The sequence below is a fragment of the Lygodium microphyllum genome, unplaced genomic scaffold, assembly GCF_053477565.2.
Source record: "Lygodium microphyllum isolate KBCC unplaced genomic scaffold, Lygodium_microphyllum_v1.1.10 scaffold_38, whole genome shotgun sequence".
NCBI lineage: Eukaryota > Viridiplantae > Streptophyta > Polypodiopsida > Schizaeales > Lygodiaceae > Lygodium > Lygodium microphyllum.
Genome location: NW_028229521.1, coordinates 562,066 through 634,154, shown reverse-complemented (window position 1 = coordinate 634,154; position 72,089 = coordinate 562,066). Strand labels below are relative to the sequence as shown.

The following is a 72,089-nucleotide window of genomic DNA, read 5'->3' as shown; positions in this document are numbered from 1 at the left end:
AGTGGAAAAAGCCCAAGGAGCGCGAGGTAGCTACAAGCAACCAATCAACACTCGACTGCGGCCAACAAAGCGCCTCCATCTTACCTACCTCCTTCAAATCCATTCGTGTCCCTATAGTGCCTATCTTTCCTGTGATGTAGTCCCATTGCAAGCTGCCCACATTCTTGAAAATATTCATGGGATCCAACAAGTGGTTGATCTGTAAGTGGGTCCAATATGGCAACTCGTAGAAAACTGAGAACCGTCGCATTCCGTTTGGATGTTACTCCGTGTGGACCATTTTCAGCTCATACCAGCTTTGGGCATTCATACGTATTGGAGGTTGTCCAAGAAAACCTTCCCTGAGTTCATGACCCTCTGGCAAGAAAGCGGCGTGTCCTTGATATACCATCTTCTTCACGGTTCGTGACCTTCGGGAGTCTAAATGTGGCCCGCCGCACAATGGACATGAATGATAACCTGAGGTAACCAAACATGTCCTAATACCTCTATCTAGTGAATACAAACTTAAACAAGCTATGATAGATATTACCAACGAGAATGGAAGCCTACTTACCTGAGCGCTTTCTGAATCCCGGAAAGTCATGCATCGTCCACATGAGAATGGCTCAAATATTGGGGAACCGTTGACCATCGCACTTGCTCATATCTTGTACGTGACCCCCTCCTCTCACAAAATCTTAAGCTCATCGACTAATGGACGAAGATATACGTCTATATTTTTGACTTTGTAGCAGCTGGGAACGAGTAAGCTAAGGATAAGATGTCCTTTCTTCGTAGAAAGCCATGGAGGGATATTGTAGTTGACAAGGACTATAGGCCACACACTGTAAGAAGTTGAGCTCAGACCGAATGGGTTCACGCCATCTATTGCAAGACTAAGCCGAAGATTCCTTAGCTCTCGGGCAAAGCCTGGGAAGGTAGAGTCAATGTGGCTCCATGTGCGTGAATCCACTGATATTCGTTGAACTCCATCTGTGGACCTATTCTACGCATGCCATGTTGTCAAACTCATCATACCAGACGTACGAAACATGTGGTTTGTGCAGGGGATAAGCGAAAAGTGTCTAAGAACTTTTGAGGGATGGTTTGCCCTTGCAAGTCTTGTTGATACCTGTGAGAACCACACTTTGGACATGTCTCCATAGTCTTGTATTCTCCTCGAAACAGTATGCAATCGTTGATACATGCATGGATGATGTTGTAGTCTATGCCAAGCTTTCGTAAAACATGTCGTGCATCATCACGAGACTCGGGCATGGTATTTGCAAGTGGTAATATATGATACTTAAGTAACTTGACAAAAAATCATAAAACACCTTGAAAAAGCACAAATGTTTTTAATGATAGTGTCGAAAGAAATCAATGAAGCATACGTACAAGGTACCTGATCAACTCGGTCACACTCATATTGCTCCACCCGTATTTTACTTGCACACTTAGGAGTGCAAGCAGTGTCTTCAAGCGAGATACTCAGCACCCATCATATAATGTCAAGAATCGCGTGATGGGGGGACTTGCTCAAGATGCTGCGCCGAACACACACAGAATGCACAAGGAGAAGCTCACTCAAGAGACAAGAAGAGAGATGGAGGCCAAAACGTTTTCTTGCTGGTTTTTCCTTCTTCTTCCACACACTTTACAATGTACACAAAGTATAGATAAGATACAACATAAAGGAAAGTGGCCTACTAAGTCAAACAATGCATAACCGACTACACTAGTCGACTGGCGCTATAACTATGCCAGCTGTAAATAGGTGTAACAACCTGAATATAATAAGTAATGAGTCAGTGGCCATGTGAGAGTCATAATGACCACCGACGTGCTAAGTGTAGATGTGTGGACCCATCTAACCAGGCGGTCCATCATCAATGTCCGCATGTGTTGAGCTTGTCATCTCAACACTCCCCCTCAAGATCAACTGCATCTTTGCAACTCCAAGTAAGCTTCGAAGCTTTTGAAGCTTCTCTGTACCCAATGCCTTCGTGAAGATGTCAGCTATCTGATCCTGTGTGCTGACATACACCAAGTCAATCTCACCTACTAGTACCTTCTCTTTCACAAAGTGGTAGTGTACCTCCATATGTTTTGTCCTGGCATGGAGCACAAGGTTCCTAGCCAACTATATAGTGCTCATGTTGTCACAATAAATGATAACTGGACCTTTCACCTGCACATCCAAATCAGCCATTAACTTTTGTAGCCATACTACCTCACATGCTGCAACAGCAGCACCTCTGTACTTGACAAAGCAACTGTAGATTGTTTTTTGTTGCTCCAAGCAACTGCTGCACTACCAAGAGAAAACATGTATCCACTGGTAGATCTTCTATCAGACATACTACCAGCCCAATCTGCATCTATGTATCCAAACACCTGTACATCTGTACCTGCCTCATAGAAAAGTCCATAATGTAATGTGGACTTCACATATCTCAATATGCGTCTGACTGCATCCAAATGTGGCTTTCTAAGTACTTGCATTAACTGACTCACAAGAACAACAGCGTAGCTCAAGTCTGGCCTTGTAATAGTCATGTAGATCAAACTCCCCACTATCCTCCTGAACATAGTAGGGTCTTCTATCTCATCCCCAACATCAGCACTCAACTTTACATTCTGCTCCAACGAGACTGAAACTGGTTTGCATGCTGTCATACCATACTTGGACAACATATCCAAGCCATATTGTCTTTGGGACAGCCATATACCATCATCATATCTGATCACCTCAATGCCAATGAAGTACCTTAGCTCACCTAAATCCTTCATATCAAACTTCTTCTTCAAAAATTCCTTCACTTCAACAATCCCACTATCACTATCACCTGTAATAATCAAGTCATCCACATAGATGACTATGATGACCAAACCTGTATCTCCCTTTCTCACATAAAGTGAGTGATCAGCATCAGAAACATAAAAGCCAATATTGACAAGATACTCTCTGATCTTGTCAGACCATGCTCTAGGTGCTTGCTTGAGCCCATAGAGCGCCTTCTTCAACCTGCACACATACGTGGAATGCTCTAAATCTTCATAACCTACTGGTTGATCCATATACACTTCTTCCTGCAAATCACCATGCAAGAAGGCATTCTTCACATCCATTTGCTGCAACCTCCAACCTTTTGCTGCTGCCAAAGCAATCACACATCTGACAATTGCCATCCTAGCAACTGGACTGAAGGTTTCTTCATAATCTATGCCATATGTCTGGGCATAGCCTTTTGCAACCAGCCTAGCTTTGTACCTACTAATAGAACCATCTGCATTGTGCTTAATCTTATAAACCCACTTACATCCAATAGCTTTCTTGCCCTTTGGCAATGATACTAGATCCCAAGTCTTATTGGCCTCTAATGCAGCCATCTCCTCATCCATTACTGCATCCCAATGAGCATGACCAACAGCCTCCTCAAAACATGTGGGCTCAACATCCTCAACTAGTTTCACCATATAAGCATAATGGTGAGCTGCATAACCTTCAAAACCAAATCTTTTAACAGGGTATCTGACCATGCTAAATCTGCATACCACCGGATCACTCAATGGAGCCTTTACATTACTATGAGCTCTCTGTACACTTAGTGTCCCGACAGAAGGAATACCAAGCTCATCATCCAAGCTCTCTGAGCCACTGGAGTCTCCATCAAGAACTGCATCAATGTCATCTGACACTTTATTCCTTCCTTTGTCTTTACCTATAGTGCTACTAGATGCACCTGAAGATGTAGAGCTACTCCTTAGTCTCCCAGACCAAGGACTACCAAATGACGTCTCTGGTCCACTAAGAGTCCGTGATTCTTGCTTTTCAGTCTGCACATGAGTGTCATGATCATCATCATCATCCAATGCATCACCACTAGATGCATACCAACTGCTCATTTCATCAAAGATGACATCCCTACTCACTCTGAACTTACATGTGACAAGGTTATAACAGCGATACCCTTTCTGTATCCAATAAAGACACACTTTTCAGCCTTTGGATCTAGTTTCTTCCGCAACTCATCTGGCACATGAACATATGCAATGCAGCCAAACACTTTCAAGTGTGAGACATCAGGCTTCTTACCTGTAAAACATTCTTCGGGGGTCATACCATGAACTGCAGCTGTGGGAGTTTTGTTCATAATATAAACAACAGTATGAACAGCCTCAAATAAAAAATGTTTAGGCATATTCTTTTCAGCCATCAAGGCACGTGAAACTTCTGCAATATGCCTGTTTTTTCCTTTCTGCAACCCCATTTTGCTGTGGGTTATACCTGCATGTGAACTGTCTCTTTATCCCATGAGACCTCAGAAAATCACTGAACTCATTCGAGAGGTACTCTCCCCCTCCATCTGACCTCAAGCACTTTACTTCCAAGCCTGTTTCTCTTTCAACTGCAGCGTTGAAAGTTCTAAAGTGCTCAAACACTTCACTCTTTTCCTTAATAAAATATACCCACAGCTTTCTAGAACAATCATCAATGAATGTGACAAAGTATGAACTGCCTCTAAGAGATACATTTTGTGTAGGCCCCCAAATGTCTGTATGCACAACATCAAGGATATTTCTGCTTACATCTATGTCATGTGAAAAGGGTTGTCTTGCCTACTTACCAAACTGACATGCTTCGCATACCTTATGAAATTCTACAACTCTAAATGTAGGCAAACCTGTAACCAACCCTTTGGACTACATTAATTTCAGCCTTTGTACATTTGCATGTCCAATGCATTTGTGCCAAATTTCAATATCTGCAACAACACCTTTTCCTTTAGCATACATAGCAGCATTCATAGTAGGAATTCCAGCATCCAGAGTAAACATACGTCCAACTCTACTTCCCTTTGCTACCAACCTGCACTTGTCATTGAAGTCTTCTACAAAGCAACCCTTTGCATTAAATCTGACTTGCAGCCCTTGCTCTACCATTTGATCGACTGACACCAAGTTCTTTGTAATAGATGGCACATGTAACACATCTGAAAGACTCTTTGTCTTACCATCATGCAAGGACAAGGGAACTTTTCCAATGTGTGAAATTGGGTGGCATGAATCATCACCCTTCTGCACATAACCTGTATTTTGCAAATCCTGTATCTCTCCAAACCATTCTGCATGGCTGGTCATATGATTGGATGCACCTGAATCAACATACCAAACATCATCATGTGTTCCCTTTCCTGTAACAGCTTTCAGCATATGCTGCATAACAAACAGACGTTCATTTTTGTCTTCATTCTGTCGTGAAGACGATGTATAGTTTCCTTGGCTGTAACTTACCACTGCGAATATCATCTTTCTTAGCATAACATTGGGCTGCAATATGACCTATTTTGCCACAGTAGTGACACACAATACCAGAGTTATTAGAACCTCTGTTCTGCCATCCACCTCTTCCTCTAAAGCTCCCCCTGCCTCTAAAGTTACCACGACCTCCTGAAACCTGCATATCGCCAAATTGCTGATTCAATCTGTTTTGCTAGTTGTCACTACCACGTCCTGTACCACGGCCTCTTGAAGAGAACCTGCCATGTCCTCTTCCTGAACTGGAGTAGAAAGCTTGGCCCTGTTCACCACTTCTTTCAGATGTCTCACTCTGCATGTTGATCTCTTCAATGATCATAAGGGAGACCAACTCATCGAAATCTGGAAATGGCTTTCTGACATATACGGAAGTTACAAAAGACTTCTAAGCCTTTTCATTGTTAAGTCCACCCAAGGTAGACGATACTAAATCATCATCATCGGGCATTGCATCAATCGCTGCCAATGCATCTGCAATGCTCCTTACCTTCAGTGCATACTCATTGATAGACATCTTCCCTTTCTTCAATGTGTTCAACTCTTTCTTGAGTTGAATCTTTCGTGCCTTTGTATTTATGGAAAACATACGTTCAAGTATGATCCAAGCTGCATATGAATTCTCTGCATTTCTAATATGTCCCAGCATATTATTGTCAATTACTGCAGACAACCAATACATAACCTTCTTGTCTTTTGCATTCCATTCCTTCCGTGCCTTTGTCTCTTCTGCAGTTGGAGGATCACTCACCTCCGGCTCCTTTTCTTCACCTGAAACAAACTCGTAGAGGCCTTTTCCAATAAGGAAGTTCGTGACACGGAACTTCCATGAAGGGTAGTTGTTCTTGTCGAGCTTCTCAATGATGGGGCTTCCAATGTTCTCTGCCATTATCACAAAACTAATACCAAACATCAAGCAAATCTTCTGCAACCCTCGACCTATAGTGCACATCAATACACCAGACATCCTTTTTCACTGTTTGCTCAACAATACATACAATCTGCAACATCTTTGCAGATAAACCTTATGTTTGCTTCCTACAAACACCTCAAGAATTACAGATTCACAATCTGTAACCTGCGCACCCACTTTCGGTCAAAACATCCGAAATCACAGTGTATCCTGAAACTGTTGTCCGCAACCTTGCGGCTCTAAAACGGGGCCTGAAACGACCTCAGATGCCCAAAATAACTGCGGGCAAGCCCAAAAGGGCTTATTTGCAAAATACACAGTGCTCTTCGCGCACACCAAATCTCACTGCAATCTGAGATTTTTGCTCTGCCCTGCTTTCGATGCCTCCACAGGTACTATCCAAGAGAAAGAGTGGAAGGATGGGAGAGCTTCTTACTCGTGGCTTGCTTGCTCGAACCTTGCTTCTTCTCCTTCACTTCAGCCTTCGAAATCAGCCTCTCTCAATGGCGCAGCTCTAATACCATGTCAAGAATCGCGTGATGGAGGGACTTGCTCAAGATGTTGCGTCGAACACACACAGAATGCACAAGGAGAAGCTCACTCAAGAGACAAGAAGAGAGATGGAGGCCAAAACGTTTTCTTGCTGGTTTTTCCTTCTTCTTCCACACACTTTACAATGTACACAAAGTATAGATAAGACACAACATAAAGGAAAGTGGCCTACTAAGTCAAACAATGCATAACCGACTACACTAGTCGACTGGCGCTATAACTATGCCAGCTGTAAATAGGTGTAACAACCTGAATATAATAAGTAATGAGTCAGTGGCCATGTGAGAGTCATAATGACCACCGACGTACTAAGTGTAGACGTGTGGACCCATCTAACCAGGCGGTCCATCATCAATGTCCGCATGTGTTGAGCTTGTCATCTCAACATATAATGGTATGGATGCTTCCTCTCTAAGGGGATCAGAAGTCTCAACATCCATGGGAATCAATGCACCGATCATTGCCTCCATCTCAGGCTCTAAGATTGTAGATAAGTCTCGAAGGCTGTCTATCTCCTGTGGTATTGACGGTATAGATTGGGTAGTACCTTCCAAGTGGTGGATTGGCTCAGGCACTTCATCCATCGCATGCCCACGAACTCTTTTAATTGGCCGCAAAGGGTGCACTCCTCCTTGGGACGAGACGTCACCTCCCTGGATAGAAATTTTGCCAGCCACATCTAATCTTTTTATATATGGTATGCATAGCTTGCGAATACAATGTATGATTGATATAAACTTTTCTTACCGTTTGCTCAAAATCCAAAATTGCCTGATCAATGATCTCAGATTGAAACTCGCGGAAGCGTCGTATATGTTCTATAGACAATCGACATTTTCGTCTAATTGCCAGCTTACATTGAGAGCAAGGACATGGGACACGCTGATTAAGATACGTCTCGCGATCTTGAATATCATAACCTTCATCGTTTTCCATTTTGTCTACGTTACGACAAATAATTTTTTTTGTTATCATTCTTTTTTTCCTTCTTAAATTGTTTGAGAAGGGATTTCTTCTCTTGTAACTCAGCAAAATTTAACGTATGTAAAGTCTCCACCCACCCACAAATTAACGTATGTCGGAATGTTTCCCGTCTCGTGGTATTGTACTGGACCTCACCAAACCTTGCCACTACTCTCTCTTTGTTTTTTATCCATTCATTATCTCCTCTCTTTCCATCTCTCTCTCTTTTTCTCTTTCTTTATTATGTTGTATGTTTATTCTCTCTCTCTCGTTCCTTCTTCCTTTTTCTCTTCCTCCCCCTCTCTCATTTCCTTTAACAAAGCATATCTCTCTCTCTACTACCAATTTCTTTTAACAAAACATCTCTCTCTTTCTATCACTACAACTACCACTACCACTACAATAAATAAGAAAAGAAGATAAAATAGCAACAACAACAACAACAACAACAACAACAACAACAACAACAACAACTACTACTACTACTACTACTACTACTACTCCTACTACTACTACTACTACTACTACTACTACTACTACTACTACTACTACTACTACTACTACTACTACTACTACTACTACTACTACTATTACTACTACTACTACTACTACTACAAACAAGAAAAGAAGAAAAATCTACTACTACTGCCACTACTACAAAAACAACAACAAACAATAAAACTAAACAACAATAAACAAGAAAACAAAAAAAAACTATTATTACAACAACAACAAACAAGAAAACCACTACTACTACTACAATCACGACTACGACCACTACCACTATAATAAACAAGAAAAGAAGAAAAAACAACAACAACAACAACTATTACTACTACTGCTACTACTACTACTACTACAATAACAATAAACAAGAAAAGAAGAAACTACTACTACTACTACAAAAAAAAAAAAACTAAACAACAATAAACAAGAAAAGGAAAAAAACTACTACTACTACAAACAAGAAAACTACTATTACTACTACTAGTACTTGTACTACAATTACGACTACGACGACTACGACCACCACAACAACTCTCTCTCTCTCTACCACTACCACTACCACTACCACTACAATAAACAAGAAGAGAAGAAAAATCAATAACAACAAAAACTACTACTACAACAATAATAACAACAACACAACAAATAAGAAAAGAAGGAAAAACTACTACTACTACCACTACTACAACAACAACAAACAAGAAAACTAAACAATAATAAACAAGAAAAGAAAAAAAAAACTACTACTACTACTACTACAACAACAACAACAACAAACAAGAAAACCACTACTACTACAACCATGACTACGGTGACTACGACTACAACTACCACAACAACAAACCAGTACCACTATAATAAACAAGAAAAGAAGAAAAAACAATAACAACAACAACAACAACAACTACTACTACTACTACTACTACTACTACTACAAACAAGAAAACTAAACAATAATAAACAAGAAAAGAAAAAAATACTACTACTACAACAATAAACAAGAAAACTACTATTACTACTACTAGTACTACTACTACAATCACGACTATGATGACTCTACGACTACCACAACAACAACAAACTAGAAGAGAAGAAATTAAACAACAACTACTACTATCACTATCACTACCACTACCACTACTACTACTACTACCACTACCACTACTATTACCACTACCACTACCACTACCACTACCACTACCACTACCACAAAAACAACAAACAAGAAAATAAGAAATTAAACAACAACTACCGCTACCGCTACCGCTACTATTACTACGTCGACAACCACAAAAAAAAACAAGAAAATAAGAAATTAGATAGCAACTACCGCTACCGCTACCACTACTACGACTACCACAACAACAACCAGCAATAAAAAAAGAAAATAAGAAATAAAACAACAACAACCTCTCCCTCCTTCTCTCTCTCCCTCCCTCTCCCTCTCCCTCTCTTTCTCTCTTTCCCTATTATGTTTAATGTTTTCTCCCTCTCTCTCTTATTCCTTCTTTCCTTTTCTCTCTTTCTCTCCCTTTCTCATTTCCTCTCCCTCCCTCTCCCTCTCCCTCTCTTTCTCTCTTTCCCTATTATGTTTAATGTTTTCTCCCTCTCTTTCTCGTTCCTTCTTTCATTTTCTCTCTTCCTCTCCCTCTCTCATTTCCTCTCCCTCTCTCAATACACATGATTTTTAACAAAAACAAGTTAAAAAAAAAAAGAGAACACAAAAACAAAGCAAGAAGGAACAATACACTCACCGTAAAGGCCCGAGGATGGATTCGGCGGCTCCTCTTCGTGACGGGGCTCCTCTTCTCCCTCCGTACACTTCCTCTTCTTCGCGAACAGTAGCAGCAGCGGTGAGAAGCTTTCCTTCTCCCTCTTTCTCTCTTTCTCTCCCTCTCCCTCTCAAATGTAAGATGGAGTTCGCTCTCCCTTTTATTTGTTCGCGCAAAATAACGCGCTCAGGTTTTGGCCTGCGTTTTTTTCGTCTGAGCACCGTTGTTATTTGTGTCGCTATTAGCGTCGCATTTGTATCGCTATATTTGCGACGCAAATAGCAACGCCGCTATTTTGTGTCAGAAAGCGCCATCGCTATGCCTCCATATCCTTGTAGTGAGAGAGGACACACATTTATGAGACCACACAAATAGGCACACATATATTAAATACATATATACACATTTATGAGACCATACAAATAAACACACATATACCTACATATACACATACATGTACATTTACACACGTACGTACAAAGTATAAGAAAAAAAATATGTAAAAATAAAAAATTGTATATATATGTGTGTGTGTAGATATATACATATAGATATATATGAGAGAGAGAGAAAAGAAAGGAGAGAAAAATGAGAGGAGAGTGTGGATACTTATGAGACTACAAAAATGGACGCACATGTATTAAACACATGCACATTAACACATATTTAAACATATACATGAGAGAAAAAACAAAGAGATTAATAGTAGAGGAGAGAATAAATACACACTTTAGAATATACACTTACAAACATGTACACACCCATATATTTAGACACATATATCCACATACAAATATATATATGTACATATATATACAATACATATAGAGATGTGCATGCACATATTCATATATGCATACACAACATGCACATATATGAGATTATGGAATATGAGAGACAATAGGAAAAAAACGAAATGAGAAAATCAAAATGGTGAGAGAGAGGATGCACATTTATGAGACCACACAAAATAGACATATCTATTACACACACATACATAAAGAGAGAGAGAGAGAGAGAGAGAGAGAGAGAGAGAGAGAATACAACAAACAAGAGGAATATGTGTGTGTGTGTGTGTGTGTGCCATTCAATCATACATGTACACATACACATTTACAAATGTGTGCATTGCCTCCCTTAAGAGATTGTACCATAAAAATAACAAGATCTACAACTTTTGTGTTGGATGTTTTTTCATCCAAATAATGCACAAAGAGATATCTCGGAATTAGTGCTGCAGAGTGGAACAACCACGTCTTGCATGAAGATCAACTCAACTCTCTCTCCAACAAGAGAAGCTCTTATAAAAGAGGAGGCTCTCCTTGGGTGTAAGGGAGAGGTGAAGGAAGCATCACTTTGCATATATCCAAGAGAAGAAGAGAAGGTGCAAGTAATGCGGAAGCCCTATTGAAATCAAGTGCTGCGGAAGCTCTACTGAAATCAAGTTCCAAGATGGAAAGAGAATGTGCAAGTGCTGCGGAACCTCTGCTGAAATCAAGCGCCAAGAGGAGATCCCTACACATATTGTGTAGGAGAGAAGGAGACTTAAGGAGGATCAAAAGGTGCCAACTTCCAAGTTGTGCAAGTGTTAGCCGGTTGTATACCGTGCAAGGAACCGTGATCTTGTTTCCAAGATCTACAAGTAAGAACTGGCTTATATGTAACAGAGGAGCTTGCTCCTTGTCAATAATATAACTCCACAAGGGGGGTGGACCGGCCCATCTTCCAGTCCCTAGTGTGTTGCCAATTTCTCTACCTCTCTCTCTACATCTTTCTTTTCTCTCATCTATTCTCCCTCTATGCCAACATAATATTCGCCATATATATTTTAAGTATATAAGAAAGTCGAGCATGTATCTTGGATTCTATAATAGCCATCTTCAAAGAGGCCACGAGTAGAGGAGTGAGCTTTGAGCATTGATTGTATTGTCAGTTTACTCAAAAACAATGATTTTCCAAACAAAATGAGGTGTATTTTTATTGTGTAAAAAGATCATTCCAAAAATTGATAAGTGTTCATTTGTGTCAAGTTTCTCCAAAACTCTTATGTATTTATTTTATTGTGGGATTTTTTGACAATTTTGGCCCATTTTTTATATTTTAGCCATTATTTCTTGTAAATATCCTCAAAAGGTATAGTAAACTTTAAGAACATGATGACATACATAAAGCAAGTGGCTTTTTAGCTAGTTTTGCAAAATCGCATTAAAAAAAAGGGCTCTCGAATTCAAGCAGCACGCGATCATAGTTTTCAGATGGCAAACAACACTTGAGGGATGGAAAGAGGGGAGAAGGAACAATCTAGGAGAATTTTGAGTAGGTATCATGCGGTTTTACCCCCCTTTCAGAGCCAACAAAACCATCAGATTTATTGTTTGAGAAGTAGAGTAAAAGCTAGTGTTCGGTGCAAGTTTTTGGGTATAACACGGAGCTCCAAGAGATCTAATGCTTGGAGATTGCTTCCGAGTAGTAGTAGACATTGTCTAGATAATCTGAGAACCATTTGTCTTGGAGTTTAGCCATCAAACGATTAGATTATGACTACTATAATAACTAGGAATACACAAGGCTAAAGTATATTTGGAGTCCCATACAAGGATTTTGTTTACCTTCTTAGGTTCTATCAATACATAGTGTTCCCTGGAGAAGTACTTGGGCTTCTCCTACCAAGAAATCATCTAAACCTATTGACATTTGTATTATTTGGACTCTTTGTCTTGGATAGATGTATAGTAGAGTTTACATGTAATACATGTAGAGTTTGAATTATTGAGCTTTGTCTTTATCTTGTATAAAGGCTTTGGTAGAATTGGCACAAGGTTTTATGATTGATTCATGATGTATGGACATGTCTTGAAGAGAACTTGATTTCTGGCATTCTTGGGATTCATTTGAATATCATGTCTATTCTTTTTCTTCTTTTCTATCTCCTATTCTCTACTTTCTTCTCTCTTTGATCCCCGATGTCGTACCACTACACGCACATCATGTGAAAAACTCTAGAATGTGACTTCACTATAAATCTAGAGAGCCAATGCCACTTTAGGTATTAGTGTTAGTGTCCATGGTTCAAAAATATTAGATTTTTGGACAAGTTTTAGCCAATTTTTGATATTTTAGATATTATCTCTTGTAAAAATCCATAAAACTTAGACAACTTCTAGATTAGGATAACATGTAAAAGAAAGCATGTATCTTTCAGCTATTTTGAGAGGATTTTATATAAAAAGAAAGATTAGCGAAATCGCACAACACGTGATCATTGTTTTCAAGCAGTGAACAACACTCTGAAGTGGGAGATGAAGAGGGAGTGATCTGGCAAAATTCTGGCCAAGTGTGCTGGTATTTTACCCCCCTTTCGGAGCCAATGGAAGCATCAAATTGGCAACAAGATTGGGCTCTACTTCAACTTAAATAACACTATTGATGGAGCTTGTTCCACCTTCGAAATCCCCTATTTCTTTGACTAATCAACCAACTCTTTCTTCTTCTGTTCCTTGTAAAAATGATGTCATGGATGAATGTTGAGATATCGAGCTCCACTCGTGATATGCCAGGGTGACCGTTGTGCATTTATGTCACCGACTTGTCAGTTTTGCAGATGCGGTTGGTACACCGCCCATGAATAATAGCTACATGACAGCTATCCTTATCTACTCTAGTTCGTGGCTCAGTTAGTATGCCACCTTAGTTAGTTGAGTTTGGTTTGAGACCCATATATAGGGTTCTTCTATTTCTATGTACTAGACTTCTTTTTGGCTTACACAACTAAGAAGAGGAAAACTGTTTTCAACCTCCACCCTTTTGTGTATTCCCCCATTGTGCAAGCAAGAATGCTACAAGTGAGACTCCTTCCTTCTCTCCCACAATCTTGACATGGTATCAGAGCCTTGTTCGTGGTAAGGAGCTCAAGAAAGCAAGCCAAGCTCGTGGTGTTCTGGTAAGAGGAGCAGTGTTGCTTTCATTTTCTGTTTTGGGAGCAGATCTCTGCAGGTAGCACAGCTGGAAATTGCAAGAGTGCATTGTCTCAGATTGAGACGCCCTTCGCGGTGAAGCAAGAGGGCAGTATATGCTGTGGGGAAGGGCTTTAGCCCTTGGTGACCCTGTTTTTTTGATTTGAGGCCATTTCGGGGCCTGTTTTGGAGGCGGAAGTTTTCTGCACGCACTCAGGAAAAGGCCCAGTTTTATGCTGTGCGACCACTGTTCTACAGGTCGGTGAAAAGTTACCACATAAATTGCATCGTATGCTTGTGTGCAGAGACATTGGGAGTTACAGAATCATCCTTGGTTCCTGTTTATGCAAAATCGTCACTAGGAAGTGACTGTGTGGTTAAATACCACTTTCGCCAGTTTTGCAGATTTGCCCTTGTGAGGGTGAAGCTGTGTTTTTTGCAGTGACAAAATTTTTTGCAGTGTTCTGTAATGGCGTCTGATTCTCTTTCACAGATTGTAACTGAAAAGCTTGACAAGAACAACTTCCAAGCATGGAAGTTTAGAATGACGAATTTCCTTATGGAAAAAGGATATTGGGAATTTGTTGTAGGAAATGAAGAAGAACCAGTTCTTCCTGATGTTCCCAATCAACAGCAAATGCAGGCATTTAAAGCATGGCATGAGAGAGCCAGGAAAGTTATGTACTGGCTGTCTATCAGTATTTCAGACTCTATGATTGTGCATATTCAGGATGCAAGTACGCCAAAGGAGGCATGGGATACTTTGTCAAAAATGTATAGCACAAATACGCAAGCCAGGAAAATGCAGCTCAAGCAAGAGTTGCACAATGTGCAAAGAGAAAGTATGAGCATCAATGACTACCACATGAAGGTGAAGAAGATTGCAGATGCACTTGCTTCCATTGGGTCGCCAGTGCAAGATGATGATTTAGTCTCAGTAACCTTGAACGGTCTAGGAAAGGATTATGCACAGTTCCGAACATCCATTTCCGTCCGTGAAAGATTTTCTGATTTTGAGGAGTTGATTGCTCTTCTAATTTCTGAGGAGCAGAGAAATGGTGGTGCATCTTCTTCAGGAGGAACTTCAAAAGAAGCTGTCTTCTACTCAAATGCTGGAAGAGGTAGAGGCAGAGGTAGAGGAGGCCGATTTGGAGGCCGTGGTAGAAATCAGAATATGCAACAAACTCAAGAAAACCAGTCCTATGGAGGAGGACGTGATAACTCTAGAGGCAGGGGGAGCCAAAGAGGTCGTGGTGGATGGCAAAGAGGCCAAAATGAAAACAGTAATGTTGAATGCTACTACTGTGGTAAAATGGGTCATATGGCTAAAGACTGCTATAAAAAGCAGAATGACATCATGAATGGAAAACTGCAACAAGGGAATTATGCATCTTCTAGTAGACAGGGTGATGACAGAAATGAGCATTTGTTTATGGTACAGCACATGAATAATTATGTGACAAGTGTAGAAGAAAGAAACGATGTATGGTATGTTGACTCAGGTGCATCAAACCACATGACAGGTCATGCAGAATGGATAGAGGATGCAAGGAAAATGGAAAAACTAGGATTTGTGGAGACTGGTGATGATACTGCACATCCTATTGTGCAGATTGGAAAATTTCCTTTGTCTATGCAGGATGGGAAAAAGAAATACATGTTCGATGTATTTCATGTCCCGAATATCACCAAGAATCTGGTTTCTGTTGGTCCAATGGTTGAGCAGGGCTTGCAGATCAGATTTAATCCTCATGGATGCTTGTTGAGGATATGAAAAATAAAGATCGCTTGATAGCAAAAGGAAAGAAGAAGGGCAGAATGTTTACATTGGATGCAGACATGCCTGAATTGAGTGCAGCAATGTTTGCACATGGGACCGGTGTAGTTGCAGATATTGATATCTGGCATAAACGCATTGGTCATGTTAATGTACAGTGACTTAAATCAATGCAGGCCCAAAATATTGTTGCAAGATTGCCTAAATTCAAGGTTGCAGAAATGCATAAGGTATATGAAGCCTACCAATTTGGAAAACAGGCAAGGAAACCATTTCCTAGACATGTTCAAGAGAGTAAGAAGCCATTGGAATTAATCCACTCTGATGTGTGGACTACTAAAGCTGCATCTCTTGGAGGCTATCATTATTTTGTCACTTTTATTGATGACTATAGCAGAAAAGTTTGGGTGTATTTTATGAAAAAGAAAAGTGAAGTTTTTGGGCATTTCAAAACTCTTAAAGCTATGGTTGAAAAAGAAACAGGCCTGCAAATAAAATGCCTAAGGTCAGATGGAGGGGGAGAGTACCTCTCAAATGAGTTTGCAAATTCCTGCAGGAGCATGGCATAAAGCAGCAATATTCATGCAGTCATACCCCACAACAAAATGGAATTGCAGAAAGGAAAAACAGGCATATTGGAGAGGTATCTCGTGCCATGCTCAATGAAAAAGACCTGCCAGATTTTTATTGGGCTGAAGCAGTTGCTACAGCAGTCTACATAATGAACAGGACTCCCACTGCAGCAATACATGGGATGACTCCAGAGGAGAGGTATACTGGTAGGAAACCAGATATTTCTCATTTGAAGATTTTTGGTTGCATTGCCTATGTTCATGTGCCAGATGAGTTGAGATCCAAGTTGGATCCAAAAGCTGAGAAGTGCATCTTTATTGGTTACTCTTTGCAGCAGAAAGGGTATAGATGCTATAACCCTTCTACTCGTAAGTTTACAGTGAGCAGAGATGTTGTTTTTGTTGAGATGAGTAGCTGTATAAACCAGTAAATGTGATTGATAATGTAGATGCACAAAATGGTAATGCTGCACAGAATTCACAGCAGCAGTCACAAGATATTAGTGGACATGGAGCGTCCTCTAGCAGTGGTTCACATTCTTCGCCATGGACAGGCAGATTGAGATCAGGAGAATCTCCTCAAAACAATGCAGATAGTGGTATGCAGGTTTCACGAAAAGGAAAAGAGAAGGTAGATCAGCCCATGTTTGATGTGAATGCAGGTCACTCTTATGTGGATGGTGAATCTAGTGGCTCAGAACAGAGCATTGATGATGAGTTGAATATTCCTTCTATTGTTACACCTGGAGTAAGAAAGACTAGGGATGTTTTGAGAGCACCTGGGAGTGAACCTACTTTGCGCAGGTCTACCAGAGCTAGGTATCCTGTGGATAGGCTGAAATATGATGGATTTACAGCCATTCACTATGCCTATATGGTCAAAGTGATACAGGAACCATAACCCACTTCTTTTGAGCAAGCCATGGGAAAAGAAAAATGGGAGAAAGCCATGGATGAAGAAATGGATGCCTTGGAAGCAAATGCTACATGGGAATTGGTACCTTTGCCTAAAGGTAAGAATGCAATTGGCTATAAGTGGGTTTATAAGGTGAAGCACAATGCAGATGGTTCTGTGAACAAATACAAGGCAAGATTAGTAGTCAAGGGGTATGCACAAACATATGGCATTGATTATGAAGAAACATTCAGTCCGGTTGCAAGGATGGCAACCGTAAGAGCAGTCATTGCTATGGCTGCATCAAAGGAATGGTCTTTACATCATATGGATGTAAAGAATGCCTTCTTGCATGGTGATTTGCAAGAAGAGATATATATGGAGCAGCCACCAGGTTATGTGCATGTTGTTTATCCTGAGTTTGTTTGCAGGTTGAAGAAAGCATTGTATGGGTTGAAGCAAGCACCTAGAGCATGGTCTGACAAGATAGGATAGTATCTTGTCACTATTGGCTTTCAGATTTCCAAGGCAGATTTCTCACTTTATGTGAGAAAAATAAAGAAAGGTATTATGCTACTTGTCATTTATGTTGATGATTTGATTATGACAGGTGACAGTGATGAAGATATCCTTCATGTGAAAATGCTATTGAAGCAAAAGTTTGAGATGAAGGATTTGGAAGAGCTGTGTTATTTCTTGGGCATTGAGGTGATTAGATCACCAAGTGGGATACAGCTCTTGCAGAGGCAGTATGGATTGGACATGCTGTCCAAATATGGGATGACAGGCTATAAGCCTATTTCAGTTCCTTTGGAGCAGAATGTGAAGCTGAGCGCGCAGATGCAGGTGAGCTTCTGGAAGACCCTACTATGTACAGACGCATAGTAGGAAGTTTGATTTATATGACTATTACCAGGCCAGATTTGAGCTATGTTGTTGGATTGGTAAGTCAGTTTATGCAGGCTCCAAGGAAATCGCATTTGGATGCGGCTAGACGCATACTCAGGTATGTGAAGTCCACATTGCAGTATGGACTATTTTATGAGACTGGGGTTCAGATACAGTTGCATGGATACATTGATGCTGATTGGGATGGTAGTATTTCTGATAGACGATCTACCAGTGGGTATGTGTTCTCTTTTGGGAGTGCTGCAGTCACTTGGAGCAGCAAGAAACAGCCTACAGTTGCCTTGTCGAGCACAGAGGCTGAGTACAGGGGTGCAGCAAAATGGCTGCATGTGAGGTAGCTTGGTTGCATAAGCTACTTTATGATATGCATCAGCCTACAGATGGGCCAGTTGTCATTTATTGTGATAACATGAGCAGTATACACTTGGAAAATAACCCAGTCTATCATGCTAGAAAAAAGCACATTGAGGTGCATTATCACTATGTGCGGGAGAGGGTTTTACTAGGTCTTATTGATCTAGTTTATGTCAGCACAGAGGATCAGGTAGCTGACATATTCACGAAGGCATTGGGCGCAGAGAAGCTACGCAAGTTCAGAGACCTGCTTGGTGTGCAGGAATTGGGATTGAGCTCGAGGGGGAGTGTTGAGATATCGAGCTCCACTCGTGATATGCCAGGGTGACCGTTGTGCATTTATGTCACCGACTTGTCAGTTGCAGATGCGGTTGGTACACCGCCCATGAATAATAGCTACATGACAGCTATCCTTATCTACTCTAGTTTGTGGCTCAGTTAGTATGCCACCTTAGTTAGTTGAGTTTGGTTTGAGACCCATATATAGGGTTCTTCTATTTCTATGTACTAGACTTCTTTTTGGCTTACACAACTAAGAAGAGGAAAATTGTTTTCAGCCTCCACCCTTTTGTGTATTCCCCCATTGTGCAAGCAAGAAAGCTACAAGTGAGACTCCTTCTCTCCCACAATCTTTACAATGAACTCATTAAAAGCATGCATGACCTTCATCTGAATCTTATAGAAATTAGTTCCAAGTTGGAGAAGCTGGATGTCAAAGTTGAAGAACGAGGACGATCAACAACTCAAATACCCATGAGAGAAGACTATAAGAAGAGTTGTATTTGGTGTGATAGCCAACAACATGACAAGAGGGAGTGTTCTGCCTTCCGTGAGGCTGAAGCACAAAAGCTCGTCTTTTGAAAAGACGAAAAAATTCATGCAACTAAAACTGGTCTTCCACTGGAGCCAAATTTTGGCAATGGTGGAATGAAGAAAAGATTAGAAGATTTAGCTATAAATAATGCCTACATAGCAATTGTAAACAAAGAAGACCAAAGGAAAGAAGAAAGGCGTGTTAACCATCATCGAACACTACAACAGAAACGAGGCATAGATGCGCATGTTAGATGCGCAAAGTTGGGCGTGTCTATCATTGCGTCTATATGTGCGTGTAAAAGAGCATGTAAATAGACGCGAATTTTGTGTTATATCCACGTAAACAGACGCTAAAATAGACGCGCAATTATTTAACCACCTAAAATTGGACTTAATATAATAGAAAAACCAGAGTTAATAATTATTTAACCACCTGAAATTGATTCTTGAGTATGCACGTGTGCGCATGATAAAAACCATAGAATTAAGAATACACATTGAATCATTGAATAAAAAAACCAGAGTTAATAATTATTTTTGCATTGCTCTCTAATGAATGGCAATTCCTCAAGTTGACAAGCCTAATATAAGTAATTAGTGGCAAGCGACAGAAACCTTATTATACAATTAGTAGCAAGCATTGCAATATGTATCTCGTAATTTCTCTACTTGAAGATGATAAAAAATACTTCCTTTTTATTATGGAAAATTCAATTTAGCTTTAAACTTGACTATTGATTCTTGAGTATGCACGTGTGCGCATGATAAAAACCATAGAATTAAGAATACACATTGAATCATTAAGCAAATTAAGTATGTTACAGTGAATGATTCATCTCATCTTGAATGAGATCAGCCCTTGCTAAACTATCTACTTCTAGGTCTATGTTACCAAGAGGCAACAAAACAAATAAGTCTATCCCACTATCAGATGTGTTGCTATATTGCTCAATAACTTCATCAATATCATCGACAATCACATTATTGTCTTCTTATGCATTTCCTTGAACATCCTTGTGTCCATGGGGTCCAACAGGTGATTGATCTTGAGTTCAATCCAATACGGAAGACAAAAAAATATAGAGAACCTAACAAACAAATAATATATTATGTAAACAATTCATCATGCTAAATACTTTAAAGTCAATCGAGAGAAATGCACTTCTTATCGACTCATGCTGAGTGGAGGGCGGCTGTCGGCATTAATCCATCTCTCCTTCCAATCTCGAATGGTTACAAATTGTGGAGTCATTCCATTAGTAGGGAGAACATATTTGGGATGGTCAATAGGAACAAATCGATGATGATTGTCGTAGATAACCTTCTTTAAACATGCCGGCCTAGAGGAAACTAGAGAGGGACCGCAAATAGGACATGCATGATATCCTGATGTGGTTAAACCTGAACAAACAAGTGAATTAATAAAATGCAATTGATTCAAGTCTTGAATTTCAAATATAGAGTTATATACATGTACGTGAACACTCTCCGTATCCTGGAAAGTCATGCATGGTCCACAACAACATGGCCTTCAATGTGAAATCTCTAGAGGATGCAGATGCACTTGTATCTTGCACCTCAATACCTTCCCATAACATTTCTAACTCTTCAATCAAAGGCTCTAAGTAAATGTCCATGTTTTTTACCTTATGCTTTCCAGGAATCAAAAGGGACAATATTACATGTCCCTTTTTAATTGCCATGGATGGAGGAATATTATAGTTCACCAATACCACTGGCCATACACTGTATGATGTGCTTTTGATGCCAAATAGATTGATTCCATCCATACCTAAACCAAATCTCAAATTTATTGGCTCTTCTTTGAAAACGGGCCACAAATTATCTATATGTTGCCATGCCAGTGTGTCTGCAGGGATCCTCCATTTTCCATCACTTGAACGATGACTGGCATATCATAACATGAGCTTTCCAATAGACTTACACTTGAACATAAGTTTTATACGTGGAATAATCGGAAAATGTCGCAAAACCTTATGAGGCACAGCACTACTTCCCAAACTCCAATTGCAGGTACTCCACATGCAAGTACTCCACGTGCAGCACCTGTACATGCATCGGCTGAAGCACAAGCGTCAGTCGATACACGTGCATCTGCAGAAGCATGTGCATCCAGCGAGGCAGAGGGTAGTCGATAGAGAGGGAGGAGGGAGAGTCGAGGGGGAGGACGAGGCTTGTGTGGGGGTTTCCTAGGAGGTGGCGAGCGATCACCCTCACCAGTAGATCACGTAGAGGAGCATGTACGCCAATACTATAGAGTTACAGATACTGGTGGCATCTTCCATGATGATGAAGGAAGGGATGTAATGGTGTACATGAGGAGCGTCGTGCATGCGACGTATAAATATTATTTCGTCTACTTCAAAAATCAGAAAAGCGGCTTGTGGAAGGAGGTGTTGAGGACAGTCCATAGGAGGTACCCAAATCCTGAGGGTCAGCGATTCTCGGATGATTGGGGACGCACAAAAGTGAGGTATTTGCTTCACAACAAAAGATCCCATCTCATGACACGCGCCAGGGACTCACTGTGGAGGCAGGAGGAGGGGCATGGAGCCTATAGCCAACCACCTATGTGCCACCGCATAGAGTGGAAGAAAGCCAAGAAGAAAGCAGCAGAGAAAGTGAAGAGTCGCCAGCACGCAGAGGCGTGACACATCCAAATGGAAACCATGGGATCGTCGCATTATGGATCGGGCGGCAGAGAGACGTGGGACGAAGAGTTTGTAAGTATATTTTGATTTCTAGTTTTTTAAAATTTATATTTCTTTCAATTCTTTATATAATTTGTTCTAATACATTGTGTCTCATAATTGTTTGTATATATCATGATTGTTTTCCAGACTACTATCGTTGGTAGGATACCTATTCCTAGAGAGGTAGGTTACCATCGAGGCCATAATCGCGCAGCCACATGGCTTCACTTCTATGAGGAGGGTCTCATCACTGAGGACCAATACAACCGGGCTATGAGGATTCGACAGCCAGAGGAGGTATGTTTTTCTTACTTTCCTATTAAACTTATAGCTAATTATAACTTTTTCTCCACCATGTCTACGTAAGCAACCTTGATCTTTTGTGTGTGTAGGCGAACCCGGATGTGGAGCATAGCGAGGAGGGGGATAGCGATACTAGTAGCCATGGTGGTGCTAGCGAAGATGTTTCTTCTTCAGATTCGTAGAGGAGCACCATACCTCCTCTATGGCCTTGTTTTCTTGTATATGTATTATCCATCTTTAAGCCTACTGCTTGCGGCCACGCTTTAGGTCGCAAGGACTTAAACTCCCCATGTAAATGCTTTTGATCTATAATGAATACATGGACTTTTATTTTCAATTCTCGTGCTTTTAGATCCATTGTCTTTTTCCCAAATGCACAATCTGATGTATGGGAGGGGGAATTTTTTTTTTCCAGTTCTGTTTTGCGCGTCTATCTGCGCGTCTAAATTGCAAAAAATGCGCGTTTATAAGCGCATCTAAAATGCAGAGTACACACGCTCATACACGCGCTAGATAATTCAAATTTAAAAAAAAATTAAATATCTTTTTTTTAAAAGGAGATTTTTTGTTTTCCGTTCGCATCTATGGGTGCTTGTAAAAGCACGTCTACGGGCATGTCTATATGCCCGTCTAATTTGCCAGATAGACGCGCTGGTAGACACACAGAATAAATTAAATAAATAACAATTTTGGTTTTTTTATGCGCTTGTATTCACGCATGTATATGTGCGTCTGTTGCGCATCTATTTCTCCGTGTAAATTCCTTTATACATACGATTATAGACGCGAATTTGTAGATGCGCAAATAGACGGCAGATAGACGTGCCCGTAAGATTTTCTCTATATTCAAAAATCGCGTCTAAAAGTGCATCTAAGAGGCCTTTTTGTTGTAGTGGAAACAGAGATCGACTGTGTGATTATCCTATGCCTCCTAATGCGTGAGAATTCAAGGGTTTTCGGGTTGCACTGCTGTAAAAGGAGGCTATGGTAGTGCATCATGTAAAAAGATTGAACCTCCTTATGCTACAGAAACTATGTCTCTAGAAAATCTGTATGTATGCACAGCCAATAGTATGGGCTGTTATAAGTCTCTCCCAACCGTGATTAAAGCTAAAAGAAAATATTTATGTCATTAAAAAGGGTGCTGCAAACTTATGACATGATGGCTGAAAATGAAGATATTTCCGACATTTTTTTGGACTGATTACTACTGACACATTGGCTGAAATATATGCAGCTGTTCATACAGAAATCAAGCTGAAAATCAGTCCATAGAAGTATGTACATTGGATTTTTATCAAACAATTCAAGAATTTGTTAAGCAAGAAGACATTGGTTTAGTCATCAAGGCTAAAGCACAAGTGGCCGAGACAAAATACAAGACGATGGATAAGAAAGTCAAGCCTGTGGGGCAGTCCCACTACCTCCTGAAAGTGAAGTGCTGGTTGATAGGGCAGCAAATGAGCCAAGTCTTCATGATCCTTCCTTCTAGCATTGGTCACAAGTTCACATTTGAAAGTATAAAAGAGCTCAAAATATGTGAAATTTATTTCCTTTCGCCGGCTGAAAAACACTAAGCATGCAAAGAAGAAGAAAGGAGCACATGTCTGAGTTTTAGGTAATAAAAGGTTACAACTATAGGTAATGAAGGAATTTCATGAAAGCTTGTGGACTGGCCATAGAGGTATATGAGGAACCTTTATTAAAGTCAAAGAAAAATAATGGTGGCAGAACATATATCGAGATATAGAGCATTTTGTTGAAACTTGTTATGCGTGTCAGATGTATTCTATGGTCAAGCATTGAGATGGGTTACAACCGACTTATCCCTTGTCTATACATTATAGATGGGTTATTGATCTTGTAACCATGCCTACAGGGATATGGAATATGTAGTATTTAGTGCTTACAAGAGAAGATCTAACCAATCAAGTTGAAGGTAAAGCTTTAACAACCAAGACCACTCAAGTTGTTTGTCACTTTTTGTTTGAAGAAGTATTTTGTAGATATGGCTATGTTGGCAAGGTAACCGCTAATAGAGAAGAATTGGATGCCGATGAAGCACGCAACTTCTTTGCTCAATTGGATATCAAGTTGGCTTTGACATCAGCCTACAATCTTGAAGGCAATGGAAAGAGTAAGAGAGGACATCAACCTATTCTCAAAGCTCTAGCAAAGTTTTGTAGAGGAAAGATCAAAGAATGGCCTAAAACGCTATCTTTTGCATTATGGGGGCTGACCGGACTACTCACAGTATAGTGACTGGCTATATGCCAGCTGAACTTATGCATGGACAACAACCAATTATGCCAATTGAAGAATCTATTCTCACATGGAGTTTTCTACCTTGGGATGAACACATCAGTAGAGAAGAGTTGCTAACTTTGTGCATATGGCAGCTAGAAAGAAGGCCTGAAGATGTTCAAGCAGCTATGAAGAAGTTAAAAACAGCAAGACTAAAAAACAAAAGAAGATTTGATAGGCAACATCGATTTTGGCCAAGAGCTATCCAAGAAAATGACTAGGTGCTTGTCTATGTCAATAGCTTAGATAATTAATACAGTGCTTCTAGGAAGATAGTAAAGCGTTGGTTTGGTCCGTATGTGGTAAAGGTCGTTCATGACAATGCCACATATTCATTGGCTAAATTGGATGAGACAAGCATGAAGATACCCATAGCTGGAAAAAGAATCAAGCTCTTCAAACGAAGAGAAAGTTCAACATATGAGTTAGAAGACTTGGATATAATTCAAGAGCATGAAGACATAGAGGAAGAAGAAGAGGCAGAAGATGAAGACATTGACATGGCAGAAGATACTTCTTCTAACACTATAGATTTGTAAGACTTTGGCACATACCAAAGGATGTGTAGGTTAGGAGGGGGATAACCCACGCGGCCTGTTTTTAGAGATCGTTTTTCTATTGCGAGATATTTTAAAAATGGATTTTTCAAAAAACATCTTTTTAAACTGTACTTTTAACTTGTGGTCCATGCAACCACCTTGAGTCATAGATAAGGAGAGTTCATTAGATTGTCGTGGGCCTCAACCTTAAGATTGAATTCCACACAAAAGCTCGTGTCATTTTAGACCTTAGAAAGAGAAAATCACTTCTCTCCTCACTTCCAGAGGATCGCGTCTCTCATCTTTCTTAATGAGAGAATTCCCTCTTGTCTTTCTTAATGAAAGAAAATACCTTAAACCTTGACTTGTAGGGGAGAGGATGACCCCAAATGAATGCAATGCTCATTACACACAAGTAAACATTCCCAGGCATCCTTGCATACACACATAAATACATATACACAATGCTAATGCACTTCCTCTTCTTAGAACTCAATCCATCTTCATTTATGTGTAACTCCTTGGTTCTTGTGTACACTCTTACACTTTGTAGACACTTCTTTCCCCCTTCATAACTTGTACTGCATGTACCAGATATCCCTGTCACAATGCTCTAATCACCCCATTAAGTGATGCACTAGGAATACTAATCTCTAAATGGTCTCATGGCCATGGTAGATCATCATCAACACTTAAAGAAAAGTGAGTCATTAATTTATTGATATGAATTTATTAAATAGTGACAATGGCCTAGCTTCATCTTATAATTATTGCTCTAGTTCTTTTAAAGATTATTGATTAATTTTTGGAATTGATCTAGTTCTAAGTAGGCTTCTTTTTCCATATTCTGCAAGCACATTTGGATCCTTGATCTTGCTCATCATACCAATGATGCATATGCTATGTGGTATTTACCACATTGTACATGCATACCATGGCCTTGACTAAAAATTTGTAGACCTTCTTGTTTCTCCAAAAACATTATCATCTCTGTGTTCCACCTAATAGAATACCCTCCAAGATATCTTGATGTCAAGGTCTTCAATGTAAAAAGAGGGAACTTTGCATTGTCCATTGAGAACTTGTGATAGAAAACAACAAACTTTGGAAAGGTAAGGTCTTTGATATAATGGCCCAAGACAAAGTCCTTGCCTAAACCTCCCTTCTGTTTGTCATCTGCATAACCAATGAACCCATCCTCGTACATGACAAGCTAAGAAATAGCAAAGATACCTAGTAAATTATTATGCAATTCTTACATAAATCAATATATTATCCAAATGAGCATAGCCCATGAAACTAACCTTCTAACTTTCATGTGAAACCAACTCCTTCTCACTCCATATTTGAATGCTTGATTGGCCGATTGGAAAAGACTTAAGAGTTGACTCCTTGTTTGATCTTCCCAAGTGAGATACATTCAATTTTTTTTGTGTTGCTTTGAACTCTTCCTCAAAAGGAAGGGACTCACTCATATCGAAGTGCATCCTTGTATATCATGGTCAAAGTCTCTACTATTGTGGAGTAGTATTTCGTTTCCTTGATATTTGAATCCACAAGCAGATACTTATCCCAATCTAAAACCATAAAGTCAAAATATGTTTCAAGATTCTATGCAATAATGTCTAGGTCGTAGTCCTCCCTAATGTTAAAAAGGGCTTGGATATCAATCAAGAGAACATATTGCCTTTCGCCCAATAGGGAAAGTGGGGAGCAAAGCTATAGGAACATCACCATCATCCTCCTCAGCCTCTTGCTCATCAACAAAACCCACCTCTTTGTTCTCTCTTCTCAAAGCTTCAACATCAAGTTGAGGACTTTGATCCCTCTCACTAGCCACATATACTAGCTAGGATACCTCTTGCACCTCATCAATCTCCACTTCAACAAGCTATTGTATATCTTTTGGGTCTTGGACAAGCTCTTTCCCTTCATCCCTTAGCAACACATTCAGAAAACAAACAATCCCATGAAAGTACTCAACGATACAACACTTCTAATTGTGTACAAAAAACTATAGATTTGTCTTCTTCATGCCGTTAGGAACCCTTAGCACTATCCTATTAAACCATTTCCTTAGGGGCTTTTCAGCAAAGACATCGGTCATATGAACATACTAAAGGCCCTCAATATGAACCTCTCTAGTAGATGTTCGCTCCACAAAAGTGGCCTCTTGTTCCTCAAGATAGACTTGTGAGGCCCTGATCCATTCCTCCACAATGGTAATGATAGAAAACACATGCAATACATGTGGTAACAGATGCTCTTGTCCCACTTGAGAAAGAAAATCTAGAAGCATATCCTCAGGATTGCCTCCACTAATCCTAGGCTCTTACGCAGGAGCATTAAGAGTGCCTTCACTCCTTACAAGCTTGTGAACTCCCTCCACATGCTGCACCTCGGTATCATCCATCTGTAAATACAACTATATGAGAAAATCCAATCGGCAAAGGGAGTCCATAGGTTGGACTCACATGATGCAAGGCAGGGAGGGTCTCAAAATCTCGAGGACTCCATCTCGCGTTTGGGGGGGGGGGGTCCGGGCAACACAGTATTAAGGGCTTTTTCATAAACTGAAATACCCTAGAGAAACATTAGATAGGTAGAGATTTTTTAGCTTAGTTGTTTGTGTAATTGTTTTTCTTCTTGTTTTGTAGCTGGAATTTTTGTATTTTTCTAGAGTTGGAATTGTTTATGTTGTTTTATTTGGATTCTTTGAGCTTGAAAAATTGATAGTCTTGGTTGAGATTGGTGTTTTTTTTGGACAAATTGGAGTAGGACTTTGATTGTAGTTTATTGGACATCCTAAAAGATGTATATTTTCTTACCGATATCTTTGCACATCACCGGGATTATGGATTCATGAGCACTTTACGTTGCACTTGTCGTCAGATACACTACACTTAGAGCTTGTCTCCTGATTTTATCAATTACTTTCATGCCATGGGTTGGGTTGATGCACTCATTGTACCATCATTGAGCACTAGCATGGCATGATGCCCACTGCAGCTATACGCAGTAAACCTTAGATGCACGCGTACTTACGAGAGCACCTTCATTGTGCATGCACAATTTTTTTACACGCACGAGAGTTGGAATATTCATCACTAAAATAGGAACCGTTGGATGAGTGGGAAGGTGGATGGGTGAGTTTGAGGGTCATGAAGGATGTCTACAGTTGTGAGATAGGCTGTCTTACCATATTTTTGTTGAGTGATCGTGAGATTTTGGGTGGGTGGTGCGGAGTACAACATTTCTTCTTTGCTGAGATATGAGAGGTGAGGATAAGGATTGTAAAGTAATCAAAGAACTGTTTGCATTTTGCATAACGCATGAGCCCTCGTAGTTAGGCTAGGCACTATATATTTAGTGCATCCATCTTTTTGTGTATTGCATGGATTGTGTGACTCCATGGCATTGCTTTTGACTTAGCACCTTTTCAATACCATGATTGAGTGAGCATGAGGTTCATCTTCAAAAGCATGTTTTTGGATAGGACACATTGCATGATATAAAAAGCAGATACATCAGGAAGAATCAATACTCTAATGGGATTCTGAAGAGACTAGAACATTCCTTGAAAAGGTATTGAAAACCCAAGAAAGAAAGCTTGAGTAATTGGGATGGTTGTTTCCTACATGGATGGGACTTGGGTTCTCAGAAAATGAGAATTGCAGGGATTTATGGAATAATATCTCTAAGTGCAAGTCCTCATGTGGAAAAAGATGGTGGTTGTAATATTGGGAACTAGAACGAATGCTTGCTAGATGCAGAAACAAAGTACCAAGGAGTAACAACTTGATCTGGCACTACAACAAAAAGGCTCCATAGATGCGCTTATAGACGCAATATTTAAACTGTGAAAAAAAATATCGGGCGCATTTATTACCACGTCTACCTCTGCATCTACAGTATCACGTCTAAAAGTGCGCTTATAGTCAGAGTTAGATGCCCACGTAGATGCGCATATAGACACGCGTATTGACGCGCTACGTAAATATATAATCATATTTATAAAAAAAAGTGGATCTATACACGTGTGTATCTACCACTACAACAAAAAGGCCTCATAGACGCACTTTTAGACGTGATTTTTGAATATAGAGAAAATCTTACGGGCGCGTCTATCCGCCCGTCTATTTGCGCGTCTACCGTATCGCGTCTATAATCGCATGTATGAACGAATTTACACGCAAAAATAGACGCGCAATAGACACACATATACACGCGTGAATACATGCGCATAATAAACCAAAATTGTTATTTATTTAATTCATTTTGCGCGTCTATTTTGCAGTTAGATGGGCATATAGACACGCTTATAGACGCGCTTTTACAAGCACTGGTAGATGCGAACGAAAAACAAAAAAATCTCCTTTTAAAAAAAAGATATTTAATTTCTTTTTTAAATTTGAATTATCTAGTGCGTGTATAAGCATGTGTACTCTGCACTATAGACGTGCATATAAACGCGCATTTTCTGCAATTTAGACGTGCGGATAGACGTGCAAAACAGAACTGGGAAAAAAAAAACCAGAGAGCATGCTCTAGTTTTTTTTTTCCCTTCCCATACATCAGATTGTGCATTTGGGAAAAAGACAATGTATCTTACGGGCACGAGAATTGAAAATAAAAGTCCATGTATTCATTATAGATCAAAAGCATTTACATGGAAAGTTTAAGTGCTTGCGACCTAAAGCATGGCCGCAAGCAGTAGGCTCAAAGATGGATCATACATATACAAGAAAACAAAGCCTCATGAGGAGGTATGGTGCTCCTCTACGAATCTGAAGAAGAAACATCTTTGCTAGTACCACCATGGCTACTAGCGTCGCTATCCCCCTCCTCGCTATGCTCCACATCCAGGTTCGCCTACACACACAAAAGATCAAGGTTGCTTACATAGACATGGTGGAGAAAAAGTTATAATTAGCTATACTTTTAATAGAAAAGTAAGAAAAACCATACCTCCTCTGGCTGTCGAATCCTCATAGCCCAGTTGTATTGGTCCTAAGTGATGAGACCCTCCTCATAGAAGTGAATCCATGTGGCTACGCGGTTATGGCCTCGATGGTAACCTACCTCTCTAGGAGTAGGTATCCTACCAACGATAGTAGTCTGCAAAACAATTATGATATATACAAACAATTATGAGACACAATATATTAGAAAAATTTATATAAAGAATTGAAAGAAATATAAATTTTAAAAAACTAGAAATTAAAATATACTTATAAACTCTGCCTCCCACCACTCTCTGCCACCCGATCCGTAATGCAACGATCCCATTGTTTCCATTTGGATCCGTCGCGCCTCTACGTGCTGGCGACTCTTCACTTTCTTTGCTGCTTTCTTCTTGGCTTTCTTCCACTCTATGCGGTGGCACATAGATGGTTGGCTATAGGCTCCACGTCCCTCCTCCTGCCTCTGCAGTGAGTCCCTGGCGCGTGTCATGAGGTGGGATCTTTTGTTGTGAAGCATATCCCTCACTTTTGTGCGTCCCCAATCATCCGAGAATTGCTGACCCTCAGGATTTGGGTACCTCCTATGGACTACCCTCAACACCTCCTGCCACAAGCTACTTTTCTGATTTTTGAAGGCAATGAAACAATCTTTATACGTCGCATGCACGACGCTCCTCATGTACACCATTACATCCCTTCCTTCATCATCATGGAAGATGCCACCAGCATCTGTAACTCTATAGTACTGGCGTACAACCTCCTCTACATGATCTACTCGTGAGGGTGATCACTCGCCACCTCCTAGGCAACCCCCACACAAGCCTCGTCCTCCCCCTCGACTCTCCCTCCTCCCTCTTTGTCGACTATCCTCTGCCTCGCTGGATGCACGTGCTTCTGCATATGCTTGTGCTTCAGTCGATGCACGTACAGGTGCTGCACGTGGAGTACCTGCATATGGAGTACCTACATGTGGAGTACCTGCATATGGAGTACCTGCATGTGGAGTACCTGCATATGGAGTTTGGGAAGTAGTGCTAGGCAAAGACGTCAGAGGCGTTCCAGACATGACACTGAACACCTCATCCGCTGTGGGAGAGCGGCCAAGGTGTCTGGTCATCTCTCCCATGAAGTCTTCCCTACTAGGAAAACCTCCAAAAAATGCATTGACCCCCTACCAAACGAGGCCAATGTATCATTCATGCGATCCAAATCCGGGTCATTGCTAGATGAACCAGGATACGACATCTGCAAAAAAAACATAGGAAAAAGACAAATTTGTTTGCATACAAAAAATCATATATTATCTATATTTTCAAAGAGCTTTCTTTAGACATTGAGCATAAAACTTAAGTGCTAATGCTTCTCATAAACAAGAAAACTGATAAACACAAACATGGGATTGGTCACATTCATCATTGCAAAAATATATTATTTTTTATCAGAGCTGGGAGAGCTGGCGCGTGTATAACCGCATCTAAATTGCAGGTTAGATGCACTCCCAAAGTCAACCTTCTGTCCAGCGCGTCTATATTCACATCTAAGATGCAGCACAGACGCGCTGTCAGACGCAAATTCCAGGTCAATCTGCGCGCGCGTGTATCCTCGCGTGTAGATTGACCTGCACACGCGCCAATACACGCGCTCTAAGTTGTGCTCTCAGACGCAATGAGAGGACAAATTTTTTCGCGTCTATACCTATGTCTACACTGAAATGTAGACGTGCTATCAGACGCGCATAGTCGGCTGATTTTAGCTCGACGACCGCCATTGATGATTCACAAAATGCAATACATAATGGAATGAGAAATCCTAAATACACAGACAGATCAGAGGGAGAAAGAGAGAAACAAAGAGAGCGAGAGAGAGAGAGAGAGAGAGAGAGAGAGAGAGAGAGAGAGAGAGAGACTCACCTTGGGTGTTTGGTGTGGCGGGTGGTGGCGCTTCTTCCTTCTCCTTCTTCCTCTCCTTGGTAAGTTACCCTCCCTTGATGCTTGCTTACTTGCTTGCTGTTGCTTCTTGTTCTCCTCTCTTTTGTTCTCTCTTTCTTCCTCTCCTTGGCTTTCCTTTTTCCCTTCTTGTGTGTTTGAAATGAAAGAAGAGGTGAGTCATGAGGAGGTGAGGCATGAAGAGACTAGGTGAGGCATGAAGAGACTGCACATCGGCTAAACTCAAGCTTCAGAACCGCAAAAAACGCAGGAAAGAAAAGGCGCAGTTTGAAAAGAAATGATTTAAGTATGGTTTGAATTTTGACGTGTGCGTCTATTTTTGCGTGTATATGTGCATCTATTGTTCAGATAGATGCGAATATAGACGCAAACATAGATGCAGAAATAGACGCCAATATAGACGTGTAGGTAAACGCGGATATAGACGCGCATTTAGGCTTTATCATAATTTTTTGTTTTTAAGATAAGTTTTGATAGTGAATTCTTATCATAAGTTTTAATGTATTTATGATGATTTTTGTGTATTTAAAATTGAGATCTTATGTAAACATATGAATGACAAATATTTTGATGTTGTCATGAATTAGGTTTAATCATGTCAACGTCGTCATCACCTAGTGCGATGCAAGCTGATGAGTCAACGAGCACATCCTTAAGTGAGGATGAAACATTGCATCTTCTTAATCGAGATGCATGGCTACGATGAAAAATTAAATGCATGTGTGATCGTTGTCGAGGGTGTATTTTTCGAGCACGTTGAATTGCAATGTCACACCTCAGCTTGTATGGAGAATAGGACCGAGAAAAATCACCGGTATTCATTGTTTTTTTTTTACCACTAAGATTGCTAGTCTATGTTACGGGAATTATATATCAACGTACATGAAACTCCCTTTTGTGGTTGAGCAGGATGCGGTGCCACATCCTCAGATGCTCCTTCCCGGGCGTCGAGAGGCTGCAAAACGTCGACGCGAGGAGGCAGAGTCTTCAAGAAGAGTAGAGACTGACGACCATGATAGTAGCCCTCATGAAATGCCCCATCAAGTCGTAGAGAATGAGATTTTGGACAACATGGTACACCATCTATTTTCGCAACCGGTTCAGGGAGAAGGTCACTCTACGAAGCCAGATGTTCCACTATATGTAGCATCATCTACTCCGTTGTATGAAGGTTGTACGTACTCCATTCTTCGTGTGTCCCTCGAGATACTTAACTTGCAAACAATTTATGGATAAAGTAATGTCAGTTTGGATGCGTTATTGAAGTAGGTATCAATTCAGTTTGGCTTATGAATCATAATATTAATTGTTCTATTTTGAAATCAGACAAAAATATATGTTTGTGGTTTTTTAACTCACTTTTAAAAATAAATGTAGGTTATTATCACAAATGCTTCCAAAAGGAAACAAATTGCCAACTAAGAGAGAGCAAGCAAGACATTACTTGACATCTCTGGGAGGCCTCGATTATGTCAAGATCCATGCATGTGTCAATGATTGTGTCTTATTTCGTGGGATTCATGAGTTCGCACGAGAGTGTCCTGTTTGTGGCGAATCAAGATACGAAGTGGAGATGAACTCAATGGATGTGCCTCGTAAGGTTTTGCGACATTTTCCGATTGTTCCACGTATAAAACTTATGTTCAAGTTTGGTTTAGGTATGGATGGAATCAATCCATTTGGCATCAAAAGCACATCATACAGTGTATGGCCAGTGGTATTGGTGAACTATAATACTCCTCCATCCATGGCAATTAAAAAGGGACATATAATGTTGTCCCTTCTGATTCCTGGAAAGCACAAGGTAAAAAACATGGACATTTACTTAGAGCCTTTGATTGAAGAGTTAGAAATGTTATGGGAAGGTATTGAGGTGCAAGATACAAGTGCATTTGCATCCTCTAGAGATTTCACATTGAAGGCCATGTTGTTGTGGACCATGCATGACTTTCTAGGATACGGAGAGTGTTCAGGTACATGTATATAACTCTATATTTGAAATTCAAGACTTGAATCAATTGCATTTTATTAATTCACTTATTTTTTTAGGTTTAACCACGTCAGGATATCATGCATGTCCTATTTGCGGTCCCTCTCTAGTTTCCTCTAGGCCGGCACGTTTAAAGAAGGTTATCTATGACAATCATCATCGATTCCTTCCTATTGACCATCCCAAATATGTTCTCCCTACTAATGGAATGACTCCACAATCTCTAACCATTCGAGATTGTAAGGAGAGATGGATTAATGCCGACAGCCACCCTCCACTCAGCATGAGTTGGTAAGAAGTGCATTTCTCTTGATTGACTTTAAAGTATTTAGCATGATGAATTGTTTACATAATATATTGTTTGTTTGTTAGGTTCTCTATATTTTTTCGTCTTCCGTACTGGACTGAACTCAAGATCAATCACCTGTTGGACCCCATGCACATATTCAAAAATGTTGTATCTACATTATGGGATCACTTGATAGGGGCTCGTGATTCAGTCAATGTAAGGGAGGATTTACGTAACATTGGTTGCATGAGACGAGCCTGGCCACACATTGGACCCAGAGGAAAGATTAAGCTACCCCATGCACCTTGGATGTTGTCAAAGGACGAGAAAAAAATAGTGAAGGACCAAATACATAGCTTTCGAACACCCACAGGATGTATGAGATGTCTCAAGGGAGCCTTCATAAAGAAAAAGAAAAGAGGTGTGGAGCAACTATCTGGTTTGAAGTCCCATGATTGGCACAAAATGATTCAAGTAAGGGTATCTCTAACCATGAATATAGTAATTAGTGGAGTAACTATGTATAAACTTTGGGGTATGATGACTTTTTCCTCAACTAATCATTTGATCTATGAATATTGTTTACATTCAGTTCGTACTTCCTACTAGCATATCTCATTGTGTATCCAAAGATGTACGTGATATCATTTACAAGATGGAAGAGCTTGTGAGGTGTGTATACATTGTATTTTTTCATTATATATCTTTGAATTTCTACACAAAAATAAACAATTCTCAAATACATCTTGACAGATATGTGAGCTCGAAGGAAATTGATCCAAACACATTGCAAGATGCTCGAGTATTATCTGTTGAGGTGGTTTGTTTGGTAGAGGAAATTTTTCCTCGATCCATTTTGACTACTCAATTACATTTACTCATACATTTGATTGATGAGATCGCACTTTGTGGGGCAGTTCATGTAAGGTGGATGTCTTTTCTTGACCGCTTCATGAAAACCTTGAAAGATTTTGTGAGGCAAAAAGCACGGCCTGAGGGAAGCATGGCTGAGGGTTGGTTAGTGCAATCATCCCTTGTTTATATCTCTGAATATCTTGCTGAACTGGATCCCTCTCAACCACGACTATGGAAAGATGATGAAGACTTGAGGATGGCCTCTATAGTACCTCAAGGAAAAGGAATGAGTAAAGTGCTAACAAAAGAAGAACTTCGTAAGTTAAATAGTTTTTGTGTGCTCAATAGTGATGTAATGAGCAAATGGGTGACACTATATAATGAAGCAAGGGCAAGAAGAAAAAGCGAAAGACAAGAATTTCGCACTAGATATGTACGTAATGTCTCATTTCCAGATCATCTAAATGCGCTCCCACATCATATTAATATAGATTGGTTACATGAGGAAATGGAGAGAATGGAAAAAGAGGAGGAAATTAATATATCTCAAGAAGAGTGGGAATACGCACGAGGTTGCTTATCAAAGGTGAGACATACTATCAATTAATTTGTTTCTATAAGTTTTATTTTATATAAATAATTGACATGTTTGATCTTTTATCTTTTACTACTAGTGCACATTATTCAATGCACTTTGGTGTGAGGGTAAACATCTTCGAACTCAACGTATAGATGAAAAGAGAAATACCCAAGATTGTGGTGTCCTTGCTCACTTCGAGGATGCCAATGGTACCATGGAAGGTTATTGTGGCTTGATCCAATATATTCTGAAGCTTGACTTTAGACGAGATTCTTTATATATGTACTGGATGTGAAGTGGTTTAAAGAAGTGGTAACAAATGGTGAGCATTGCACAATCAGACGTCATCCAAGTGGTTTTGTAATCATTGACTCTACAAAATTTCACCAAAACAAGAATGACACATTAGTACTACCTCAACAATGCGAGCAGGTATGTATGCAAAGGCTAATTTTTTAATATGTATACATGTGATACATATACACAATATAATAAGTATTTAAGTTTCTTGCTTTTGTTTTTCAAATACAGGTTGTGTATCATCCAATGGTAAACAATAACCGATGGTGGTATGTCATCCCTATATCTAATCATTCAAAACCAATATATGGTAATATTACCGACATGGAGATAGCAGATGACAATCTAACAATTAATGATGATGTGCATGATGACACCATAATGGATGATATGCATGATATAGTACAAGATGGACCTCGCGAGGATGTTCAAGGAAATGCAGAAGAAGACAGTAATGTGATTGTCGATGATATTGACGAAGTTGTTAAGCAATATAGCAACACATCTAATAGTGGGATAGACTTATTTGTTTCGTTACCTCTTGGTAACAATATAGACCTAGAAGTAGATAGTTTAGCAAGGGCTGATCTCATTGAAGATGAGATGGATCATTCACTATAACATACTTAATTTGCTTAATGATACAATGTGTATTCCTAATTCTATGGTTTTTATTATGCGCACACGTGCATACTCAAGAATCAATAGTCAAGTTTAAAGCTAAATTGAATTTTCCATAATAAAAAGGAAGTATTTTTTATCATCTTCAAGTAGAGAAATTACGAGATACATATTGCAATGCTTGCTACTAATTGTAAGGTTTCTGTTGCTTGCCGCTAATTACTTATATCAGGCTTGTCAACTGGAGGAACTGTCATTCATTAGAGAGCAATGAAAAAGTAATTATTAACTCTATTTTTTTAATTCAATGATTCAATGTGTATTCTTAATTCTATAGTTTTTATCATGTGCACACGTGCATGCTCAAGAATCAATTTCAGGTGGTTAAATAATTATTAACTTTGGTTTTTTAATTATGTGAATTGCAGGTGGTTAAATAATTGTGTGTCTATTGGCGCATCTATATTGGCGTCTATTTGCGCGGATATATAGATGCAAAATTCGCGTCTATTTACACGCACTTATAGACGCAATGATAGACGCGCCCCAACTTTGCGCGTCTATGCCTCGTTTCTATTGTAGTGTACGTGTCTAAAAAAGCGTTTACTTTGCGAGTTTTTGACAAGAATAGACACGCATTTATCCTGCAATTTAGATGTGCTGATAGACGCGCAAAACAGAGGTATGAAAAAAAAAACAGAGAGCATATGGCTTTGCAAGCCACATGCTCTCTGGGTTTTTTTTCCCCCATCAACAACAAATTGTATGCTTAGGGAAAATAGAGAAAGATTATTTCGAAGATTGGATACTGAAAACAAAACAATGTATGTAGAACACGAAATTTCATATATATAGATGAAACGTTTTTACATTATGAGTTCTAGTGCTTGTGACCTCAAGCATGGTCATGGTCGCAAGCACTAGCTGAAAGTAATACATATCAAAAATAAAAATTACAAGCCAAGGGGAGGCATGCATGCATGGGGCTCCTCTATATCTCCTTAGAAGAGGCATCATCATCGCTACTACCACCACTGCTTGTGCCGCTGCCATTGCCGCCACCGCTACTGCTAGTCCCCCCTTCGTTATCCTCAACTGCATCAGGGTTCGCCTACACAAAGGATTAAGGTATATAAGTACCATTACAAACAATAAATTAGAGTTATCTATACTTTTCATGTAAAAAATAAGACATACCTCTTCTGGTGGTGGAATCCTCATGGCGCGATTATATTGCTCCTCCGTGATGAGTCCCTCCTCATAGAAATGCTGCCAAGTGGACTCCCGGTTATGACCTCAATGGTAGCCTACCTCTCTAGGAGTAGGCATCCTACCAACGATATGATACTACAAAACAATTTGAACATACAACGTATTAAAACACACTACATAATGAAGTGAAATAAATTACAAAATTTAATTTAAAAAAAGAAATCAAATAATACTTACAAACTCAGCCTCCCATGACTCCCTGCCACCCGATCCATAATGCGACGATCCCATGGTTGCCATCTGGATACGTCGCGCCTCTGCATGCTGGCAACTTGTCATTTTCTCCGCTGCTCTCTTCTTGGCCTCTTTCCACTCCTTGCGTTGGCAATTGGGTGGTTGGCCATATCCAGGGCATCCCTGCTCTTGTCTCCGTAGTGACTCCTTGGCGCGCGTCATAAGGTGAGACCTCTTGTTATGAAGCACGTCTCTCACCTTTGACCGTCGCCAATCATCTGAGAATCGTGAATTCTCGGGATTAGGGTACCTTCTATGTACTGCCCGCAGCACCTCTTGCCACAAACCATTTTTTTGGTGCTTGAAGGGAATCATGAAATCTTTGTATATGGCATCCACGACACTCCTCAAGTAGGCTATCACTTCCCTCCCCTCAGAGTCATACAAGATACCACCAACATTAGTGACAGAGTAGTACATTTGTGGAGGCTCACCTCTCTCATTTTCCGGTGAGGGTGATCGAGAGCCACCACCTAGGCAACCCCCACAAAGCCCTCGACCTCCTCATCCTCCCGCACGACTCTCCCTCCTCCCTCGACGGGCACTACCCTCTACCTCACTCGATACACGTGCTTTTGCCGATGCACGTGCTTCGTCTGATCCATGTACCTCAGCTGATCCCTGTGTAGGCAAAGATGTGATAAGTGTCCCAGATATCACACTGAAAACCTCCTCTGCAGTGGGAGGGTGACCAAGATAATTGGTCATCTCCCCCATGAATTGCTCCTTGTTGAATGGGGTGCTGGAGGATCCAGGGTTCCACATCTACACAAGAAAAATCATATTACCTTGTGCAGATAAAACATATTACATGTTGCGTCTATATCTACGTCTTTGTGTGCCTGTCAGCGCATCTATTTCCGCGTCTATACCTGCGTCTACACTGTCATCTGGACGCGCTGACAGACACACACAGTTAGACCATGTCTTTTCAAAATTGGTTTAAAAACGTGCAAAAAAACCTCCATAGATGATATGATCCAGCATGTGAAGAGAGAGAAGAGAGAGATAAACAGACAAAGAAAGCAAACAAGATTGAGAGAGAGAAGAAGAACTCACCTTCTTTGCTTGTTCCAACGGGTGGCGGCTAGGTTGCAAGCTCCTTGTCCTCCTTCTCCCTTCCCTTGGTAAGTTGCTTGAATCTTCTTCTCTTCCTTGCTATTTGGCTCTTGTTCTTTACTCTTTGGCTCTTCTTTCCTTCTGTCCTATTTTTACTCTTATTTCCTTGCCTCATTGTCTTCATAAAGTGATAGATAGACACGAGTAGTGATGTCGAGCTCGAACTGCAGAAAACGTGCAAAAAACGCAGGAAAGCACAGGTTTGAAAAGAAAGCCACAACTTTTTTTAAATTTTTGTATACCTGCATGGCGCGTCTGTAAGCGCGTGTAATTGCGCGTGTATATGTGCAGATAATGCCTATTACACGCGCTTACAGACGCGCAGGAACAATTAAACTGATGAGATGCTAACTTTTGGTTGTTTTTGGATCAACATGACATGACTTTCCTAGTCTTTCAATATCAAAATGTTTGTCTCCATGTTGTAAGTATCAATGCATACATTTAGGGAATCAATTGACCTATGTGGTGACATATATAACAAAGCTTGAGGATAAGAGATAACACATTGGCAAGTCAATTGGCACATATGTAGTGACTTACTAAACCATCCCCCTTACAATTGTATGCAAGTATCAATAGGTGGATAAAGCACGAATGGTTTTTAGCTAGAGAGAGATAATGCAATGAAGGTGTATACGAAAGAGATAGAGAAATGCATATTATCCATCAATCAATCAAAGCTATGTACATGAAGTGACTTGATATAGTAATTAGAGTATCGTCATTTTTAGGATGCTCCATTGACTTCTGTAAGTTCCTATAACCTTGAAGTAGAATATAGCCAACCACACTGTCCATGGAAGGAAAACTTGGCCTCATCAAATTAACCAAGTTAATTTACTTATACATTTCATAGATAAGAGATTTGTAGTTGGCTTGTTGGTATTGCAAAGTATCCTTACAGTGATCTATTTTAGTCACCAACAAGTGGACACACTGGCTAAAGATGATGAAAAGAGGACATGTGCACATTGGTTACATGTGGCCCACCTTATCTAAAATTATATGTGAGCTATAAGTGCACCTTGACATGATTGGAATAGCTTGCACATGCACAAGCCAGCTGATTTACATCAATCTACTCATGCTATGAATTGGCATGCATGGCTAGGTTAAGTGCACGACAAATGAGACATGTGAGTGTATTGATCAGTTCTCTCTCTCTCTCTATATATATATATATATATATATATATATATATATATTGCAAATGCACAAGTCAACCTTTGATCTATATATACATCCAATCATCATGCCCTATCCAATCACATTTGTATAGGGCATGATTGGATGTATATAGGGCATGAAATCACATATATATAATTAGCTTTGAATGATTGGATGTATATTTGTAATACTCAGAAAGAAGTAAAGTTGGTAATGTATATTATGTCCTATGCATGTATATGCTCTATACATGTATATCATGTCCGTATGATCCTATACATGTATATCATATCCTAGCTTATGATCCAGGTGTAATTATGTCGTATATACATCCAATCATGCCCTATCCAATCATGCCCTATTCAAACAAATACTAGCTATTAAGAGGTTTGGTCATATTCAGGGACTTTATGAGAAATGAAAAATATGTGTGTTTATTTTCGCATCTATAAGCGTGTTTATAAACGCGGATATATAGACGCGTTTTTTATACTAGCGTGAATAGACGCGCTGATACACGCGCTTATAAACGCACCCGCTTTTTCGCGTGTACAGTGCACGTCTATAGGGCCTTTCTCTTGTAGTGTGGTTCAATGTTAAGGGGTAAAGAAGGCTGAGTGTTTAGAGAGAGAAACGAAGAAGTTCTCATAACTTCAAATATTATTATGAATAGTAGGCACGATTAGTTGGAAACTGAGGATGATAGTTATCATTACAAGCTTGGTCGTAGTGTCTCAAGCTTTGCACAATATCATATGAAGAACACTAGTCGTGGAATTTTTTGGTGAACATGAAGAAAGAATTGAAGGAAATGGTAAAAGTGTTGATGACAAGGTGCCCTGTCATCAGATCTTCTCGGCCTCTGTCTTTCTTCATTCTTGTTCTAGTGTGACAGGCCACCTTATCACGTGAATCATCCGCTGGCAGCTACTGGTCATGAATATTATTGAAGCTCAATATTATGTGCTGGTCAAATGCCCTCCTTATCACATGAATCATCCGCTGGCTACTGGTCATGTGATAAGGAGGGCATTTGACTTGTACGTCAGCATGATTCAGAAGGCTGGTTTCATGGCAGGCTAATGAAACCAGCTAGCTGTTTCATGGGGCTCACGTTAAGAATCGGCCTCCTTGCCTACGTGGCAAGGAGGCCCACCATCTTTTCTCTCTCTGAAGGGCGCGGGTGTTTCACCCTCTCACCTGCGTTTTACCTCCTACTCTGTCTGAGTATTCCGTTAGCAACCTGCGTTTTACCTCCTGCTCCGTTTGAGTATTCCGTTAGCAACATTGAATGCACCTCCCTCCTCTCTCTCTCATCTGCCACATTTCCCTCTACTTATTCCACAATCTCCGTATTCCATCTCTCTCCCTCCCTCCCTTTCATCTGCCACATTTCCCTCCCTCTCTATTCTCTCGCAGTCCCTACGCCTCCATCTTTTATCTGCGCCTCCCAGCCTAGTCCCCCTCTTCCTCTCACAGACGACCGAGAGGTTTGGATTTCCCTCCCTCTCTATTCTCTCGCAATCCCTACGCCTCCATCTTTTATGTGCGTCTCCTAGCCCAGTCCCCCTTCAGATCACAAACGACCGAGAGAGAAAGAGCTGCATTTGAGTCCATCTGCCCACCACCACAGAGCAAAGGACGTTGGCTGTATAGGTCAGCGTGCTACTGGGACTGCTTGTATAGGTTCCTTGGTCAATTTTCTTGTCGATGTACTTATAGTCTAGATCAGGCCGTGTTTTCTTTTGCTGTAAGCAATTGTGTTGATTCCCTATAACTTCCTACGATTGAATATGCAAAATATATGGCAGACTATGATGCATAAAGGAGATGACTATTCAGTCCAAAACGCCTTGAATATTGAATATATGGCACCATTAAATCAGATTTAGGGCTATATGCAACTATAGTGCAAATAATGTTTTGCACTATTGATGTACCATTGATTATTCTAGCTATGTATGTAGATCGATTATCACCTATAAGAATGTACGTACTACAAGAACATTATTCCGGTCTTTTACATTGATTTTGAGCTATAAGAATGTATGTTTGTGGTCCTCCATTACATTTGTTATGAGCAATCAAAAAATAAGAATGTAAGTTCTATCCTACTCTATTATATTTGTTATGTGTCTTTAGAATGCATGTATTGTAGTCTATAAATTGCATTGAATATAAGCTTTAAAAGTGTATGTATTATTGTGAGCTATAAGAGTGTATGCAATGAATGCATATAAGGTACTCACAAAACTATTAAAGATATATAGCATAAAGTGTGCCGAGTTTTAACTTCATGTCATCAGCTATGACCAATAGATACACCACTATATGTAGCTAAACTACATCAATCTATGTATTACAAGAATCAACATTACTCTAACACATAATGGATGCAATTAAAAATGTTTGTACTATAGGAATTTATGCTACTCGATTGCATTGATTTTAAGCTACTATGGTGAAAGGTATGCACATAACTATTAATGATGCAAAGCATGAAATGTAATCGAAGTTGTAACTATATTTCATGTACTATGAGCAATAGATACATCACTATATGTAGCTAAACTACATCAATGTATATGCTACAAGAAATAAAGTTCCTCTATTACATTTCGTATTTGCTCATATAAGATTGTGTATTTTATAAGTATTATATTAGGTAACCACAAAATCATTAGTGATGCACAACATGAAGTTCAAAGTTATTAATGTATGACACAAGAGAGAGAGAGAGAGAGAGAGAGAGAGAGAGTCGAGCTTGCGCTAATGTATTCCTTTTTTACACTACAATAATATGTAAACTAATCATACTTTACAGAACAAACAACTTTAGAGGAAAGTAAGATTTAGTCTATATAATAAAATATATTGATGGGATAACTTTGCTTTTGTGCAGATACATAGCCCATATTCTCACTCTCTTCTGCTAAATATGGCAAGCCCACAATCCCCAACATTGCCTGTCGGCATATTTAGCGCAAAGCATTTACAATGGCAGCTCGTTTATGACGAGAGATCAAAATATAAGGTTTTGAGAAGGGCAATTATTCCATGGTGTCGAGTAAATGATTTTGCACAAGGGGAAGGAAAAAATAATGATTTTCCTACAACTTTCAAAAAGTACTCTCACCATCGACGACAACCAAATGAATTGAAAAAACCATTAGACAACACATGGATAGAGAAGATCATGTAAGTGTATATAATTGTTTTGCTACTTATATTGATTTCCTTATTATTTGTCCACACTTATAGCTACAACATTCATTTCCTACAAAAATAGATTTTGGTGTGCTTATGGTCCTAAGGACACTCGAAATGTGGAGGTTTTATGTCCCAATGACATCTTGACCAGTCAAGGACAACCAAGAAAACGCCGACCACGCAAAACAATGGGACAACTTAACAAGGGTTGTTTGTGTCATTTTATAGTGACTCGCCTATCCCATGACACTAGTTTGGCATTTATCTCATTTATCAATCCATATCATACTGATGATGCAGATATGATTTGTCATGGCATTGCAATGGAGGATTTAAATGTCTATTCACATTCCTTATTTTCCCCATGGATATCACTAGAGAAAAAAATATGGGTGTCCAGTATGTTATACAAAGGTTTTTCACCGCAACAAGTATTGGAGTGTCACATTCAATATGTGCATCAACGCCAAAGCAACAATCCAAATCATCCTATGGAAAGAGATGACTTTCTCTCCATCCAAGATATTATGAATATATCTAGGAAGCTTGCCATTGACCAATATCAATTACATGACAATGATGCTGAAAGCACAAAGAGATGGTGCATTGAAAACAAGGAAATGACATTTGTGTATCAGGAACAAAATCTTTCTACTAATAAGGATTTCATATTGGGGATTCAAACACCATGGCAACGAGATATGTGTGACAGATATGGAAATGGCAACTTACTAGCAATGGATTCAACATTTGGTACAAACAAGTATAAGGTAATTTAGTAATATTATTCTTGCGTACTTATAGTTTTTACTTTTCAGAATTTTATGCTTTTTGCTTATATTTGAAACTTGCATTTGACAGTTCAATTTATACACAATCCTTGTATTTGACTCCCACCGAAATGGTGTCCCAATTGCTTGGGTGTTAACCTCAAGTGCAACATTTGAGGTAAACAAATTTTGGCTCACAACATTTAGGGATCACATGCTAGATTTTCACAAATCATGGGAGCCAACAGCTTTTTTGGTGGATGATGCTGAAAGAGAGATAGATGCTTTAAGGTACATTTCACATGCATGCGTCCTTTTGGAAAACATTTAATTCATGGACTAAAAGCATTACATTTTTTACGAATGTATTGTGTATAGGGTTGTCTTTAATTTGCCTATTTATTTGTGCCTATGGCATGTCCGTCGTTGTTGGTTAAAGCATCTTATTAAAAAAGTCCCACAATGGCCAAAAAGAGCTGCGATTTTCCGAGCTCTAGGCAATATTATGAATATGAAAGGTGAATGCAAGGCAACAGAAGTGGCTATAAAGGAGGAAGCAAGGGATATGATAGATATATTTAAAAAGGAGTTTGCAGATGAGATAACATTCTTGCACTACTTCAAAACATATTGGGAGCCCAAGATTGGTGAGGACTCCTAATTATCTATTTCAGATTACTTTGTTATATTTTCATTTTTATACATATTTGAAATAGTTGTATTATGTGTGTGTTGCAAGGTATGTGGATACGTGCAACACGTACACTTCCACATTCCGGTCAAGACACCAATGGTGCTATAGAGGCATACCATGGCACTTTAAAGTACAAATTCTTAGGTAGCTCAAAGAGATTGACTGGCAGACGAGTGGATTGGCTCCTTCATAAATTGACAAGTTCAGCTCTTCCATATTATTGGTATGTGCAAGCTATGAAAGAAAGTGGATTTGTGAGAAACAATAACATTGAAAAGATAGTGGCCAACTCATATGAGAGGGCTTTGAAGATTCCAGTCGAGTATGTTAGATTCGAAATGAATGGTGCAAGGGCTTCATGTGCGTATGTAAGAAGCATGTCCAAATACACTATTGAATACACAGTTTATAATGCGGATTGTCAATGGGCATGTTGTACATGCAAGTGGGCAGAGTTGGGGAACATATGTAAGCATCAAATCAAGGTGCTACTTCTTTTAGGGGTACCGAATACTACAGTGGTGGCACAATGTATGGACTTATATAAAGGCATGGAAGCAAGAGGAAAATATAAAGGACTTATAAGTAACTCTCATGTGATACAGGATGAGGTTGCACATGATCCTTACACGCCAACCACGCTGTTGGATGTGGATAATCTCCAAGACATGGATACAACTATGATTAATATCTCCCATGAAGACACCCACCCATCCACAGCATTGCAACATCTATGCCACGATGTATTGGATTTGGTGGGGGGTGACACGGAGCTTATTTCTGAGGCGTGTTCTTCTATGAAGAAGATGTTGAGCCAACTTCGAGCTTTGAAAGCTCGTAGAGAAGATATGTGCAATACACAAGCTTTTGTGCCCACCAATGATGGATTTGGAAATACCATACAACGAGCTAAGCCTTTCATTGAAAAACGGCTAACTAAAAGAAGAGTTTCTAGATTGGTAGAATCACCCACAACATCATCATTCATGGCTCCACCCAAAACCAAACGGCCCTCAATGCAAGAGAAGCTTGATGCTAGAGCCGATAAAGAAGATGAAGAAGCCCATGCCTCTAGATAGGAGGAATGCTACATTGTTATATTCTTATGGTACTCTTATTAAATTGTGAAATATTTGAGCTTTTATTCTCTATGCCTTTAAGCATGTGTATTAGCCCTATCAAGTTTTAATGAATTATAGTTGTGCATGCGTGCGTGTGTGTGTGCGTGAAGTAAGCTTAAAAAGAGAGAGAGAGAGAGAAGGGGGGGATTTTGAGTGTGAGAGAATGAGTGAATGAGAGTAAGAAAAAGTAATATTGAGTGAGAGAGGGGGAGGAAATTTTGAGTGTGAGAGAATGAGTGAATGAGAGTAAGACAAAGTAATATTGAATGAAAGTAATATTTGATGCTAGCATTTTCATTGAGCTTGCGACGTGATCTCTCTCGCTCTCTTTCGCTCTCTCTCAAAAATGTTTGCGAAAAATGCCGCGCTTGGGTTTTCCCTTATTTACCCCCTTTGCCTAAGTTCCATAAGTTACTTCCCCCCAAAGTCACACATCATGTCAGTTGCAAAATAGACTTAACAAGTTCTAACCACAAAGTTTAGTTCTTGATACTTAAAACTTCTTGTAAAATATGTCAGTGTATTGATTAAGTCACCCATAATCATATCTCGTTATGTCCTATAGGTAGTGTATAAAACTTTAGAAGGTACGGATAATCATTTACTTTGAGACCTTAGATCAAAATTCCCGTATTACAATGCATCTATTTCCATGTTTAAAAGTACATGTATCTTTGCGGGAAGCGAGAAAGGTCGGGAAGGTGCCCAAGAGGCTATTGTACGAGAGGTGCAAGTATTGGAGAGATTGGAGGAGAGAGAGACTAGATGTGCTATATTTTTAAAAACCCTTCTACTACAAATTGCATCCGAATATACTATTTGGAAGACTCGAAAGAAACTATTTGGAAATGTGGCAGATGAGAGAGAGAGAGGAGGGAGGTGCATTCAATGTTGCTAAGGGAATACTCGGACGGAGCAGGAATGGGGCGGGGTGGGACCAGCATCATTCCGTCTCGAGGAGGTAAAACGGTGGTGAGAGTACCGGGAGAGGGTGAAACACCCGGGCCCTTCAGAGAGAGAAAAGATGGTGGGCCTCCTTGCCACGCAGGCAAGGAGGCCGATTCTTAACGTGAGCCGTTTCATGGCTGGTTTCATGACAGCGCCTAGGCAAGCAGCGACTGCTACTCGACGTTGCAGCGGGGAGCATTGAGGCTGATGTAGGCCGCTGGCCTTATTCAGCTCGCTGTCTGGCGTTGCCCTCCTCCTCCCCAAGCTTTTCTCCTGATCAATAATCATCACTTCCCCGATGCTGAATGTATTGAGGAGTGTGCTGCTCAGGTCGCTTATTAGCGTGCATGGGTGAATGACAAATTTTTCGATGAACCACAGCGTGACTGGTTAGGTCGACAAGTTTCTTGTGAGGAGTTGACGTGATGATAGCGGGGTATGGCCGGCAAACACCGAGGGGCTGCTTGTCTGCATGGAGACGGCTAGTATGTGATATAGAAGAGTTGTCCGAGATAACAAATCAGAGATAGTCGCCTTCTTACTTTGAATCGCGTAATAAACCTTAATCTCATGACTATGGCTCAAAAGACAAAAGCATTCGTAAAGAAAAGCAATAATGCATTTCCTGAAGCTTAAACGTTGCAAAAGCTAAAAAGTTTTTTGAAACTCATAATCAGCACGAAAAGAAGGAACTATATAAAGAGAAGAAACTAGGAGTTAAGGGCCTTCTCTTGGTTGGGTTTTTGGAACTATTGTGAGGAAAGGAAGGTCACACCCAAATTCATGGAGAAGAGTTTATGATTCGTCAAAACCTTTACGAGCTCGATGTATCACAATTATAGAAATTTGAGGTATGAAGACTATGTGTATGCTTTGCTATAAGTACATAGAAGTGTTTTGGACTTATGAATGTGTCTTGATTGTTTCCTAAATTGAAACATGTCTTATGAGGAACTTGAAATGAACTTGTTTATGGCTAGAACTTAAAGTTCTTGCTTTATTGTATTGTGGTCGTAGAAGCTTTTTATTGTGTGTGCTCTTTGTGTGTTTGAGACTAAAAGAGTCATAGTAGTTGTTTATTTCAGGATAGGGTTGATGGTGTTTAGAATTGTATTGTCGAAGTTTCTAATCAAGTTTAGCTCTTGAGCAAAGTCAATCACTTTATCAACACTCCTTGTCATCTCATTTTCCGATTGTGTGAGAGGATTATCTTCGCACACTGCTCATGAAACAACAAGGGCAGGGGGGTTGTCACAATGGACTTTTAATCAATCCCTATGTAGGAAATGTTTCCTATGTGTGTATGCATGTATTCCCTATATACAACTAGAAAATCACATTTTCCACATCTAATAGTAGGGAATTAAAGGTCAATATAGACTATTTCCTACCTTGTTTTGAAATTCCCTATGTAAGAGTACACACGAATGTAATTCCCTACTTCTCCTTGTAGGGAATCATAGGTCAGTATGAAGATTTTCTATGTTATCTCTAAATTCCCTATATAACAAAATTATGGAAGAGTGCCATTTCCTAATTGCAATAGTAGGAAACCATAAGTGCATAGAGAATTTCCTACCTTCTCTCAAAATTCTATGTATAGGAGATTATAAGATATTCAAGCTTTGATCTAGCTCGTAAACACAAATCAAAATTAATGAAATTGGAAGTGACCATATGAAGGTGATCCTAGATTTTCTATCCCCCCCTACACACACATATGAACATGTTGCATACACACGTGCCTACATGTACATGTACACACATACACGCAGGAACACATGTTCACATGCTTACGCATGCACATAGACACACACACACATGCAAGCCTCTTCAATTTTAGTCAAAATGCCATATCTGAATATAGTCATGGGCTTGTTTATCCTAGCACTAAATGTTGGAAATGACCACCATGTTGTAGAAAATGAGGCCTCAAACCAAGTAGTTACATGCCTATTTTGTAGAAATGACCACCATGTTGTAGAAAATGAGGCCTCAAACCAAGTAGTTACATGCCTATTTTGTGCCACATTACTCTCTTTTCTCTAAATTTTTTGTGATGAAACCATTTAATGCCTATGTTTTGATATTTCATGTAGACATTGACTATTGTATAATGGCATACATGGCAATGTTTGGATTAAAAACCTTTCATGCACACCTTGCATAAATTGTTCTACAAATCATGGTTATAAGAATAATAGTAAAATACTCACCCTTGCAAGCTTGGACATGCCAATGTAAACATAATCTTGCACTAGCACCCTATGAGCCTTGGATGAGAAACCATCAAGATTTTGAATGGTTATAGTGTTTGGACTAATGACCTAGATGGTTGAAATGGTCTAATTTTTTTGAGATATCCTTTTGCACTTTTTAGAAGAAAATGTTGGTATTTGTATAACTTCATTAAATGAGCAAGATTGTGCTTGCCTTTGACTACCATAGTGATAATAAGTGTCCAATGAGCCATAATCCTCCTTTAATAGTTCTTAAAATAGCAAGACACATATGTTGTATACTCTAAATAACCCAAAAACCCTGGGATCTCCTAGTAAAGCCCCTTATATATATACTTACCTTTAGATGTCCCTAGAAAGGCGTAGTTACATTGTATGACTATTATAACCATAAAAACGAAAAATACAAAATACAAAGTAACATAGTTCAACAACTCATTGTGATAGCTTGGTTGGTAGAGTCAGTGTGATGAATGTAAGAGTGGAACTATAAGCTTAGGTGGCACTATAAGGATTTAAACCTATAGCGATAGCGGGTAGCAGCGTCGCAAATGCGACGCAGATAGCGACGCCCCACAGGGAAAAAAACAGGCCGAAACTGAGTGCGGGTTCATTTCGTGCATTTTCCTCGATTGTTTTGAGAGGGAGAGCGAGAGAGAGAGCGACCGTCGTGAGAGAGGGAGAGGAAGAAGGTTTGCCGCCATCACCGCCGTCGTTTCAAAAGGAGAGGAGGAGCCGTCAAACCCTTGCATATCTCATCGATGAGTCCATTCTCTCCTTCTTTTGCTTGTTTAGGGTTTAATTCTCTTTCTATTTTGCTTGTTTAGGAGAGGAAATGAGAGAGAAAGAGAGGGAGAGGGAGGGAGAGAAAGAGAAAGAGAGAGGGAGGGGGAGGGGGAGGAAATGAGAGAGGGACAGAGAGAGAAAGAGAGGGAGAGGGAGAGGGAGGAAATGAGAGAGGGAGAGTGCATTCTCTCCCTCCCTCTCCCTTTTGCTTTTATAATTTGTGTATATATATTGAGAGAGGGAGAGGAAATGAGAGAGAAAGAGAGGGAGAGGGTGAAAATGGGGGAGGGAGGGAGAGGGGGAGGAAGGGAGAGTGAGAGGGAGGAAATGGAAGAGGGAGGGGGATGAAATGAGAGAACGAGAGAGAGGGAGAGTGTATTCTCTCTCTTATTTATTTAATTTTTGTGTAATTTGTATATAATGTGAGAGGGAGAAGAAATGAGGAAGAGTGAGAGGGAGAAAGAGAGTGAAATTAAAGAGAGGGAGAGGGAGAGGGAGGACATGGGAGAGGGAGGGGGAGGAAATGAGAGAGGAAGAGAGGAAGAGAGAGAGGGAATGAGAGAGGGAGAGCGTATTCTCTCTTTTTTAATTTATTTTTTGTATAATTTGTATGTAATGAGAAAGGAAGAAGAAATGAGGGAGAGAGAGAGGGAAAAAGAGAGGGAAATTAAAGAGAGGGAGAGGGAGGGGGAGAGGGAATGAGAGAGGGAGGGGGAGGAAGAGAGAGAAAATGAGAGAGGGAGAGGGAGAGGGAGAGGGAATGAGAGAGGGAGAGGGAGAGGGGGGAGAAACGAAAACATAATTATTAGGGAAATGAGAGAGGGAGAGGGAGGGAGAAGAAATGAGAGAAGGAGAGGAAGAGAGCAAAAGGAAATGAGAGAGGGAGAGGAGAGAGAAAAAAAAGAGAGAGTGAGAGGAGAGAGAAAAAGAGATAAGATGTTAAACATAATAGGCAAATAGAGCAAGAGAGGGTATAGGTGAGGGTGAGGTTGAGGGAGGGAGAGGAAATGAGAGAGGGAGAGTAAGAGAGAAAAAAATGAGAGAGGGAGAGGAGAGAGAAAAAGAAAAAAATATTAAAAATAGAGAAAGAGAAAAAGAGAGGGTCAGGGTGAAGAAGGGACAGGAAATGAGAGAGGGAGAGAAAGAGAGAAAGGTAAATAAGAGAGGGAGAGAAAGGTAAATGAGAGAGGGAGAAGAGAGAGAAGAAAAAATGAGATAGAGAGAGGAGAGAGAAAAAGAGAGAAAAATCATTAAACCTAATAGGGAAAGAGAGATAGAAAGAGAGGGTGAGGGTGAGAGAGGGAGAGGAAATGAAAGAGGGAGAGGAAGAGAGAAAACGAAATGAGAGAGGGAGAGGAGAGAGAAAAAAATGAGAGAGAGAGAGAGAGAAAAGAGTGAAAAACCATTAAACCTAATAAGGAAAGAGAGAAAGAGAGGGTGAGGGTGAGGAAGGGAGAGGAAATGAGAGAGGGAGAGGAGAGAGAAAAAGAAAATGAGAGAGAGAGAGGAGAGAGAAAAAGGAATGAGAGAGGGCAAGGGAGGGAGAGGAATGAGAGAGAGAGAGAGGAGAGAGAAAAAGAGAGAGGGGGGAGAGGAATGAAAGGGAGAGTAGAGAGAGAAAAGGAAATGAGAGAGAGAGAGAGAGGAGAGAGAAAAAGAGAAATATCATTATACCTAATAGGGAAAGAGAGAAAGAGAGGGTGAGGGCGAGGGAGGGAGTGGAAATGAGAGAGGGAGAGGAGAGAGAAAAAGGAAATGAGAGAGGGAGAGGAGAGAGAAAAAAGAATGAGAGAGAGCAAGGGAGGGAGAGGAATGAGAGAGAGAGAGAGGAGAGAGAAAAAGAGAAAGGGAGGGAGAGGAATGAGAGGGAGAGGAGAGAGAAAAGGAAATGAAATAGGGAGAGGAGAGAGAAAAAAGAATGAGAGAGAGAGAGGAGAGAGAAAAAAGAATGAGAGAGGGCAAGGGAGGGAGAGGAATGAGAGAGAAAGGAGAGAGAAAAGAGAGAGGGAGGGAGAGAAATGAGAGGGAGAGGAGAGAGAAAAGAAAATGATAGAGAGAGAGGAGAGAGAAAAAGAGAAAGATCATTAAACCTAATAGGGAAAGAGAGAAAGAGAGGGTGAGGGCGAGGGAGGGAGAGGGAGAGGAGAGAGAAAAAGAAAATGAGAGAGAGAGAGAGAGGAGAGATAAAAAGAGAAATATCATTAAACCTAATAGGGAAAGAGAGAAAGAGAGGGTGAGGGCGAGGGCGAGGGAGGGAGAGGAAGAGAAAAAACGAAATATTATGTGCTAGGTACTGAGTACTAGGTACTAAATACTAGTGTTCTATGATACTATATGCTAGGTCATAGAAAAAGAGAGAGATGGAAGGAGAGGATAACAATCTAAGAAAAGAAAAGAATGATAACAAAAATAAATTGTTTGTTGTAACGTAGACAAAATGGAAAACGAAGAAGGTCCTGTTGTTCATGATCGCGAGGCATATCTTAATCAGTGTATCCCAGATCCTTGCTCTCAATGCAAGTTGGCAATTAGATGAAAACGCCGATTTTCTATAGAACATGTACGACGATTTGGCGAGTTTCAATCTGAGATCATTGTTCAGGTGATTGCGGATTTTCAGCAAACGGTAATTTGAAGTTAATATCAATCATGCATTGTACTGGGGCAAGCTAATTGAATACCATATACAATAAGATTGGGTCTTGCTGGCAAATTTTCTATCCATGGAGTTGATGTCTCGTCCCAAGGGGGAGTGCACCCTTTGCGGCCAATTAGAAGAGTACGTGGGTGTGCGATGGATGGAGTGCAGGAGCCAATCCGCCACTCGCAAGGCCGATCTATACCGTCAATGCCAGAGGAGAAAGGCAACCTTCCAGACCTACCTACAATCTTAGAGCCTGAGATGGAGGCAATGATCGATGCATTGATTCCCATGGATGTCGAGACTTCTGATGTGCTTAGAGAGGAAGCATCCATACAATTATATGATGGGTGCCGAGTATCTCGGCTAAAGACACTGCTTGCACTCTTAAGTGTGCAAGCAAAATACGGGTGGAGCGATACGAGTGTGACCGAGTTGTTCAAGTACCTTGTACATACGCTTCATTGATTATTTTTTCGGCACTATTATTACAAACATTTGTACTTTTTTAAGGTGTTTTATGATTTTTTTCAGGTTATTGAAATATCATATATTACCACCTGCAAATACCATGCTTGAGTCTCGTGATGATGCATGACATGTTTTATAGAAGCTTGGCATGGACTACAATAACGTCCATGCATATATCAACGATTGCATACTGTTTCAAGGAGAATACGAGACTATGGAGACATGTCCAAAGTGTGGTGCTCACAGGTATCGACAGGACTTGCAAGGGCAAACCATCCCTCAAAAAGTTCTCAGACACTTTTCGCTCATCCCCCGCATAAACCACATGTTTCGTACATCCGGCATGGCAGGCTTGACAACGTGGCATGTGCAGAATAGGTCCACAGATGGAGTTCAATGAATATCAACGGATTCGCGCGCATGGAGCCACATTGACTCAACCTTCCTAGGCTTTGCCCGAGAGCCAAGGAATCTTCCACTCGGTCTTGCAATGGATGGCGTGAACCTATTCAGTCTGCGCTCAACTTCTTACAGTGTGTGGCCTATAGTCCTTGTCAACTACAATATCCCTCCATGGCCTTCTACGAAGAAAGGACATCTCATCCTTATCTTGCTCGTCCCAGGCCGCTACAAAGTAAAAAATATGGACGTGTATCTTCGTCCATTAGTCGATGAGCTTAAGATTTTGTGGGAGGAGGGGGTCATCGTGCAAGATATGAGCATGCACGATGGTCGGTGGTCAGCCAATATTCGAGCCATTCTCATATGGACGATGCATGACTTTCCGAGATTGGGAGAGTGCTCAGGTGAGCAGGCCTCCGTTCTCGCTAGTAATATCTATATTTTATCTCGTTCAACTAAGTATTCACTAGGTCCTGGTGTTGGAACAGGTCTGATTACCTCAGGTTATCATGCATGTCCATTGTGTGGGCCACAGTTAGACTCTCGAAGGTCATGAACCATGAAGAAGATGGTATATCAAGGACACGATGCTTTCTTGCCGGAGGATCACGAACTTAGGGAAGGTTTCCTTGGATGATCTCCAACACATATGAACGCCGCAAGCTGGTACGAGCTGAAAACGATCCATGTGGAATCACATTCAAATGGAATGCGGAGGTTCTCAATTTTCTACAAGTTGCCATATCGGACCCACTTATAGGTCAACCACTTGTGGACCCCATGTATATTTTCAAGAATGCGGGCAGCTTGTTATGGGACCACATCACAGGAAAGAGAGACACTATAGGGGAAAGAATGGATTTGAAGGAGGTAGGTAAGATGGAGGCGCTTTGGCCGCAGTCGAGTGCCGATGGTCGGGTGCAGCTTCCTCGCACTCCTTGGGTTTTGTCCACTAAAGAAGAGCGCATTGTGAAGCAAGTAATCAAGTCTATCTGCACTCCGATGGGTATGATGCGTTCTCTCAGGTCTGCATTTTCTAAAGATAACCAATTATCAGGGCTAAAATCCCATGACTGGCATAAGATATGTTAGGTTGGTCCTATGAATGGATTGTAATTAGCATGGGCATTTTGCTATTTGGAATGTAGCCATTATTCATAATGCTTTCTTATTTGTGGCAGTTTGTACTACCAATTGCGATCACAGGATGTCTTACTCCAGAAATACGCGGGGCCATTTACAGATTGTCGTCTTTGGTGCAATGGATCTCAGAGAAGGATATTAAGACGTCCTCTATTGAATCCGCGAGGCGGGGAGCAATGGAGACGTTCTGTCTCTTTGAGAAATACCTGCCCACCAACATGCTCACAATACAAATCCACCTTCTTGTGCATCTTGTGGATGAAGTGGAGATTGCTGAACCTGTCCATACGCGATGGATGTTCTTCTTGTAGCGCTTCATGAAAACCTTGAAAGGTTTTCTGTGACAACGAGCTTGGCCAGAAGGTAGCATGGCCCAAGGTTGGTTGGTGGCTACCAACAGTGGAACTAGACAATGAAATGCTATGGTCGACGCGCTGAAGGACGATGATAGACTAACTGGAGATGTGGTGGTTGGAAATAGGGTAGAAAAAAGAATGGATGCCTTAATGGAAGAGAAGGTGAATCGCTTCTGTATGTTGCACCATGCCTCTATGGTGATGTGGCTCGCCAAGTACCAAATCGAGAGGAAGCGCGAGCTGAATTTCGACATAGTACGTGTCATCTACCGATTCGATATGCCAATGCCGCGGTTTATGTCAACACGATGGTTGCATGGAGCCTTGACCGCGAGGTCTCGCAAAGGGACAGAGGTCTCAATGGAGGAGTGGCAATTCTCAAGGGGATGTAGTCCAAAGGTGATGAGAGGTTTAGAATCTGTCGTATCTAAATTTTATATAAGACATCTAATTTAAGTGTTTCAATGTACAGTACAAAATATATAGTGCAGCGTGGTCATGGGACAGCATTTTCACGTGGAGCGTATTGACAAAATGCGCTCCACAATGGACTGTGGTGTCATGGCAAGGTTCGAGCAAGAGAGCCGGCGACGAGCAGCGGATCCAAACATGGTATGGAGTATTTTGGGAACTTGCAAAGTATTGTTACGGTGGATTACCGTAGCTTCTCCATGATACTGTTCGATGTGCAGTTGTTCAAAGTGGTACTTGGCAGAGCTGGAGCAATAGTTCGACGAGGTCCATCTGGATTTCTCGAAATAGATTCCGAAAAAAAATGGATGGATTTGTGCGACACCTTTGTGTTGCCGCCCATTATGAACAGGTGCATGGACTCATTTGCTTGCTAACTGTATTACGACATGGTTTATGTCACAATGGTTTGAACTCTCTTGTACGTGTTTGTGAACAGGTAATCTTCTATCCAAACTCCCGATAACCTCGATGGTGGTATCTTATACCTTCAACTCCCCGAAGTGCGAGAGTATATGATCAAAGTGATGTTCCGATCATAGATGAAGATAATATGCAAATAGAGGGGTCGATATTGCAAGGGGTGGAGGCTGTCGAAAGCTAGCCAGCATCGGCTAACAATGATGGAAATACACGAGTCCAAGAATTCTTTGAGAACGAGGTGGACTCCTTCTTTTATGGTGACATGTCTATCGACCTTCCAGTGTATGTGGAGTTGTGTCAGGAGATTAACATGGGACCATAGGATACTTCATACTTGGAGCATCCACTTACTCAATTTGTTGACCAATCGCTTATAAGGGTACATAAGATATGCATTTTAAGTGAGATTTCTTTTTAATGATTTATATTACTGTGCTTTGTATGATTTAAATTGATTATTCTAATATTATTTTTTGTCTGTGCAGGTGACATTTTTAGGATGAGTCAAGGGATGAGCGATGAGGAGTTATAGGACATCTTCGCACGCATGTCTCCAGACCAAATCGCCAGATTCAGAGAGATGGCAGACCAGGAGCTATCTCGGTCTTCGTCAGGGCGCTTTGCTAGATCTGCTTCAGCACGATCGGATGCTTTGGCTTCAAGCAGAGGAGCTCGATGCTCACGACTTGGGCCAAAGGGAGGGAGTGCATCGGGATCAGGGGGATGCTGCAGAGATACAGAGGCAGTGAGCCCACGGTCAACACGAGATACAGGTGCGACTCCTCGCTCTCATGGCCCTTCCAGGGAGCGTGCCTCAGGTTCAGGTGGATGCTGCGGAGACGGGATGCGGTGTCTCCATCTCGTCGTTTAGCTGGAGCTATGTTACCTTCAGGATTTGTTACAGCTGTGGGGATGTCTACTCCAGTTACTCCGGCTTTTGCATAGCCATCAGTAGGTGGCACCCATGTGGGTGCCACTCTGAGAGATATTACCCCCGTCGGTACACCAGATGCACAGGGGTCTCCTGGATATGCCCAGGAGTGTGGACGCAGATGGGAGAGATCCATCTTAGGCAGACTCTAGGGGGTTATGGATATCTAGTCGATAGTAGGTCAGGAGCCATCATCATGAATGATGAGGGGAGGAGGGTGATGGCTCGCATGAGAGAGTTGTGCCAACAAGTTTTTCAGCACAACGTCTTGGATCATTGGAAGAACATACCAGAGGGGAGCAAGGACTACATAGTAGCATCGCAAGCAAGGCAATCAAGAGTGGGGCTGCAAAGCCCGAGTGCTTAGATGCAAACGGCTGGCGTCGACTACGGAGGAGGCTACAGATTCTCCAGGACGTTGGAGTCAGCAGTGCGAGGCGACGAGGGTACGACTCAAGGCCGAAGTGGTCCATCATCTTGGGAGTGGTGGCCACAGGACATATTTGGAGGACTTTGTAAGTTTTTATTTTGTTTTGCTTGTTTATTTTTTTGAAATATTCTTTGTACTGACAATCATATTTCTAACAGTTAGCATTTTGTTTTCTTTGCAGCACTCCATTACAAATCGCAATCCGACTGGCCTTGAGACTCGATATGCAGAGAGGCATGGTCTCACTGCATTGATGGACCGATTGTATAGACACGGCAGCCCTGTAAGTCACTCATCTTTCTTGTCCGTAGTTACCATGAGATATTTGAATGCATTATTGTATGGTGGACTGATTTGAACAAACACCAACAAAGCACCATTCCAAGTTTATTTCATAACCTAGTACATCTAGCCAAGGTTAGAAAAGAGCACCATTCCAAGTCTATTCATAAATCACACTTGTTGGCTTGTGGGGGCTAAAATCTTGTCTAATTTACAATTATCAAAAGTACAATCCAATATGGTGATGAGAATACATCTCACACAATATAATTATTAAAGATGACATAGAGAAAATTGAATTACACCAATCAAAATACATCAAAGAGAGAAAAAATGAATGTGTGTGAAATAGGAGCAAAGTTTGATTCTGGTTATGGCATGTGAGCTTTTGGATGCCTTGTGCCTATGTAGTTTCTGAAGCATGTCTCAATTGCTTCAATATTATAGTGTTAGGAGCTAAAAATGGATCCCATCAGGTTTCATGTGCTAACAGAGCCCTAAAAGGTATTTGTGGTTATTAAAGGTAGATTATGTGCTATCGAATCCACTTTAATTTTCTAAGAAGAAAGGACATGAGAAGTGGGCAATTTTATTGGTATAGTTGCTCTTGATTTGCATCTAATATATTCAACAATAAATTTTTTACATGTTTTTACTCATATGTAGATAGTTGAGGCATATATTTTTAATTTGAATCTTCAACAAATTTTCAACCTCTTGCTAGTTGTATGATAATTCCACTATGCATCATCAGGCTAGAGGTGATTGAAAAAGACAAACAAGGGGGCCTATTATTGGATAAGAAAAGAAGGAATAGATTGTGGTGGGCCCATGAGAACCTTGAGTAGGGGCTAATGATATTTTGGACTTGCATTGAGAAGAAGACCATGGTGAAGAAGGTGACCAAACTATGAAAAGAGGTTGATACAAATAGAACCAATAATTGCAGCAAATCATTAATAGAAGGGTGGACAATCTCTTTTGAAAGCAAGACAAATAGAGTGTTGCAGTAGGTTGAACTTGGTTGGGCTTCTCTTGCATTGTACAGCCTCACATGCCAGTATTTATTTCTACCATAAAGGAGATTGTTTAAAAATACATGCAAACCATCATCCACAAGTAGAGAGAAAATAGTGTAAGCATAAATATGATTAGATAGTCATAATGGAAATCAAAGGGAACTATTGTATTTCCATGTCTACAAGCCACAATTTTACTACTATTGAAATCCAAGATGTCTACTTCTCCATTATAAATTATGGTGGCTGATTTGTAAGGTGGAAATATAAGAAGGATGCTCTTTTGAGGTAGATAATGTGGAAGTTCAACACTTCTTCAAAAAATGTGGGCACGTAGCTCATGAGATTGGCATGATGGGTGACAATGCAAGTGCTAACAACTTGAGATTCAAAATTGCACGCTATTAGGATGGTTGTGAAAATGGAGGCTAACTCGAACATGAAGGAGACAAGTGAAGGGTGAGTTGTGAAAGTAGGCTAGAGTCTTGGGGAGTTCACATGGGCGAGGGGGCGGGGGGGCGGGGGGGCAGGCGGGGGCAGGGGGCAAGGTTCCATTTAGTGGCTAATATTTGCCAATTGGCCAAAAATTTATATATGTGCCAATGTATTAAGCTTGTCCCCCACTAAGTAAGTTTCACTAGCCATTTGTGAACCTTGGCTTGGGTTGTATCCTCTAACCATCCAAAATTTAGTGCAGCAAGGAAACAAATATCGATGGCATGCTGTAGCATGGAAGTTGGTCATAGCTGAGAGCTCAAAAGGAGGACTTGGATTAATGAAACCAAAAGAGGGAGCATATTCCTTGGTGTTTCAACTACTTATTAAGAGGTTGGATGCACAACAACTATAGGCTATCATTGTCAATAATTGGGTGGCAATCTACCATATTCACTACAAGAAAAGAGAGGTATAGTGACGGCGGGTAGCGACACAGGAATAGCGGCGTTGCTATTTGCATCGCATTTACGTCGCATTTACGACACAATTAGCGACACCCCACAGGAAAAAAATAGGGCCGAAACCCGAGCGTGTTTCATTTCGCACATTTTCGTGAGACATTCCGAGAGGGAGAGCAAGAGAGAGAGCGATCGTTTTGCATAGAGGGTGAGAGAGGGAGAGGAAGAAGGCTTGCCGCCACCGCCGCCACCGTTTGCGAAGGAGAGGAGGAGCCTTCATCGCGAAGAGGAGCCACCAAACCCCGCCATATCTTTACAGTGAGTCCATTCTCTCCTTCTTTTGCTTGTTTAGGAGAGAAAATGAGAGAGAAAGAGAGGGAGAGGGAGAGGGAGGGAGAGAAAGAGAAAGAGAGGGGGAGAGAAAGAGAGGGAGAGGGAGGGGGGAGGAAATGAGAGAGGGAGAGAAAGAGAAAGAGAGGGAGAGGGAGAGGGAGAGGGATGGGGAGGAAATGAGAGAGGGAGAGGGAGGGAGAGTGCATTCTCTCTCTCTTTTAGTTTTGCTTATATGATTTGTGTATATATATTGAGAGAGGGAGAGGAAATGAGAGAGAAAGAGAGGGAAAGGGAGAGGGAGGAAATGGAAGAGGGAGGGGGAGGGAGGGAGAGAGAGAGAAAGAGAGAAAGAGAGGGAGAGGGAGAGGGAGGGCGAGAGAGAGAAAGAGAGGGAGAGGGAGAGGGAGGAGATGGAAGAGGGAGGGGGATGAAATGAGAGAACGAGAGGGAGGGGAGAGTGTATTCTCTCTTTTTTATTTATTTTTTGTATAATTTATATATAATGAGAGAGGGAGAAGAAATGAGGGAGAGGGAGAAGGAGAGGGAGAGGGAGAAAGAGAGGGAGGAAATGGGAGAGGGAGGGAGAGGGAATGAGAGAGGGAGAGGGAGAGGGAGAGGGAGAGGGAGAGAGAGAGGGAGAGGGGGGGGAGACGAAAACATAATAGGGAAATGAGAGAGGGAGAGGGAGGGAGAAGAAATGAGAGAAGGAGAGGAAGAGAGCAAAAGGAAATGAGAGAGTGAGAGGAGAGAGAAAAAAAGAGAGAATGAGAGAAGAGAGAAAAAGAGATAAGATGTTAAACATAATAGGCAAAGAGAGAAAGAGAGGGTATGGGTAAGGGTGAGGGCGAGGGAGGGAGAGAAAATGAGAGAGGGAGAGGAAGAGAGAAAAGGAAATGAGAGAGGGAGAGGAGAGAGAAAAAGAAATGAGAGAGAGGAGAGAGAAAAAGAGAGAAATATCAGTAAACCTAATGGAAAAATAGAGAAAGAGAGAGTTAGGGTGAGGGAGAGAGAGGAAATGAGAGAGGGAGAGAAAGAAAGAAAGGGAAATGAGAGAGGGAGAGGAGAGAGAAAAAATGAGAGAGGGAGAAGAGAGAGAAAAAGAGAAAAAAAATATTAAATCTAATAGAGAAAGAGAAAAAGAGAGGGTCATGGTGAGGGAGGGACAGGAAATGAGAGAGGGAGAGAAAGAGAGAAAGGTAAATGAGATAGGGAGAGGAGAGAGAAAAAATGAGAGAGAGAGGAGAGAGAAAAAGAGAGAAAAATCATTAAACCTAATAGGGAAAGAGAGAAAGAGAGGGTGAGGGTGAGGGAGGGAGAGGAAATGAGACAGGGAGAGAAAGAGAGAAAATAAAATGAGAGAGGGAGAGGAGAAAGAAAAAGGAATGAGAGAGAGAGAGAGGAGAGAGAAAGAGAGAAAGATCATTAAACCTAAAGGGAAAAGAGAGAAAGAGAGGGTAAAGGTGAGGGAGGGAGAGGAAATGACAGAGGGAGAGAAAGAAAGAAAGTGAAATCAGAGAGGGAGAGGAAAGAGAAAAAAAATGAGAGAGGGAGAGGAGAGAGAAAAAGAGAAAAAAATCATTAAATCTAATAGAGAAAGAGAGGGTCAAGGTGGGGAGGGACAAGAAATGAGAGAGGGAGAGAAATAGAGAAAGGGAAAAGAGAGAGGGAGAGGAGAGAGAAAAATGAATGAGAGAGAGAGGAGAGAGAAAAAGAGAAAAAATCATTAAACCTAATAGGGAGAGAGAGAAAGAGAGGGTTAGGGTGAGGGAGGGAGAGAAAATGAGAGAGGGGGAGAAAGAGAGAAAGGAAAATGAGAAAGGGAGAGGAGAGAGAAAAAAATGAGAGAGAGAGGAGAGAGAGAAGAGAGAAAAAGAGAAAAAAATCATTAAATCTAATAGAGAAAGAGAGAAAGTGAGGGTCAGGGTGAGGGAGGGACAGGAAATGAGAAAGGGAGAGAAAGAGAGAAAGGGAAATGAGAGAGGGAGAGAAAGAGAGAAAGGGAAACGAGAGAGGGAGAGGAGAGAGAAAAAAAGAAAAATCATTAAACCTAATAGGGAAAGAGAGAAAGAGAGGGTTAGGGTGAGGGAGGGAGAGGAAATGAGAGAGGGGGGAGAAAGAGAGAAAGGGAAATGAGAGAGGGAGAGGAGAGAGAAAAAATGAGATAGGGAGAGGAGAGAGAAAAAGAGAAAAATCATTAAACCTAATAGAGAAAGAGAGAAAGAGAGGGTGAGGGTGAAAGAGGGAGAGGAAATGAGAGAGGGAGAAAGAGAGAAAGGGAAATGAGAGTGAAAAGGAAATGAGATGGAGAGGAGAGAGAAAGAAATATGAGACAGAGAGGAGAGAGAAAAAGAGATAAAAATCATTAAACCTAATAGGGAAAGAGAGAAAGAGAGGGTACCCTAGCACCTGCTACATAATATCATAGTACTGGGTACTTGGCACTATGATACTAGAGTACTAGGTGCTAGATACTAAAATGCTATGATATTATGTGCTAGGTACTGAGTACTAGCTACTAAATATTATTGTTCTATGATACTATATGCTAGGTCATAGAAAAAGAGAGAGATGGAAGGAGAAGATAACAATCTAAGAAAAGAAAAGAATGATAACAAAAACAAATTGTTTGTTGTAACGTAAACAAAATGGAAAACGAAGAAGGTCTTGTTGTTCAAGATCGCGAGGCGTATCTTAATCAACGTGTCCTATGTCCTTACTCTCAATGCAAGTTGGCAATTAGACGAAAACGTCGATTGTCTATAGAACACGTACAACGAGTTGGCGAGTTTCAATCTGAGATCATTGATCAAGCGATTGCGTATTTTCAGCAAACGGTAATTTGAAGTTAATATCAATCATGCATTGTACTCGCAAGCTAATTGAATACCATATACAATAAGATTGGGTCTCGCTTGCAAATTTTCTATCCAAGGAGGTGAGCTCTCATCCCAAGGAGGAGTGCACCCTTTGTGGCCAATTAGAAGAGTACATGGACATGCGATGGATGGAGTGCAGGAGCCAATCCACCACTTGCAAGGCCAATCTATACCGTCAATTCCATAGGAGACAGGCAACCTTCCAGACCTACCTACAATCTTGGAGCCTGAGATGGAGGCAATGATCGATGCATTGATTCCCATGAATGCCGAGACTTCTGATCTACTTAGAGAGGAAGCATCCATACCATTAAATGATGGGTGCCGAGTATCTCGGCTGAAGACACTGCTTGCACTCTTAAGTGTGCAAGCAAAATACGGGTGGAGCGATACGAGTGTGACCGAGTTGTTCAGGTACCTTGTACATACGCTTCGTTGATTTTTTTTTCAGCACTATTATTAAAAATATTTGTGCTTTTTCAAGATGTTTATGATTTTTTTCAGGTTATTGAAATATCATATATTACCACCTGCAGATACCATGCCTAAGTCTCGTGATGATGCACGACATGTTTTACGAAAGCTTGGCATGGACTACAATAACGTCCATGCATGTATCAACGATTGCATACTGTTTCAAGGAGAATACGAGACTATGGAGAAATGTCCAAAGTGTGGTGCTCACAGGTATCAACAGGACTTGCAAGGGTAAACCATCTCTCAAAAAGTTCTCAGACACTTTCCGCTTATCCCCCGCATAAATCACATGTTTCGTACGTCCGGCATGGCGAGATTGACAACGTGGCATGGGCAGAATAGGTCCATGGATGGAGTTCAACGAATATCAGCAGATTTACGCGCATGGAGCCACATTGACTCTACCTTCCCAGGCTTTGCCCGAGAGCCAAGAAATCTTCAGCTCGGTCTTGTAATGGATGGCATGAACCCATTCAGTCTGCGCTCAACTTCTTACAGTGTGTGGCCTATAGTCCTTGTCAACTACAATATCCCTCCATGGATTTCTACGAAGAAAGTCAAAAATATGGATGTGTGTCTTCGTCCATTAGTCGATGAGCTTAAGATTTTGTGGGAGGAGGGGGTCACTGTACAAGATATGAGTAGGCGCGATGGTCGGCGGTCAGCCAATATTCGAGCCATTCTCATGTGGATGATGCATGACTTTCCGGGATTCGGAGAGTGCTCAGGTGAGCAGGCCTCTGTTCTCGTTGGTAATATCTATATTTTATCTCGTTCAAGCAAGTATTCACTGGGTCGTGGTGTTGGAATAGGTTTGGTTACCTCAGGTTATCATGCATGTCCATTGTGCGGGCCACAGTTAGACTCCCGAAGGTCACGAACCATGAAGAAGATGGTATATCAAGGACACGCTGCTTTCTTACCAGAGGATCATGAACTCAAGGAAGGTTTCCTTGGATGGCCTCCAATAAGTATGAATGCCGCAAGCTGGTACGAGCTGAAAATGGTCCACGCAAAATCACATCCAAATGGAATGCGACGGTTCTCAGTTTTCTACGAGTTGCCATATTGGACCCACTTACAGGTCAACCACTTGTTGGATCCCATGCATATTTTCAAGAATGTGGGAAGCTTGCTATGGGACCACATCACAGAATAGAGAGACACTATAGGGGCTTGAATGGATTTGAAGGAGATAGGTAAGATGGAGGCGCTTTGGCTGCAGTCGAGTGCTGATGGTCGCGTGCAGCTTCCTCGTGCTCCTTGGATTTTTTCCACTAAAGAAGAGCGCATTGTGAAGCAAGTAATTAAGTCTATCTGCACTCCAACGGGTATGATGCATTCTCTCAAGTCCACATTTTCTAAAGACAACCAATTATCAGGGCTAAAATCCCATGACTGGCATAAGATATGTCAGGTTTGTACTACGAATGGATTGTAATTGGCGTGCGCATTTTGCTATTTGTAGTGTAGCCATTATTCATAATGCTTTCTCATTTGTGGTAGTTTGTACTACCAATTGTGATCGCAAGATGTCTTACTCCAAAAATACACGGGGTCATTTACAGGTTGTCGACTTTGGTGCAATGGATCTCACAGAAGGAGATTAAGACGTCCTCTATTGAATCTGCGAGGCGGGGAGCAGTGGGGACGGCCTGTCTCTTTGAGAAATACCTGCCCACCAGCATGCTCACGATACAAATCCACCTTCTTATGCATCTTGTAGATGAAGTGGATATTGATGGACCTGTCCATACGCGATGGATGTTCTTCTTAGAGGGCTTCATGAAAACCCTAAAAGGCTTTGTGTGACAACGAGCTCAGCCAGAAGGTAGCATGGCTGAAGGTTGGTTGGTGTCTGAGGCGCTAGTGCATATTTCACAATGGCTACCAACGATGGATCCAGACAATGAAATGCTATGGTCGTTGCTGAAGCACGATGATAGACTGACTGGAGATGTGGTGGTTGGAAATGGGGTAGAAAAAAGAATGGATGCCTCATTGGAGAAGAAGGTGAATCGCTTTTGTATGTTGCACCATGCCTCTATGGAGACGTGGCTCGCCAAGTACCAAATCGCTAGGCAAGATCGTGAGGAAGCGCGAGCTGAATTCTGACATAGTATGCATCATCTACCGATTCGATATCCCGAAGGCATGGAGGAGATGCTGCGGTTCATGTCAACGCAATGGTTGCATGGAGCTTTGACCACAGCATCTCGTGAAGGGACAAAGGTCTCAATGGAGGAGTGGGAATTCTCGAGGGGATGTAGTCCAAAGGTGACGAGGGGTTTAGAATCTATCGTATCTAAATTTTATATGCGACATCTAATTTGAGTGTTTCAATGTACAGTACAAAATATATAGTGCAACGTGGTCGTGCGGACGGCATTTTTGCATGGAGAATATTGACAAAATGCGCTCCACAATGAACTGTGGTATCATGGCAAGGTTCGAGCAAGAGAGACGGCGACAAGCAATGGATCCAAACACGGTTGTGGATGAGATGGAGTATTTTGAAAACTTGCAAAGTATTGTTACGATGGATTATCACAGCTTCTCCATGATGCTGTTCGATGTGTAGTGGTTCAAAGTGGTACTTGGAGGAGCTAGAGCAACAGTTCGACAAGGTCCATCTAGATTTCTCGAAATAGATTCCGAAAAAAAATGGACGGATTTGCGCGACACCTTTGTGTTGTCGGCCCATTGTGAACAGGTGCATGGACTCATTTGTTTGCTAATTGTATTACGACATGGTTTATGTCACAATGGTTTGAACTCTCTTGTACGTGTTTGTGAACAGGTAATCTTCTATCCAAACCCCCGACAACCTCGATGGTGGTATGTTATACCTTCAACTCTCCGAAGTGCGAGAGTATATGATCAAAGCGATGTTCCGATCATAGATGAAGATAATATGCAAATAGAGGGGTCGATATTGCAAGGGGTGGAGGCCATCGAAAGCTTGGAGCCAGCATCGGCTAACAATGATGGAAATATAGGAGTCCAAGAATTCTTTGAGAACGAGGTGGACTCATTCTTTTGTGGTGACATGTCTATCGACCTTTCAGTGTATGCAGAGTTGTGTCAAGAGATTAAGATGGGACCATAGGATACTTCATACTTGGAGCATCCACTTACTCAATTCATTGATCAATCGCTTATAAGGGTACATAAGATATGCATTTTAAGTGAGATTTTTTTTTAATGATTTATATTACTGTGCTTTGTATGATTTAAATTGATTATTCTAACATCATTTTTTGTATGTGCAGGTGACATTTTCAGGATGAGTCGAGGGATGAGCGATGAGGAGTTACAGACATCTTCACATGCATGTCTCCAGACCAAATCATGAGATTCAGAGATATGGCAGACCAAGAGCTATCTCGGTCTTCGTCAGGGTGCTCTGCTGGATCTACTTCAGCACGATCGGATGCTTCGGCTTCGAGCAGACGAGCTTGACGCTCACGACTTGGGCCAGAGGGAGGGAGCGCTTCGAGGTCAGGGGGATGCTGCAGAGATACAGAGGCAGTGAGCCTGCAATCGACACGGGATACAAGTGTGACTCCTCGCTCTCGTGGCCCTTCCAAGGAGCGTGGCTCAGGGCTCAGGTGGATGCTGTGGAGGCACGGATGCAATGTCTCCGTCTCATCGTTCAGCTGGAGCTGCATCACCGCAGGGATTTGTCACACCTATGGGGATGTCTACTCTAGTTACTCTGGCTTTTGCTCAGCGATCAGCAGGTGGCACCCCTGTGAGTGCCACTCTGAGAGATATTACCCCGGTTGGTACACCGGATGCACAGGGGTCTCCTGGATATGCCCAGGAGCGTGGACGCAAATGGGAGAGGACCCATCTTAGGTAAACTCCAGGGGGATATGGATATCTAGTCGATGGTAGGTCAGGAGCCGTCATCATGAATGATGAGGGGAGGAGGGTGATGGCTCGCATGAGAGAGTTGTGCCAACAAGTTTTTCAGCACAACGTATTGGATCATTGGAAGAACATACCGGAGGGGAGCAAGGACTATATAGTAGCATCCTTGCACGAGGAGTTTTCGATTCCAGCCTCAGTAGATAGATTCTCTACAGGCTGGATGATGGATTGCATGCCTGCATACATATCACATAGACGATCCGACGCATGCAAGGTAATCAAGAGTGGGGCTACAAAGCCCGAGTGGTTAGATGCAGACGACTAGCGCCGAGACTGAGGGAGGAGGCTACACATTCTCCAGGACGTTGGAGTCAGCAGCGTGAGGCGGCGAGGGCACGACCCAAGGCTGGAGTGGTCCATCATCTTGGGAGTGGCAGCCACATGACATATTTGGAGGACTTTGTAAGTTTTTTTTTTCTTGTTTATTTTTTTGCAATATTCTTTGTACTGACAATCATGTTTCTAACAGTTAGCATTTTGTTTTCTTTGCAACACTCCATTACAAATTGCGATCCGACTGGCCTTGAGACTCAATATGCAGAGAGGCATGGTCTCACTTCATTGATCTACCGATTGTATAGACGTGGCAGCCCTGTAAGTCACTCATCTTTCTTGTCTGTAGTTACCATGTTTAATTAGAATGCATTATTATATAGTGGACTGATGTGTTGTTTCTTTTTTTGTAGAGTCCGTTCGATGCTTCTTTGCGGCGGGACGAGCTTTCAGGGGACGAGGATATGTAGCTCGTCCTTGGATCCCTGGAGCTCACGCACCTTTATTTTTGAGTTGCCTGATCTATGTAGACATTTTCTATGTATTAGTGATATCTTGTCATGATTGTACCAATCGCTTATTATGCGATCATGTATTTATTTCATGTATCAGTGTTATGATTTCAATATACATTGTTTTTGTTTGCAAGCACATTGTACACAGTACAGAAACTATTTTTTATGGCTCTAATAAAGCGCACAGTGCTATATGTGGCAAGGCAGCTTGCTGCCCTGCCACAAATTTTTTTTTCCCTGTTACCGTCGCTATTAGTGTCGCAAATTTTACTGCTCACGTCGTTATTTACGTCGCAAACCGTCTCTATCAGCGTCGGTATTGGCATCGCTATCAACAACACCAATACCAACGCTGATAACGACGGTGATACCGACTGTTCTATGGCGTCACCAATAATGGCGCTTTTTGCGACGACACGCGGGGGCAAATTTTGTTATTTGCATTTTCGTCTCTTTAAACGTTGATATAAGGCCTATATCTTGTAGTGATTTTAGGAGGTTAGTGGTGGATAGGCCCAACATCATGTGGTATCCTAATAATTAATGCAATTATAATCAAGATTATTTCTTAGAACTTGCCTAACAATTTGTCACTGTTTCAAAAGATACTCATATGTCTAATGATTGGTCACCTATCCAACATTATGCTAATAGCTCTTATTCTCACATGCAAGGGTACTCATATGTCTAGCAATTTTATGTGAACTACAAATTTGGAATATTATTAGCAGCCATAGAAAACTTATCTTCATGTATGAGTGAAGCACCATGTAAAGTATAGAGGTCTGAAGGATTAAAAAATGTAAATATGGGTAGCCAATAGCATGTGCATACATGAAAGGGATGCAAATCCAAAACAAAAGACATAGAAACACATGAAAATTTTATGAATCAAAGCACAATACCTCAACTCCAATCTCCCACATTCCAAGAATCATGCCACAGACTCATATACTTCATGATCTACCATTCATAGGCATGCACCCAAGAGTAAATATCATGCTGAGAAGGTACTTAGAAGACTTTAACTTAGAATTGCTACAAGATAAGGCTACATCAACTACTTAAGGATACATAACATTTCCACTGAATGCTACATAACATTTGCCTACAAGGTTAGCCTAGTCAATCTATTGAAGTTTTCTTTATAGTTTCTTGTTTTTCTTCTTTCTCTCCATCTATGATTTCCAACAACATGTGCCTAAAGGGATTGTTGATGTGGAGTATGTTGAAGGTTTTGATCTATTCTACACATGGTATTGAAGGCTAAGTTTTAAACCTAAAGTCTAAAAAAATTTTAAAGTTTTCGTGCGTGAAAGTTCCCATATAGGATATACCTTGAGCCAAACAAATTAAAATAATCAACGCTTTAGCTTATCACTCATTTGCATATAAAACAAAGCATATAGGCTCCACCTCTTAATAGAGCATATAAAACATGAGTGAAGGGATAAAATAGAAGAGGAAAACAACAATTCCACTCTGTTTCTACTAGGTATAGATTGGACAGAATGAGGAGCATAGTGAAGATATAATTTTGCAAATATCTCGTGGACGTATGGTTTTAACGGACATTGGTGCAACATGATGTGCATAAAGAGAGAACTTTCTTCCCATAGATCCGTATGGTAAGTTCCAACACAATTTTTTAAATTTATTGTTGCTGTAAACATCAATTGACCTTGGCATTACTATACAACATATTGGCAGGGCTTGAGGATGCTAGAAGGTTGTTGCTACTGCATTGCCTATAGCATTAACCAGTGACCATACAGTTGGGTATCACATCTGGAGGGGCACAATCTTAGATGTTTCTTTTGGATCAAATGATGTATGGCATATCACCACCATCCTTGATTCTTTCAAGTTGCAAATGACAGGTTCCATGGTAGTAAAAGGGGAAATTTTCTTATGTTTGGAAGATAGAGAGGAGATTATTGTAGGGGAAGGATAAAAGAGGACCAGAAGTCATCTTCAAGCAACTCAACTCGCATTATTCGTTTGCAGGAATCTTTTCCAACGTGTAAGTGGACTTAAGATCTTTTCTCTTTGTGCACGAATTTTTCAAACAATGATACATATTGTTGAATGCACTATTCAAGGTAACAATTCAGAGTAACTTTTTAAACAGTGATACACCCGGATATGGGGCTTACCAAATCACAAGGAACTTTTACTCATTCCCTACATAGGAAAAACAAAAGGGAATTCCTTATCAATTCCCTAGTTAAAAATACACATAAGTAGGGAAAGTAAATGATAGGGAAAATAGAACATTTCCTAGTTAGAGAAACTAGGGAATCACATAGGAAATTTCCTACATACGAAAATTTTACAAGGAATTTCTCTAGGGAATTACATAGGAAATTTCCTACATGAATTTTCCTACATATGGAATTTTCTCTATGTAGGAATTATCTCTAACCAGGAAATATTCCATTTTCCCTATCATTTACTTTCCCTACTTATGCATACTCTTAACTAGGGAATTGGTAAGGAATTTCTTTTTTTTCCCTATGTAGGGAATGATTAAAATTTCCTTCTTGTGTGTATAGAGAAATAAGAATGATATGAGCCCTTGGTCTTCTCATGTCAAGGATTGGGGGAATTGAGCTTTTGAAGCATCTCTAAGAATGTGTTGTGCCCAAGACAGATCCTAAACACAACAAGAGTAGAGTCCATCTATGATTCAAGAATGAAGCCACCCAATTGTGTGGCTATCTAGACAAAAAAAATGCAACTATGATGGTTGGTTGATAGCATGGTAGACTTTCAATTTGTTCGAGCTTGTTTTTTTAGTTAAAACTTTTAATTTTCCACCACAATTATAGTGATAATTACACAATTACAGTGACAAGACAATCTAGAAACACTATATTTTAACAAAAGGCATTACTTGAACTGCAAATTCAAGCATGGGACTTGCAATTCCATTGGCAATTTGTGTTGTTGAATAAAGGGTCTCCTTCCATATACAAGCTTGCAATTGTGAAAAAAGGGGATAATCACATATACACACCACTAAACTGGACAAAACATGTTTGATTACCACAATGCTTTGGTCTCCCAACTAAGAAAATACAAAATGTTCCTTTCTTTGTTCTCTTGGATCAAAGTATAAGACTATATAGCACTTGTCACTGTAAAACTTTCCATATTTGCTTGAAGATGTAGCCTCTTTTGAGTTTGACTTTATATGCCAACAACACTCCATTAGTCTAATTATTGATCCCCTATAGTCATGCCCTACCATAAAGAATATTAGCCATAAAAAATTTAGCCATGGATATACACACAAAAGGACTTGCTATGGCATACAGAATAGCCTACTATGACATTGGATGTCATGTCGTGCATCCCCATTCACACATTGCCTTTGTGCATACTCTCAAATAGAAAGTCAATCCACTACCTAAAGGCACTCAATAAGTTGCCACAAATACCAAACATGGATAATGCTCATGCATTTATTCAACCAGATAACATAAAATAAGACAATAGAACAAGGAAAACCTGTAAAGCTAACTTAATCCAAGAATGATTTTAAGGAAAGAAATAAGGCTACTTATAGACTAAGATGCTAGACTATTATATTCAAATATTTATGTTACCAAAATGTATATACAAACCCTCTTCGTCAAGGTGTTGCAAGGCATAGACTATTACCTTTAGTCCTCCATGTAGCCCTCTTCTTGCTTCCAATAGCTAAAATTACAAATCCTCAAAGTTTTAAGCTTTAGTTCCAAGTGGACACTAGTCGTATGCATTCAGATCTTCTGGTTAACAAACATGTGTGCTTGTCTTCAGTATGTCTTCATCCCTGACTGGGCATGCCTATCAATAACATTTTTATTATCAGAAAATCTTCAAAGGAAAGGTGAAAGTTTCACAATGTGAGAAAAGTGTTTTGGTTCCAAATCTTGAAGAAAGAATCATAAGCTTAACAATTTTACAACCACCA

At 40.7% G+C, this 72,089-nt stretch overlaps 1 protein-coding gene across 1 annotated transcript; it reads left to right on the top strand.

Annotated features, from left to right (window-relative positions):
• Nucleotides 1-44,185: 44,185 nt before the first annotated feature.
• On the top strand, nucleotides 44,186-46,237 carry LOC148009129 (uncharacterized). Its single transcript, XM_087673783.1, has 4 exons — nucleotides 44,186-44,464; nucleotides 44,556-44,755; nucleotides 44,843-45,111; nucleotides 45,204-46,237. Exons 1-4 carry the CDS (start codon nucleotides 44,186-44,188, stop codon nucleotides 46,235-46,237), a joined length of 1,782 nt encoding a protein of 593 aa, XP_087529909.1.
• Nucleotides 46,238-72,089: the final 25,852 nt, after the last annotated feature.

Coding starts and splice junctions, on each gene's coding strand:
- LOC148009129 (XM_087673783.1), top strand. CDS start 44,186: ATGGAAAGAGATGACTTTCTCTCCATCCAAGATATTATGAATATATCT. Junction 44,465..44,555: donor TTGGTACAAACAAGTATAAG/GTAATTTAGTAA, acceptor TGCATTTGACAG/TTCAATTTATACACAATCCT. Junction 44,756..44,842: donor AGAGAGATAGATGCTTTAAG/GTACATTTCACA, acceptor TATTGTGTATAG/GGTTGTCTTTAATTTGCCTA.